A 72,089-nucleotide genomic window follows, 5' to 3' on the forward strand; every position below is an offset into this window, starting at 1 on the left:
GACCACAGAGTTCCACATGTACTTCCTTCCACCTCTCTTCTCTCAGATCTGGTTTCCTCAAGTTCTCAATGCCTTGGCAGCTGTAAAATTCCATTTAAAAAAATTTCCAGCCTCATGACAAAGTCAGTGCCTTTGCTGGTTTTCCGTCTTGCACCAGTGAGTCTTTGCCAAGCATCTCAGCTTCACCTCCTATGCCAAGGAGAGGCAAATCTCCAAGGGCAAACATGGCTTCCAGAAAACCCTGCTCATGTCAATATGCTTCCCTTTCTTTGGTCTAGTCATTCAAGTCCAAATTTCCTCATTATATAACCAAAGTCTTCAAACAAAGTTTGAAAAATTTCCTCTAACTTTTTCTAATTGTTCTTAGCCAGATCATTGGTGTCTACAAACTACGCTTTTATGGCTAAAGGACAAGTCCTCCTCACTGACAAGAAGGAAAGAAGTGGTAGAAGTTGGATTCAGAGGAGTAACTGTGAAGAAGTGTTTCATATTAGACTGGAGATAGGAGACAGGCTCAATGTCTCCTTCACAGCCAATAAAGGGAGGCTTAAAAAAATCTTTTGCAGAACATCTGCTAGATCCATGGCTTTGGAGGAAGCTGTGAGACTAAGGAGGAGGTAAGGAGAAAAAGGAAAAATCCTCATGACAAGAAAATGAGCAAGGTCTTCGGCTCCATCTATGATACTTTCAGAATCATGTTGAAGCAGGGCCTATCATGGCATTTCAAACTTCCTCAGGAGCCTGGCATGGAGAGATCTCCAATTTCCTATATAGGGAACACTTAGTGCAGTGGGAGAGTGTCCCTGTCTCACAATTGAGGCTGCAAATTCAATTCTAAACCCTGTGAAGAAATCAAAGGTTAAAGAAAACCACTATAACTAATAACCAAAATCAGTCCATTGTATTGAAAAACATTTCATATCGTTCTAAATCTTTGAAATAGATATGTTTAGGATGTCAAAATAATTGGATAGTATTCTTTCAATTAAATATGAAATTATGACAAACTGAAAAAATGTAGAAGGGTCAAATTAAAATCTTAATGCAATGCTTAATTTTATGTATCAACTTGGAGGGTATTTTTAGTTTGGATTAACATTTAACTTAGTGAACTCTAGGCAAAGTACATGACCCACCATAATATATGTGGGTCTTATCCAATCAGTTGAAGAGCTGAATGGAATGCAATCCTGATTTCTCCAAGCAAGAGAAAAATTCTTCAAGAGACTTCACTCAGACTTCATCTGTACCATTAGGATTCCTGGATATACAGCCTGCTGGCTCACCTCAGATTTTAGACTTTTCAGCCTTCATAATCAGGCAAGCCAATTTCTGATAATACATCTCTGTGTCCTATTGTTCTGTTTCTTTGGAGAAGCCTAATACACTTAGAATTTATGTAACTTGAAATTAAAGAAGATGATAGATTAGAGAAAATAAAATTCTTAAGTAAATGGAGTATAATTAACAAGCCCTACCATATATCTAGAAATTCTGTAAGAGGCACAATGCTGTAGAAGCAATATATGAAGACATAGTAGAGGAGTTTGCTCACAGTCCTTGGTCAAAAAACAAACCCCAGAGTCTGTGCATCATAAATAAGATCAAATCCACAACTTGACAGAGAGGAGTGAGGTTCTAAAGCATTACACAGAGAAAAATGTTAAAGCTGGCAGAGAGCAAAGGCAGAGTACCTTCTAATGAATTGTACTTTGGCTGAGCATAGACTTAGCTTCGAGAGGAATGTCCAGAAGATAGTGGAAGCATGCATTCAAGATCCTCCAGGGACCATGTGCCAGGACACACACCTGTAATCCCAGCTACTTTGGAGGCTAACGCAGGAGGATCACAAGTGGAGGGCAGCTTTGGCAGTTTTTGACACTATCTTGAAACAAAATAAGAAGTGCTAAGGTATAGCTCAATGGTAGAGCACTGGCCTGCCTTGCCTAAGGCCCTGGGTTCAGTCCCCAGTACTGATAGACAGATAAACAAATAAACAAAATCCTTCAAGAAACTCACTGTTAATCTTGACTTCCATGCTTAGCTAACTTTTTATTCATGTGGGTGGGTTTCAGACAAGTATTTTTTAGTCACACAAAGGTTGCTCACCACTTACAGAACAATACCAAAAGATTTATCAATGCATGCATTCAGTAGAGGAGAGGTAAACCAGAGCATGGAAAAGAGAAAAATTTTAAAGATTTTTTGTGTTGTAAAGATAAAACTAATAATATAGACAGCAATAACATAATGGAAGTCTAAAGCGTTTTTAAAGAATGCTAAGATTCTTGACACATTTTGGAAAGGAGAGATATTAAATAACTTTAGATGTTATAAAAATGTGTAGTTAAACTTTAGTAAAGTATTTGAAAGCTGGTAGCATATTTTATAATTTTAAATTTGTAGAAAAAGTGATTATGTAAGTCCTTATTTGTCCAATAGAAATCAGGAAAAAAGAAGAAAACAAAAGATAAACGAACACATTTTAAAAGTTCTTATGATATACAATTATTTTAGAAAAATAGAAAAAAAATCACTCAACCTATTTTCAACATATTAATTTTGCACCAAAAGAAGAAAAGTCTAGTTTTGATTGTAGACCCAAAGATCTTGAATAAATGCCAGACATAATATTCAGCAGTGTGTTAAACAGTTATGAACTATGGCAAAATAGATTTATCTGAATAACGTGAGGATATGTTAATATTAGGATCTATGTTAATAACAGAATATCAGAAACTTGATGATATCAAATGTTGACAAGCAAACCCAGAATTTCCCAGAACAAGAGAAATGTTCTCTGGCTACAAATGACTTTCTTAAGGACCATGCATAGAACACAGTCAAGAGTATCCGAACCAAGAGAGTGCCTTTGGGGTTCATCCTAAGCTTGTGATATTATTTTTATATCATGGAATCAGTGAATACAATTCATCACATCTAAAGATGACAATCATATTGAGAGAAAGCATCTTATAAACTTTAACATGCACTTATGATTTTTAAAAATCATACAGGAAATAAGATTAGAATTTAAGAATAAATTGTTAGCTTCTAAACAATCCACAGAAAACATGCTAAACGGTGAAGTGCTAGAAGTTTCCATCTGTGATTGGAAGTGAAACAATGATCAAGGCTTTTATTTACTGTGATACAGAAGGTTCTAGCCACCGTCGTCTCTCACCTGGATTACTACTACATGCTTGTACAATTCTCCCTGAGGAATATTAGAACATTTGTTGTTTTGTGATAGTTCTCTGCTCAAATCCCTGCAGTGACTCTTTATTTCAAGGAGGGGTAGAGGGTCCTACATGATGTGGCTCTGTTCCTTCAGTTTTTTTTTTTTTTTCCCTTCAGTTCTTATTATTCCTTGTCTGTTCCCATAAGTAGGACTCTGGCTGTTTGGGCCCTACTGGCCTCCCTGATATTTCTTAAACATACCGGGGACACTCCTGCCCCAGGGCCTTTGTTCTAGCTATTTCCTTTGCCTGAAAGGCTCTTATCCCTGCTATCTAACTGCCTATTTTTCTTACCATCTCTAAAGATTTCCTCAATTGTCATCTTCTTTAAAGAGTCACCCTAATACTCTTATTTAATACTTTAGCCCCCACCTCCAATTCTGCCTTATCTGATCATTGGAATTTAACCACTGTATCATGTTATGTGTATGATGTGGTTTTATCCTCCCCTGTTACAATGTAAGTTTCACCAGGGCTGGATCATATCTGATATCCCTAATGTCAATTGAATTTGTTATCCATATTCCACACTGAGCACTTTTTCTTATATGCATTTACTCACTTTAAGTATTTATTTTTTCAGTAAGACTGCCAGTACTTGGAAGGAATGGCATATCTGATACGACTTGTATATGTTCCAAAGTGACATGAAAGGCCGCTTTCCCAATACTGAAGGCCACATCTGATTCATTTTTAAATGTTAAGCCCATAGTATCAGGAAACAAAGCTCCAGCAAATTACTGATTCTGCTACAGGAATAGTTCTAACCTATATACATGCATGCATACACACATATAAATATATAAACAACTTTGCGTGCACGGATGATATCTATGTATATGCATTGACTAACATAGTGCATTCATGTTCTTGAAGATATTTGAATGCTAGCATCAGAACTGCCACTTAACAAGCTTCAGTTTGAAAGGAAAGTTACTTGGCCTTTTGGAGGTTTAATTTTCTCATTTGTGTTAAAGGGGATAACCCAGCTAAGGCTTAATGATTCAATCTACCCAATCAATTGCTGTTTCTATTTGCTTCCTTGCCTGTATGTTTGTTTGGGTCTATTAGTTTGGGTGGACTCTGGAAATGTACACCCAATATAAAGAAGAACTCACCCTCTGCTTGGGTTCAAATTGCAGATTTACCACTTATTAGTTGTGTGGCCTTGGAAAAATTACTCTCCCCATGTATGGTGGAGATCACAGTAGTGCTTGGCTTCTTGGGTAGGATTTGGTAAGTCCACATGTGCACAGCACTTGGACAATACCCACTGTGTAGTAAGCACCAGAGTTCGTTTTCTTCTTCTCCTGTTGGGAAGCAGGGATGGGTGTTGGGGAGAGAAACAAGACAGTTAATTCTATGCATACCTTTTTCTGAGACAGATTCAGTTTTATGTGCCTTCAACACGCTGTATCTCTCTAGATGTCTGTTTCACCACATAGTTTATCCTCCTGCCCAGAATCTTCACACATGGATCTTATTCCAGCATCCTTCCATGCTTACCTCAAGGTTAAATACCCCTGGGCAATCTGCATGACCCCGCCCTCCGAAATCCTTAACCTTCTTCCCTTCCTGTTCAATAAACAAGCAAACATAAACACAAACACAAACCATGTATCAAATTGTAACTAGTACTTTTTGGATTCAAACTCTGTATTCAGCATTAAGCCAATATCTTAATTTATATCACCTAGTTGATTCCCTTTCAATGATGCTATGGGATAAGGTGTTATTTCTAATATTTACGTGTGAGAACAGTGAGATTCAAGAAAAGAAATTGACCTCCCCAAATTCTCGGAAGCAGTTGGTAGTGGAATTGGAATTTTAAAGAACTGGAGAGAGCTTTTCATAATCTGCTGAGGAGTTCGGACTTTATCCTATAGATTTTTCGGCGTTATTGCTGCATTTGTCATTGAAGAATCGCATATCGAGATCACATTTTCAAAAGATACCTATGTTGGGAAAATTTGAAGGAGTAAAACTGGAGAGAGATCTTTGGAAGTTGTTGAAATAAATGTGAACCAGAGCACTGGCCAAAGACAACAGAAATGTCAAAAAATGAACTCAAGCTCAGCAGTCCAAACAATTCACATTTCTTAACTGTTTCTGTGAGTCAGGAGTCTGGCTGGGAGTCAGGCCAAGGCTGAACTGTGTTCTCTGCTCAGGACCCACCAAGTGCTGGCTGGGCCATGTTCTCACCCGGAGTCCTCTTCAAGCGCATGTGGCTGTTGGCAGACATCAGCTCCCCATGGTTATAGGACTGAGGTCCCATTTTCTCACTGACTTCACTCAGGCCTGGCTTACTGCCCTGACCACAACAGGCCACCTATCGTTCCTTCATGTCCACCTTCCCAGAGTTCCTCTCATATCATGGTTATTCACTTCTGTAAGTCCAGTATGAAGGATGACCTCTCTGTTCAGGCTGCAGAGACTGAATCTCACAAAATATAACATAATCATGGAAACTGCCCCACCACCTTTGCCAGATTTTACCATTCAGAAGCAAGTCTCAGTTCCACCTACGCCCAGGGAGGGAAATATACAAGCTGTTGTTTGTGGCTCACCTTGGCTATATCCACCAGAGGATCCATTTTTAAAGTTGTATTTTGAGAGATAAGAGTAAGCATCATGAAGCTGAGTAAAGTTAAGATCATAGGCTATAAAGCCAGATTGCTGGGTTCTATAGAACCATTGGCAGATGACCTAGTAACCGGAACCACAGGTAACCTCTATGCTCTTGTTACCTCATCTACAAATCAGGAAAATAAATCACTTATCTTACATAAGCAAATACATATGAAGCACCAAGAATTGAAGAAGTATTCTGTGTTCACAAACTTTACTATGCTATTGTCTGAATGTTTGTGTACTCCCTCAAAAATGCATATATTAAAACCTAAACAGCAATGTGGTGGTATTAGGAAGTGGGTCCATTGGAACTGATTAGTTCATCCCTTACAAATGGAACTAGTGCCTGTTATGGTTTGGGTATGTGGCATCCCCCAAAAGCGTGTGAGGTAATGCAAAAACATCCAGAGGTGAAATGATTAGATTATGAGAGTCGTAATCTGATTAGTGGGTTAATACACTCGTATGGATTAATGGCATGGTAACTGTGGGCAGATAGGCTATGGCTGGAGGAAGTAGGTCACTGGGGGTGTGTCTTTGGGGTTTATATCTTGTCCCTGGTGAGAAGAGCTCTCTCTGCTTCCTGGTTGCCATGTCCTGAGCTGCTTTCCTCCTCCATGCCCTTCCACCATGATGTTCTGCCTCATCTTGGGCCCAGAGTTATGGAGCTGGCTTTCTTTGAACTGAAACTTCTGAAACCATTAGCCAAATAAACTTTTTCTCCTCTACATTGTTCCTGTCAGATTTTTTTTTTGGTTACAATGACCAAAAAAAAAAAAAAAAAAAAAAAAAAGCTTACTGAAACAGTTCCCTTATGCAAGAGGACCCAGAAAACTGCCTTGCCTACTTCTACTATGTGAGGAAATAGATAGAGGACATCATCTATGAACCAGAAGGTGATCCTCACCTGCCCCTGAATACACTAGTGGTCTGACCAGAATTGAAAAATCAGAGTCCGTTGTTTATAAGCTACTGAGTCTAGCAGAGTGACATATATTGACCAAAATGGCCTCAACATTCCTTCAGCTTGACTGCACTTCAGATAGGCCCCAGACTTTCCTTTCCTCAGAGCATTTACTCTACAAAGCTTACAACTGTAAATTCTTTCGTAGCCCCTTTGAGATGTCAATCTTCTCCAGACCTCTTGCCAGCCTTACAACCCAGGACTATCTTTCTCAAGGACGGGGAGCCATCCCTTTGAAATGCAATCATAAGAAAGACAGGCTCATATCTCCCAGTATCTGACACTAGGGTAGGAGTATAGCTTTGATAAGGGAGAATTTGCAAACATAGGTAGCCTAATGGCTTTGATCAACTTCCTTGCTAAAGTCTTCTAGCACGTTTTTACTAGCTTGCCCTAGTGCTTATAAATTTTGCACCTTTCCTTTCAGTGGGGTTGAGTTCTATCTTTCTCCTCCATTGCAATAGTCTTAGTAAAGTCTTCCTTGTCTATTTTGCTGATAGAATTTTTCTTTGACAATATCTTAGCAATCAATATGGCAGCCATCCTTTTCTAAATTGCCACCTGGATGGCAGCTTTGGAACATGTCCAAAGGGCAAACAAGAAAATCAATGATTTTAGGTAACCTCCTGGTTCCCTTTTTCCTACCTATTTCCTCTGAGTGAGTACTACCTTTAAGACCTTTCACCTAATACCCACACTCCAGACCTATTTTCTCCTTCCTACTTGGTCTATATAATAATTCAAATAATTCATATTTGTACCACTTCTTGGAGGGATAAATGTCTGATAATGATTCATTTTATTATACCTTCCATGAAAACTTCCATTTAACAAGAGGAATTTCATTACCCCCCCCCACATTTTTTTTAAATCATGGAATTTAATTTCTAATTTCAACCTGAGAGGAATTAGAGTGCATTATTAGACAATGGCACTTCCAAGAAACTGGGCAATGAGTTCAACAAGTTGCAATGTAGTTAGCCTACAATGTTTCCAGACCCTGGTTGGTAGAAGTGAATAGAGTATCCATTTACTGTGAGAGATCAGAGATATTCCTCTGCTGGGAAACAGAAATCCAAATCTAAATTCCACAGGCAAAATGGAATAATGACTCATTGTTTCTTTGCTGTAGCTTAGAAACAAATAGAGAAAATGAGATGTATCTCCACTTGTAATTGTCAAAAGGTTTGAAAATAATGTAGCAAGCCTAATATCATGTAAATGTCACAGAAGCTTTCTCTCTAGGGTATAAGCTGAAGTCTTGTTAGTTTAATATTTGGTCTTCCAGAAGGCTGCTCATTCTTGATGGCTAATCATAACTTCAAAGGACATTGTTGTTCAAATAAATAAATCTCTTCAGTTGAGACAATATGGTACCAAACACAGCAGAAGCTCCGTCTGTGTGTGTGTGTGTGTGTGTGTGTGTGTGTGTGTTTGTGTGTGTGTGTGTTCACTGAGGCTACTGCTGGTGCTCAGGGTTTCCCATATGACAGAGTAGACCTCTATCAGATCCTTCAACTTGGGAAGGAGTTAGGCAGCTCTGATGGGAGAATATTCTTTTGACTAAAGAGGACATTAATATTTAGGATATTGTACCCAAATTTCTGGAGGATGTGTCCATTCTGTGTGAATTCTACTTTTGGAAAACTCAGTATATGACTCTTGAACTTGTTGAATCCTGAGTGTAGACGCCCTTACCAGAGGATCCTGCTTCCAGGGAATTGATTCTGTGGAAATAAAAATTCTATTTCTAGAACCAAGAGCCAAGTAAACAGTAGCTACAGAATCATCAAGAATTTTATCCTTGGTTTTAATTTTTTGAAATGAATTCAGAGAGTCAGAAAAATGGTGGGCTTGAAGAATGGAAAGAAACTAAAATCGAACACAAGGAATAGAACCAGGTCCTCTTCCAACTTCAAGTGGTAGCATTTTCTTGATTTGTCTTCTATGTGATGTTAGAGGATTTCTTGGTCATTCAGGTGACTCATGCTTACAACACCAGATACTTTCTAGCTGTTTTCGAGACATTGGATTTGAAGTGCAAAGACAGGCTGTGACCTAACCCCACATTTCAGCACAATAGGTCTAGAGTTCTGAGTAGAGCTCTCCACTTGCTGAGGGCTGTGCTGTTCTGTGGAAGAGATCGGTGGCGCAGGAGGAGAGCCATGCGTCAGAGGCAGCAGGAGTTAAGAAGCATGTTAGGCAGCGTTCCTCTAAAGGAGACCTCGAGAGCAAATGCCAGTTCCTTAAATCTCCTTGCACTTTCATGCATGAGACGATGTCAGTGATAAATGACGTGCAAACTAAAACACGGTGAACTATTTCAGACAGTCTCCCAAGAAGTAAGCTGGTCACGTATAGATCTAGGAGTCAACCTTTTCAATCTGCAGGGAGCAGCTGAGATCATGACCTACAACCAAGGCGGGAGGAAAGGCTTAACTTGAATAAAAGGCATAGTGCTGCAAGATAGGCAGCCTTTTACTTTATTAAACAAAGACTGAGGCAGGAAATTAGATCCCAGGTTAGCGGGGACAAAGATTTTTGATACATTTCAAAAGATCTGGATGTGACTTTTTGGAATTTGTGTGTGTGTGTGCGTGTGCCTGCACTTGTGATTTCTGAATGTGCCTTTCACTTGTGTCTTTTTTGAAGAGTCTTGTAAGTAATGGGGCAGTGTTTTCCCCCTAGAACTGTCTCCATAGAAGCATAAAGGATGCACTATTAACTCCATTGCATTGAGTATGGGGCTTTTCACTCTTGGTGAAATACGAAGCCTTCAAGCAAAGAACTCTCCCTGTCACAGGTCCCTGCCCTTGGGCTCTGCAGGGAGTACTTTGGTGCCACCCATGTGTTCTTGCTGGGGAGGAGCAGTGTGCCGATAGTCAAGGTGGGAACATTGATATATTGGCTGTTGAACAGAATTGTGTAATTTTATGATTTCCCAAATGCTTTTGCCAAATGCTGCTCTCTGAGACAGGAGTTAAGCCTTTAATTTTGTGGAGAGATCAGGGCTACAACTTGGAGTCAGCCCAAGAGAGAGCAGAGAGAGAAGCTCTTCTAACTCAGAGATGGGAGACTGGTGATGTGTGTGTGTGTGTGGGGGGGGGTGGGTTGGGCATTGTAGGTAGGGGAAATTGGCCAAAGGGAACTTGAAAGAAAATGGGGATTGTGGTTCACATGCATTCAGGAGTCAGCCTGGAAATTGCAAAACAGTGCGCCTGCACTGGGCACCAGCTCAGGAGGGGTTTCTGTAAAATGACCTAACTACAGAAGGAAGCAATTTTGGCTCCAAATGTCTCCCCTACCTCTAGCCCAAACTGACATTATAAAAAGTAAAGCATGCAGTACATTTCCTACAACCTTAAGAAGTTCAGTACACAAACCACTCTTTGCAATATTTGGAGTAGAAAGTGTCTAGTGCAGGGAAATGGACACTGCAGGTGTGAGAAGTCCTGATGCAAGTCAGGGATCTACCATTATTTCAGTCCCAAGTCTCAGTGAATGAGTTTACTGAATGTTGTGAATTTTACTTGAAAAATGGGGTCGGGGAAATACAGTCTATCCTGCATTGCTTAAGCATCAGTTAAAAGGCAGCATAGCGACACCTCTTCCGGGCTCTAGAACAACTTCTGAGCACCACCCTGAATTCTGGTCTCCCTGTTCCTGTGGGACAGGGAAAATGAAAGCCAGGAAAAATGACTGTGAATAGTCATTGCCTGTTTTTTTCCTGGTGTTCTTCTTGGGGCAGTATTTCCGGTGTGTTCTAAAATTAATTTCAATAATTTGCTGCCAAAATAATAGAATATTTCTTAAATCTGAAAAAAAATACCCAGAATTCTACCACCTTAATACAAACATTCAATTTCTCTTATATCAACTGTTGATTTAAATGCTCATTTTCACAAGTATTCTTATTTTAAATAGATATAATCACATTGCATTGTTGTTTTGGTTTTGGTTTTTTTAAGGGAACATCATAGAGTAAATATGGAAAGTGTCCTTCCCTGTTTCTCTCTGGTCTTCATAACGACCAGTTTCATGGGTGCACGAGGTTGCATCAAGCTGATAGGTCACACGTCCCTGGTCTCCTCCCGCGAGGTTTGCATTACTGTCTTGGTTTTGGTAGTGAAGCCTGCAAGAGCTGCCCTTTCTCCCATTTCCTAAATGTGGCTAGCTCAGGAGCCTAAGATGCTGTTGTGGCCCTTGCTTCCCTCCTTAAGGACATGATGAGCTGGCCTCATTTCGAGGGTGAGCAATGGATGCTAAGCACTGGGGATCCCCAATTCTTCTCAGTACTCTTTTTAGGCCACTCTCCATGAAGAAGTGAAAACCAAGTCATATCTACTGTGCATAGGAAGTGAAACTTATGCTTTCCATAAGGAATCTAATGCCTTCAAATGAAAAAACTCCCCATAGTGCCAATTTGATTTAATAAAACATATTAAGGGCTACTCTGTGGTGAAACTGCCATCTGTGGGGTATCAGTAATGGTTAAACTCAAAGTCCAGACTCAGAAATGTTGGCTATATAGCTCTGCTCTGTTCCATGAGGACAGAATAGCCCAGCAAGTTTCTGCATCTTACTAACACAAAGTTTCCTTACTTGGAAACATGGGGAGCAGGTGATATAAGACAGTTAGCATTGTTGTGGCATATATTCAGTGCACATTAAAGAATGGCTATTATTATTATTATTATTATTATTATTAGATTATCATGTATCTTCCAGGCCTTAAGCAGGTTATGTAACTTCTCTCAGTCCTAATTACCCTATCTATAAGATGGACCTCATACTAGGATCTACCTTATGGTCCATTAGAGAGATTCAGGGAGCTACTGCATGCAATTAGCTCAAGATAGTGAAGAACACAAAGCAGTCCTTCAACAAGTGCAAGTTATTTGTAGTCTTTTTTTTGTTTTGTTTTGTTTTTGTTTGTTTAATGATCAGAGCAATGTAGCTAGGCCAGCTTTATCATTCCTCCTTCTCCTAGTAAGAAAATGGAATCCTAGAGATGCCCAATAAACCTGGGGTCATTTACTGACTGCATTTAAGTAGTAGAGGTCACACTAGACCTGCCTGACTTCAAAACTATGCTTCTCCCATGCTTGCAAATTCCAAATGATTGGGAATTCCAAGCAAATGAAAAATCAAAAGTTCTTGATTAGAATTCCATACTCTGGCCAGTTAGAGACACTATCCAGACTGAGAAAGGAGTGAGAGTCAGTCTGGGAGGTAGTGGGAGGGACCAGAGCGAGAGGAATCCTGGGAGAGAAAGGGTCAGGAAGACCTTGCAGAAGAGAGGACATGTGCTGGGTTTGCCTCTGCTCCCTGAACTGATATCAACTCTGAATTCCAGGACAGCAGTGTCGAAATGAACTTAATATTTCTCCAGATGAGAAAACGTGCCCTGAGGGAAGAAAAACCTGGTCGGGCTTTGACATTCAATTTCCAAGCACTTTAGCTTCTAAGCAAACTCTTCAGATGTCTTCCTAACCTACTTTTCTGCTATATTCCCCAGCCCCTCTTCCTGCCCCCACCCTATCTTTGTGGGCTGCTGCTCATACCACAGACCAGGGATGTGGGGTAACAATTTCTGATCTGGGCTTTTCTAGAAAGGCCAAAATGGCAGGTTGAAAAGGGAGGAAGAGAATGAATGAGTGAATGAGGAGACTGCACAGATTTACTTTCCTCTTCTTGACTCCCTGTCAACCTATTTGATAGAAGTGTATTGCACTCAACAGAAAGAAAAAAAATTAAAAACAAATACCACGCAGTAAAATCCTTGTAGTTTGGAATATAAAATTGCATTTGATAGAGAGTTAAAAAAAAGCACCTTTTCATTTGATGCTGAATTAATATTTGCAATGACCCATCTTTCTGGGCATGCTGTCCTAGTATTTTTTGCCTGGGGAGCACAGTGCTTTCCTGTGCTATCTTTTGAGTAAGTCATGAAGAAGAGTTTGGTTGGGAGTGTGCCACAGAAGGCATGCTGTTTCATTTATTGCTCTTTATAGAAAACTCCAAGGATGACCTTGGAGTTCAGGGAAGAAATGGCTGCCACTTCCCCATTCCTAACCAGGAGAGCCTTCTCCTGCATCCTGCCTTACCTAAAGGCAGCAGGTACACAGGACAGCCCTGCTCTGCCTACAAGTAGGTGTGGGTGGCACTTGGATGACTCCAGAAGATTAAAGAGAGCTGAAAATTCAAGCCCACGTACATTTTTCTACTTTTCTAGTTTGGCCTGTACAGTGATAACAACAGCATCAGATTTGATCCCTTCTGGATTTGCCTCCCCAGGTCATCCGTGAGTTCCTTAAGGGAAAGTGCACCTGAATCAGCATAGTTTCTGGCACCTGGATGCTGCTCAGTGGCAGAAATGGCATAGTGAAAGTGAAAGGAAGGGTGCTGGGGAGCCTGCCTGGATTTCTTGCTGGTTCTGTTGCTCACTCTCTGACCTCATCCAAAGCACCAAACTCCTTGAAGTATTGATTTCTTCATCTATAACCTCAGATAGATGTTCAGAGCTTATCTTGAAGTGCAGGTATCTGGATTAACTGTGATATGGACTATACTGAACGCAAGACTGGGCACCTTGAACCGCTTCACAATGTGTCATTTCTGTAGATACTTTTATTGATGTTGTTTCATGTTAAAACAAACAAACAAACAAACAAAACCATAGAAATGAGAATGGGAAGCAGACAGGTATTGCTGTGAACATTCCATTTTTGCTTTGTTTCCTTTCAGAATGAGAATATTCTGAGTAAGGGCATCATGGGTAATGATCTCTTTGGACAGTGGGTTTCTGACTTATCCCATGTGACATCCTGTGTATCTTCTTCCCCTATTAATTTGTCATCCTCTGCTAGCAGATAGGGTCTTTTGTTGTGGTTCTTCAGTGCTTACTACCTAGCTCAAAGCAATGGATTAGTGACTCCATGATGAGAAAGGTCTTGGGGGCTTTTAATTTCCAAGTTTTGGACACTAGCAGAGAGAACCTTATGAGTTCCCAGTTCAAAAATCCTAAGGAAGTGTGTCTTGGCCTTGTTGGGGTCAAATGCCCACACAGTGGTGTGACAGGATCATGTGGCCTTGTGGCCCTTGAGAATGTGGCACAGAGGGAGATAGGAACCTAGAATGAAAAAGTAGTGCTGAGCAGATAAAAGAGGAGATGCTGAACAAAAATTATACAGTCTTTTTCCTCCAAAGAGTTTACCTATAGCAATTTCATCCTTTTCTCCCTAGTTTTGAATTTAGGAAGAGCAGGCCATCTTGACCCAGAAAAGCCCTTTATGCATTTAACTGAAAGAAGATCACTTCTATCTTATCCTACAATCAGGCAGCAAGTATTTACTGAGTAATGATTGCCTGCCAGCAGCATGCAGTAAGTACCCTGTGATATAGAGAGATAGACATGCAAAGTGGAGAAATAGATTTGGGAGTCATTTACATCCTGGTGAGAGAGGAAGTGCTGAAAGCAGATGAGCTCTCAGAGAAGACAGGTGGAGAAAGGAAGGAATAGAATCCATAGTCTCAGGAGACTCCTCCACAGGAGAGGGTGGAAATGACATGCCAGTTGGAACTGAGTAGTGACAAACTTCTGAGAGCCCTTGTTCTGCCCAGACTTGGGTCAGGGGAGAGAACCATACAAGAAGCACCCTCCCACAAAAGCTTCATGAAGAAGGAGACTAGCAAACCTAGACATAAGAGCTCCTTGAGGATACAAGGTCACAGATTGTTTTATCCAAACTTGTTTTCTCATTCCCTAGCATAGGCTGTAGATTGAACCCAGAGGTATTTTACCACTGTGTCACATCTGCAGCCCTTTTTTTATTCTTATTTTGAGACAGGGCCTTGCTAAGTTGCTGGCAAGCTCTCTTTCTTGAACCACCAATGGTACACACTTTCAATAAAAACCCCAGTTCTTAATGTACCCATTGCAGTCTTCAGTGATTGTGAGGAAAATACTGATTTCTCTGTTCTCCACAATGAAAGCCAAATGCTACAGTGTCATTACCCTTCCTGTGTGATGTTGGTTTCTGTGAGTTATCTTAACAAGCTTCTGTGAGGCATCTTGTGTGCTTTCAAGAGATCCATAAGCACAATAATTCCAGGAGAACACAGTGTCCTTGGGGATATTCAAACACACAGAATTCTTGTAGCTTCTGAGTTAAATTGATAGACTTTTAAAAATGATTGACAATTACCAATAGCTGGAGGTTTAAAAACTTATTTCATACTCTCTGTGAATACAGAACTTAAACTTCTATTTCTTTGAGGGCTCATGATTCATCCACTGCAGAAGGAAGGAAAATTTTTCAAAATCTTTCAAGGGAAATTTGGTGAACAAAATAAGCCAGATTAGGTTAGATGCAGGTTTGATGACTGAGTCACATGTTGTTTACTTGACTCACCACTGTGAGCCTTCTCCACCCTGCCAAGAAGAACCTGTTCATCTACATAGCATGTATGAAGCACCAGACGTGGGAAAGGGGAAAGGGCACCTTTGAACTCAAGGAAGTTAACTAATGAGGAAGGATAGACAGGTGCACAGATAACCATAATACAAGGTGACAGGTGGCAATGGCCAAATATCTTGCATATTTCTCAGCATGGCCAAAATAAATATTTTAATGAATAAATAAATGAATGCATTTATGGGAAAGTATAAGTGATTTCAGATGAGGAAGAAGAGATCTCATGAAATTATAGCTTCCTATTGGACATAGAATTAGAGAGGAGGTAGAGGCTTGGACACGTAGTGAAGAAGAGGGAAAAGAATTGCATCTATTTGGGAGGGAAGCATGGGCACAGGCATAGAGATAGAACCCACGAGACTACAGAGGCCATGTGGGCAGTCTACAGCAGAAGACAGACCAGCTTGATTAGTTAAAAGATCTTGAGGAGTCATGATGTTAATCAAGGACAAACACAATGTGTTGGGGAACTTGATTTTTATTGCAAAATAGATAATGAGCTCTCCATGGACTTCAAGTCTTACAGAAATCTGGCTTTCATACTGTACATAAGTCTCCCTATTATGTGAAATATTCAGCAAACTTTTGTGCCTTTACAACAATAACCATAGGTAAAGTAGAGATGATTTTTAAATAGCATTAAAAAGTAACTTCAATGAAGAAAATAATGATGCCTACCATTCTTATTGCAAATCCCTTAACAAATAGGAATTTTATACATTAAACAAAATGGTGCATGGTATCCTTTGCACAGTCTTACTGAAGCCTTTTGAATTTAAAAAAATAATTGTTATTCAAAAATCCAATACTTCAACAATAATAAAGGAAAACACTCTTCTTTTGTTCTCTTACCTTTTCTTTTGAACAAATTGAATAAAAGATGGGAGCCTCTTTCAAGAATGTGGTGTCTGAACCCTCTGGGGTAGAAGCTAATGTTGGAAGGCCCGACTTGGCCTACCATGTTTCATTCCTTCCTGTGTGATAATTTGCTCAAAGCTTAGATACCAGTAGTCATTGGAAGAGGGAAAGACAAAGAGGGAGATGTTTCATTTGAATAAACCAGCAAGTCTACCCAGTCAATCCTATTGGTTCCCTTCATTGTTAACCAACCAACTATGGATTGCAGCTTGGAGAATTGTTCAGTTTTTATAATTTTTAACTATCTTGTATTCTATTTTAAATAAATAAGGATATATAAATAAATTTTAAATTTGTACTAGTAAGGTGTCAGACTAGTTTAAACAAAAGAGCTGATCACTATCCATCTGAAACAAAGAAATTAGTTTATTAATTGTTAAACAAAGAGAGCTGTGCTCATGAGGCCATTGTGAACAAAGCAGTGAACTCATTTTGTATAAGGGTTCAGGAACTGTGGTGTTCAAGGATTGACAGGATCTCAAAAGTGAGAGTGTTCAGATATTGGTTGACCTTTAGCTGTGAAAGTATGGTTACTTAAAAATCATTGTAATTCATTGGCTGATTTTCAGAAATATTGGGCTGTCACTGATTGGTTGGCTTTCAGAAGCATGGTTAATGATGCAAAGTTGTCATTGATCAATTAGGATGGATTTAAAATAGGTTCTGGTCATTACTTGTTGTGATGGCTAAAGAGAAATCAGGCCTTTCTGATGAGGATGGGAAATTTCATTGTCACTAGAAACCATTGTTATTATCCTCTATGTCTAATATTTAAAACTCTGGTCCAAACTTTTTTTTTCCATGTTGAGGAATACAGTGAGAAAGGAATAAAATTCTTTTTATAAGATAAAGTATGGAAAAATACGAAATATTAAAGTAGGCTGTCAGAAGTGTTGACAGGTGAAGATAACAAGTGATATATGAATCGTTAACTTTTGAATTAAAAATTTCTATCCCTGGGTATAATATAGTCTTGGCATGGTCTAAGTTTGACTATGTATTTGCATTGCCTTTCAGATTGTATAGAGCACATTCATTTACTTCAGATCTGTTGGGAAAAAATGGACATGATAAAATGAATTAGTTTGACATATTAGTTTGGAGAAAAGCAAGGCAGAGTAAAGTGTCAGGTTGAAATAATCATTCTTTTTATTTTCGCTTGTAAAAGCTCTTTTTTTGTGAGAACCTAGTATTCAAGGGTTCTGTTATAATGAGGATGAAATGAGGGCCATTGGCTGATGGGTGGCATCAGGAAGAGTGTGGAGAAGAAGAATTTGAGAGTGGACAGAGATTCTTCAAAAAATTCTCACTTTTTTTCTTTAGGAGTCAGTCTGGAATTAAACATTCAGTTTTTGTATATTTGAAGATAAGTACATTATCTTGAGGACATGGGCTTTGTTTCATGGTGTCTTATTTTATACCATTAGGGTTGAGATATGAGTTGTTCCCCAAAACTCATGTATGAGAAAATTCAAGAGTTTTCAGAGGTGATAGAGTTAGATTATGAAAGGTATAACCTAATCGGTGGATCAATCCACTGATATGGATAAACCAGGTGGTAACTGTAGGCAGGTAGAGTCTGGTTGGAGGAATTAGGTTCCTTTGGGGCTTATGTTTTGTCCCTGGTGAATGGAGCTCTCCCTCTGCTTTCTGGTAGCCACGTCCTGAGTAGCTTTCCTCTGCCACCATCCTTCCTTCACAATATCCTGCCTCATCTTGGACCCAGAGTCATGGAGTTGGCTGACCATGACTGAACCTCTGAAACTGTCAACCCAAATAAATTTTCCTTTTGGTCACAACAATGAAAAAGCTGACTAAAGCACCTATCATTGGGCAAGGTTGTCATAGCATACCCTGAGACCATCCTGAGAACTACTAAACTTCCTTGCCTTTTTGAACATCTACAATTGCTAAAGGGCCATTGTAGCCCTTTAGGGACCCCACAGTCTTGTTAAGAAGAGAACAAATGCATGCATATTTGTCACATCCCACATTAAGTGAACTTTGGAAAGGAATCAGAAGGGTGCAGGAAGAGGTGGTGTGGGAATCTCCGGGGAAGGTCTTAACACACACATGGAGCAGCTTGCAATGGGGCAATGGAAGGGGAGTTCAACCTACACCAAAAACAGATGAGCTCAGCAGCTGTTCCTTTAGAATCATGTCTGAAGCACCTTCTTGTTTCTCTTAATTCTACACAATGTAGTGAGGAAGAGGTGGGGAGGTGATGAAGAACAAAAAGAACCTTTCCTTTAGGACTCTCTCCCCCTGCTGGAACTACACCTCTGAGCCCTTTAAACATTTACAATCATTCTACTTAACATTTTCTCCCTTAATTGCATCTTATCCTGTATTGTTCTCTAATTGTTTCAGGTGGGTCCAAGTCAGGCTTCCTAGAGGGCAAAACTGCACTCTACTCTCTTGGTTCTGCAAGGCAGAGCTAAGCACAGGGCTAAAAGCATAATTAAGCAAGCTCTCATTTTAGACTTGATTGGCTGACTGATTAAAATGGAAGTAAACAGCTCAGGTGATTATTTTGTCCATTGGTAAGCAGACTGGAAGACATTCATTTCATAACAGTTTCCCAGTGGGTCTGAGAAAAGTTATGACTGCCTCCCATCCCTAGGCCTCAATCTGTGAAATATGGGGAGTGAACTTTGGCAACACCAGCATTGCCCCAAAAGGCCCAGGAGTTACATGAACTGGGACTCCAGCCTGCTGTTTGCAAAGTGTCAGTAGCATACTGCAGAGAAGTAATGCACATAGTTTTGTGCATGGAATTTTAATGCCTGGGGAGAGTCAATATGAGGTATACATCTTTTTCTGCATTTAAATTCTTTTTTAAAAAATGGTGAAATGGTGAGATCATCTTGAGAAATGTTTTACTATTTTACTTTTGGTTCCCAAATTATGCACTGCCTGGATTTGTGTACCCCAGGATAATGAGGGAACATCACAGACTAGAAGATAACAATAACTCCCAAACAGGGTGAGAAAGTCGTTTATCTTTCTGTTTCCGCTCTGCCAGCAAGCATCTGAAAATCACAAACACTCCTATTTGAATAAATATTTTGGTAAGATATGTTCATTTGAATTTCTACCCTCAATAACTTAGATTGTGATGGGAAGAAAGGAAAAAAGATGAAATAGTTTTTATTAAGAATTTCAACTGCATTTCTGAAAGTGCTGTTAATATTAGAATATCTTTTTCCTATTCAATGTGTTCCCTTTTCCTGAACAGGTTTGACTTAAACTGTTGAGGGATGCTTCTCAATAGGATGGTGTGCACAGGGAATGACAACGGAAGAAGGTTGCAGATATCCTCATCCTCTCTGTACATTTAATCACCTGACCACTACAGGTGTTATCAATTAAGTTGTAGTTTTTGATATCCCAAAGCCTTTTTATTTCCCCTCTTGTATTTTGAATGTTAGACAACTGGAGTTATATAAACCCAATTGAATTATATGTACCCTTGATACAAAATGCCTAGCTTCTCCAATTAAGGCATTTAGGAGGGTGCTAATGATAATGCATCTTGATTGCCCATATGGAAGAGCAGGGGTAACAGCTAAGCTGGAGTAGAAAACCTTCTCCAGATTGTGAATAGTGTTTAACCTAATAGCAGAAGAGTGCCATGTTGGGGGGAAATCGGCAAATAGTTATCCAATGCCTCCTGTAGTTAGTCCTGTGTGCTATGGGGAATATAGAGTGGAATAAGTCAGGATCCTGGTTTTGGGAGACTCACAAGAGATCTGGGCAGACCAATTTTAAACAATGCAAGGTAAAAAAAATTCTAGCTCTAAGACAAACTTATCTGGATTGTACAGTTTGAGAGGAGGTTGATGTGTGATCTAGGGCATATTTCACTCTATTTGAGACTGTTATAAAACAGTACAAAGAGCCTAAAAATATAATTGCCATTATAGAACTGATATAGTTTCTTCTCCTCTGCTCTCAGGCACCTCTTGTCCTACTCACATTCCTCAAGTCCTCTCACTTTGCTCATTTCTTTCAGAGGTATGTACCCTCCCCTCCTTTGAGTATTTTCTATTGTTTTTGTATAAATTACCTGAACCCTAGATAATATTACTGCAGTATAGAATATATTTCAATTATCACCTCCTATGATCAGGAGACTCTATTTCTTTTAACACAATCCAAGACTGCATCAGATTTTATCATGCATTGACACACTATAGTCTAATATTTAGCTTTTGCTTCATTTTCCACGTGAGTTCCTGTTAAACCATATCTCCCAGGAGAATTTGAAAAATCTTGAAATCTGGAATCCCTGTACAAGATTAATTTTAATTTTTCTTAAAATCTAGTTATATTTATTGACCTAACATTCTAAACAATTACCTCTTCAAAAGACCCTGACAATATCAACACATGTATTAAGGACCCTTTTGATAGGTAGCCCCTATCAAAATTATTTAGAAATCCATGCTACTTTTATTTCTAATCTCATTCTATACTGGTTGAAAAATTTAAGAAATCATACTTGAATAGGAAAATGTTACATATTGAAAAAAGACCACTTATCCTTTTTCACCATAACAATTTGTTGTCCTCAACACAAATTTCTAAATACTCTCTTATCAGTGACTTTTATTTTTTCTTCAGTGCCTAAAATAAAGCTTCTTTGATTTGAACTTGGCTCTGAAAGAGTTTGCCTTTTCATAGGTCAGATGTTACTTGGTGCAGAAATAGTCAGTTTAAGGATCCAGAGTTGTAGTTTAACACATTTCTGAAAAGGAGCAATAAAAAAATACTGTCTCCCCCACTGTGCCTTCCAAAATGACTTATGTTGCTTTATGCTAATATTAACAGGCTGCTTCAGGCTGGAACAACATGCTGGAAAATTGTGGTCTGCCATGCATTTCTTTTGATGTTTTTCCATGCCAGATCGGCAGGGAACTTGCACACCCTTGGCCGGGTATAGCTCTTGAAGTTCAGAATGCTTACTTCAGCACCACGTCTGGGGACAGCTCCTGACATACAGTTATCCTCTTCCATTTCATTTTAGATTCATCCACAAAAGGCAGCTTATGGTTTCAAAGGAACTATATTGCCATGGCCCCTCTTTTATGTAACACTTGCTGGTTTGTCTGCATAGACCAGCTTATTGTTATTATTTTCAAACACAAAGAAATTTGAGGGGAGGAATGGCACATTGACCATAACAGATACATATTAGATGGCTCTAAAATGCTCCATAATATTAAAACATCAGATACAACCTCCACTCTAATAACAGCATAACCATCCACTCACTGCTAAATACTAAAATTGCTACCAAGCTGAAAAACATTACTTAATGAGCTTAAGCATTATCATAATATAATCACTGAAAATATATGTGCTAATTGCTTTACCTGCATTATCCCATAAACTACCCATAATAAACCCACAAGGTTGATGCTATGATTGAGGTTAGTTGCTCTGGCTTTCAGAATAGACTACCTGGTTCAAATCCTGGCTCTACCTATTCCCTCCTGTGTGCAATTGGTGAAATTTCTTAACCTCTTGAAGTCTCAGTTTTTCATCTGGGAAATGTAGCAAATGATAATATATATTTTATAGAGTTGTTGTTAAAAATCAGCATAAGATTACAGTTATAAAGTATTTATGAAAGTACCTGGAAAACAGTGACACAAGAGGCTACCATTTAGTGCCAACTCACCTTATGCTACCACTGTCTCAAGAGCTGTGCTCACAACATTAGTTTAATTCTCACAAGAACTATTATCATACCAAGTTACACATTAGGAAAAGAAGGGTTAACGTAATATAATAATTAAGGGTGTAGAACTCGCTGGGAAGTATGTAGCAAATGCAGAACTTGAATATAAATATGTCTACCTGACTCATATTACATAATTGATAAGCATGCATTTTGATTGTTGTTAGCCAAATGGTAGAGCCCCTTCTCTAGCATGGTAACAGAAAAGTTGCTTCAACAGTTGGATCTAAATTTATGGACACAATCTAGTGAGCAGGACTACTAATATAATTAAACCACTTACAGGGTACTTAGAAGTGAGTCAATATCTTAGGCTTGTCTCTTCTAAATATCTTCACAGCAGCCCTCTGCAGTAGCTGTCATCATGGTTTCTTTTACTAGGCAGGAAGTAAAGAACCAGAGGTCCTGAGGCTCTATAACAAATTAGGAGGGAAGTCAGACCTAGAGTTTGTATACTGGATCTCTCTGATCTGCATGATGTTTCCCTTGGAAAGCATACTTAAATAAAGGGAGTTGTTTAATAAATGAAAGAATCACACAGAGACGTTGACTGCACTGTATTAATGTTGCCATTAACATATTTGATGATGATGGAAATATTCTATATCTGCTAGTCAGTACAGAAGCCAGTAGACGTGTGGCTACTGAGCACTTGAAAGTACAGAAGCCAGTAGACATGTGGCTACTGAGCACTTGAAAGGTGGATACTGCAAATGAGGAACTCAATGTTTCTTTATTTATTTATTTTATTTTAGTTTTAATTATTTGTAGCCACTATATCCTCAATTCCTCATCCTTTTCATAAAAGGGCAGGCATAAATAATACAATCTGGATTCTTCCTAGCTCTCCTCACTTACATCTTTTTCCCATAAAGTTTTTCCTCTAGGTCTGGAATTCATGCTTAAAATTATGCAACACAGGTTGCAGTGATTAGTGACTAGTTTTAAATTAATAATAACAATACATATATATCCTTTCCTTGTTACCCATCATGTACAACATATAAGACTACACTGCATTCATTCAGTTTTCTGTTGGGTAGGTTATCTTACATATGATTGGTGCAAAACACCAGCCATAGCATTAACAGGGAACCATCAGGGCTGGGGTTGTAGCTCAGCGGTGGAATGCTCGCCTAGTATGTACAAGGAACTGGGTTCTAGTCTCAGCACCACATACAAATAAATACATAAAATAAAGGTATTGTGTCCAACTACATCTAAAAAATTTTTTTAAAAAAAGAGTGAACCAGCAGAACACACCACCAAATGATGCAATCGATTTACTACCTTTTTTTTTAATCTTTGCTTTGGGTGCTTGCCCCACATTATGCCATCTTTGGCTTGCTCTTCTTGATGCCACACAACCATCAGCATCACTATTGAGAAGCTATCAATAACATTGTGAAATCATCTGCCAATTGTATGTAATTTATTGAGGACAGTGCTTCCAGCAACAAGGAACAAATCATATGACTTGGAATGTTGCAGATATGAAATATTTTCCAGCTTCTTAATTTGCAAAATCCTCTCCCCAAATATAAATTGAAGGAATATTAAAGACCAAAACTTGCAGAGTTGAATAAAAAAGAAAGTAATATATGCACCTTGAGATTACTTATATTTTTCAATAAGCTTTCTTTAGGAGTAATAGAAGCAGATTCAATCAGATGAAGCTATGAAGACTCTTTCAAATGAAAGAGACTTGATGTTATATTGCAGAGAAGAGTAAGGTGTTGACAGACAGCTTGGGGAGAGACGGGGATGAACCTTTCTGACTGCTGATTCACATGGGAAACAGATTTTGTGTTCTCCTCATTTACCCAACATCAGTTAAATTTTCTTTGTCATATGTTTCAATAAAACATAAAATTATTGCTTGTTTCAGGATGACATTATATTAACAAACCAAAATTAAAACTTGCTTATTAACCTGAACACTTTTTCTGACTCTGAGTTCTACAAAATTCAACAAATGGGAACAGGTAAGTCTGGCCTGGAAATCTTAAAAAAAAAAAATGCCTTTGAAACATGGTACCATCTTTATAGATGTGTGCGCTTCTTTTGCTCTGTGATAACTGACTTTTAGAAACCATTTACTTTCTTCTTGTATTTTAGTATCTCTGCCTGATATGGAGGGAAAAGGTTGTACATAATCAATATCAAGAACAAACTAGCAATATAGTCAGAGAATATCACTGAAGAAGTGATGGAGTTGAACAATAGTGGCAAAGATTTTCTTATTGCTTTCTGGCTCAGCTAATAGAGTGTTAAAAAAAAAAAGTCCTCACTTAGGAATCAGAAGTCCTGGATCCATCTTGGCACAAAGATCTAGGGTAGTTATTTCAACCCCTCTATCCATTTCTCTGTTTGCAAGGAAGAGATGATAACTTTTCCTAACTACATCTCAGTGCTATTTGAACATCAAATAAAACAATGTTTGTAAAAATTCTTTGGGAATTATGCTGATTTGAAAACTGTGATTTGTGTACAGACAGTACTATAGACAAATCTTCAACAGTCTGATTTCTAACAGGATTACGTGTATTGGTAAGAAAGATCTCCTTTTCAGGGGAAGGAAGGGGAACAACCAGAGAAGAGTTGGAGGATGTAGAAAGACATGGACAGCCTTTGTATTTACTTGTGGAAGATGATCAAATTTTTCCTGGGCTCGAGAGAGGGTAAATCATCAAATACATTCTGGAATGAATTCCAGTAACAACTTTATTCCATAATTAATAAAGACATCCCAATTCAATTTGCAAATTGTTAAACTTTCCATAAACTGGGATGGTTTATGGGCATGATGGCTATAAGCATGAAATCTAACTCTAAGTGAAATTCGTATGTTCGGTTGAAAGCATAGGTTTGCCCAAGGAAAAAAGTTTTATAATGAAGTGCTCTGATTTTCCATGGTGTGTGTTGTGCTTGGACTCAGCTTCACAATCAAGAAAACACAATGCTGAGTTCCGTGCACCAACAAGATACAAGCCATCATGAGTTTTCCTGGAAGAAAAAGTCTATGTGTGTGGCAATAATAATAATATAAGGGGAAAAAAGATTGTAAAATGAAAGGACAGAGTTTCCTGTTTGTTATTTTTCAAAATAATGACTGTGGGTTCTCTCCCCACAGAAAAGATGCTATTTATTTTTTAATGATGAGCTGTTTCCCAGAGAAACAAAGTGGCATTCTGTCGACACCATATGGCGGCGGAAAAACAGATTCCACCGTGTTCCATTTGTTAGACTGTCTTCTGCATTTCTGTATCCATAATTTATGTGGGGGCCTCTGTGATTGCCAAAATATTCAAATGGATTTCTCTTAGCAGGGCAGCCTGCATGGGGGGAGAAAGGTTTTCAAAACAGCAGGACCTGAACAGTCTCCTGCTGCTCAGAGAAGAGAACACTTCCAAGCTTCTGTCCTTCTGGCGGCTTTCATTGTAATACTAATTTACATCCTCGGTTTAGGGACCATGTTTGCATTCAGAAAAAGCAGCTTATGTTCTTTTATGCTAATACAATCATACTTGAATTATAACCCACACCCTTAAAGTCATATTACTCCTTCTGCCTTGGTGTAAGCTGAGAACCTGGCCTTTGAGAAATTGACGGGAGTTGATACACAGCAATGACTGAATGACACCATTTTGAACACATTGATTCTGCAGCTGGTTTCCAAAAAGACATCTGAAGTGGTTATAGATACATTAAAAATAGTCATGAAAGGCTTCCTTTGCTGTCTAAGCATATGATTACCATATACGTATTCAGAGGCTGTTTTCAGTGGAAGTTCGCGTGGCTGTTCTCTGGTGCATAAATAGAAACATGTCAAATACATGATACAGAATATAAAGAGGGGATTTGATGAGTCAGACTAATTGATGTTTTGGCAAAATGGAATGTCTGAAAAAAGTTAACATGTTCACACGCAAACACAGATAACAAGACTGTAATAGAAGCATTCTATCACAATTACATTTTATTCCTGAGAGTCTCAGATGCTCTTTCAGTAAGCTTGGCTATTGCCTGTTCTATCACATCACATCAGGGAAACATCAAATGAGTTCATATGGAAAAATTAAACAAAGGTGAACAATACAGTTCAATTACAGATGGAAGGTGGAGAAATGATGCAATGATACTACTGGAAGGTTCTTTTCCTCAACCTGTACTAGAATGACTGAAAGTTTGTGCTACCAAAATGGATAGGTCGCTGTCTGCTAAGTATAAATAGAAGGTTAAGGCTTTGGATTATGAAGGGCAAAAGATTCTCATTTCTTCTAAGCCAACTTGGACAGACGTCTAGGCATCTCTGCCCCTCTGCAGGATAAGGGGGTCGGGGCACAGCTGAGCTGTTTTTTATGATTTGTGTTTTTGTGAAGGAGTAGGATTCCAATTGGTCCAAGGTACAGGTTCTGCTGGCTTACATGTCCCAAAGCCCTGTTTTTCCATAAGAGAAGCTTCTAATGGAATCCTGGAAGATTTTGAACTTGGGAGAACTCTCTCCCTGGATTTCATGAAGACAGAATGATTATTAGACAATCTGAGTGAAGCAGATGAGGATCCCCCATTTGCTAAACTATATTTAAAATGTTAACTCTTTTTTCAAGGAGATGGATCAAAGTGTCAAAGTCAGAGTTAACAGTAGTCTCAGCTGGTTTGCCACATTATGCAATATCTAGTCATTTTGCCCTGGTTCTACACCTGTTTGTATTAGAGGATGTAACACTAATTTCAACAAATTCCAAAATACTCTATTGGTGTACTGTTGATATCTGACAATTAGGACATTTCTAAGAGCCTCATTCTCCCAGGAAAGTGTGTTGGAAGGAAAGGATCTAAGTCGAGTCCTAACATATTGTTAGAACTCAAACCTCATACTTTTCCTCTTTTCAATTAAAAAGTTATACATTCAATTATACTACATCTGTGAACCTGCTTTAGCAGTAATTAAGATGAACATTATGATATGGGTAATAAAAAGTAATAGTTTTCTTCAGTCTCTTGGGTTTTTTGAAATACATTTTCTCGATGGAAATCAAATTATTTTATTGCATAGAAGTGATTCCTTTCTATTCAATAGGTGAGACGACCCATGAGCTGTTGCTTATACAACTACTGTGGCAGAATCATTAAGAATAAAGTTTACTAAATAAAGTTACTGGGTGGCTGCTTTTTCACAAAAGGTTTGGATCTGTATTAAATTAACAGGAAATAGGTCTTGAGTTTTCTCTAACTAACCTATTCTCAGTGGAGAAAAGAAATGAAATGGCCTTATTCAAGGACATCCATTTGAAATCCATAAATATTTTATAAGGATGGAATAAATTGCTTATTTTCAAACAGGTGCTATTGTAAAAATTATTTTGATTTTTCTTTTGCCTCGGGGCCCTTGCACAAAATAACAATATATCATGTACATAGTACTTAGACATTAGGTTATGTCTGTGTTTTTCATAATTGGCTCAGGCAGAGGGAGGCTCACATTTAGGGTTCCTCTGCTGTCTTCCCAGTGCCTTCCCATAAGGAAAATCATGCCTTAAATAGGACCTGCATCTCATTGCTCATTCTGCAAATTGTCAACTGAAATGGTACCATTTCCTTCAAGATAATGACAATAGATTGAAATGTATTCTGCCAACTTATTTGATAGATAATTTCCACTCTCCATCAACACATTCAAATGTTCCCTGTATTTTGTGGGTAGTTTTGCATTTGAACAACTGTGGAAACACTGCATTAGGATTTTTTTTTTTTCATATTTATTTGTGATTTTGACCTCATTTTTCTTTTGGATGGTAGGCTTTCTATAAGTAATGTGTATATTATGCAAGTTTAAGATGGGAAAAATTGCTACTTCAAAGAAAGGGTGTAAGAAAATGTGGTACCACTACCCTACCACCAATTTACTTCTAGTTATATCTATAGGAGATGAGAGAAGCTGAGTAGAGGTTCCATATCCTGCTTTTCTGTCCTCTTTAAAATCAGTGGTACCCGTCAATGCAATAAACTGAAAGCAGGACTTGATCTGTGATCAAGTCAGGGACCACTGAGTAGTCAAAAACTTCATATATTCCAGGAAGAATATTGTGATGTTGATGAAGAACAGGCTAAATCATTTTTTTTTTCACTGTGTTCAGGTGTTAAGTAATTGGGAAACACTGCAAAGTGAACCAATTTCTATGAATAGAGAAATCTTGGAAAAGAAGATATGTACATTTCAAGAAGTTTCCACCTGGAGAAACCACTTCACTGGAAACCAAGAGAATTATCTTCTGAAAATGGTGACCACCACATAGGAAAACTGTCCTGGGTGTTTGTGTATTACTGCCTCTCTGCTCAGGGTCTCTTTTACCCACTGCCCACCCTGGGGGAACCAAGGAAATCCACTGACCCCAGAAAAGTGAATGAACAAACCAGGATGATTCAGTTCCTTGTGAAAATTCAATGGTATGAATCTACATGGTGTATGACCATAGAAATGAAATGATGTACCTCATTTGTGTACAATAAATCAAAATGCAATCTGTAAAAAGTAAAAATATAAATAAATAATTATAAAAAAGAAAGAAAATTCCAAGAGACAGAAAATATACATGTTGGTAGCTGAGTACATACATGATACCAGAATGAAGAACCACAGCTTCTGGTCCTCAAGTCACTCGGCTTCTGGACCTACACAGAACACATTTGTGGTAGATTGTGTTATTGGCTCTCTCTATGCAAGTCTGGTGCCAAGTAACTCATAAGCAACTTAATATCTGTTGTTTTAAGCCACTGAGTTTTGTAATTGTTTGATAAACTGCAATGGTTAATCAATAGATGATAAGTTCTGAGGTCTGAGCACCATTTTCTTGGATGCTGTGAGATCTGAATTCTTTTTATGAAATCTTCTTTTAATAAAGATGTCAAGTACCATTCACCATCTCACTACCTACTATGGTGCCTGGTGTTTCACATCTCAGGAGAAGGCCCTGTGTGGTAGGTGGCATGGCCAATACCTGCATCTTCATAACTTAACCCTCCATCTTAATGTTCTTCAGCCATGGAAATACGTTGCATTTACCATTCCGCCCTGAATCCATCTTTCTTTGTAGTGTGAACTTTATCTCTCTCTTCTGATTAGAGAGAACATTTTAATTTCTCTTTTTAAAACATCGCTGGAGAGGATAGTTTCTAGGACACACATGGACTGAACCTATGATCAATTTATGTATAAATGACATTTGTTGTTTAACTCTTTTAAGGATGTCAATTTTACCTAATATTTTCAGCAAAATTTAGGAACAGTATTTTGTCTCATAAACAACCTAATCTCTTGCTCATAATATCTCTTTTCCCTTCATGATGCTCTTAGTGTTATAATAGAGTTGAAAGTGTTATTATGTAGAGGAATTCTGACCTTCTCCTTCAGGGCCGAGAGATCACACAGACAGCAGGATGCACAGGGCCTTGATCAGTTCCCAGTGGAGCTAATTGATAAGGAACATATTTTATGAATGAAGTTACAAGATAAAAACTGAGACTAATGAAATACCCCAATGACTCCAAAGTAATTAAGGAAGGCATTCCATACACTACCTCTAATTAGACACTGAGGCTGAGAATTTGCAATTGACTCTCTATTCTCTAGTGGCACTGACCCCTTGTTTAATACCACAGCAACTGCGAATATTCACAACAAAGGAAAAGAAATACTACCTTCCAAGGTGACAGTGAACCATTTAAGAGAGGCTGGGGTGGATACTAGATAATTACAACCATAGTGAATTGAACACAGTCTGTTTTTCAGTGATTCCTTTAGCCAAATATGTTCAAGTGATATTTAAAAAAAATCATTTTTGCAATACAAATCATTTAAGCTTTTTGAAAATGAGAAAAACTCCAGATATTTAAAAAACATGTTTATTTACTTTTGTTAGTATTGTAAACTTTTAAATCTCAACTTATAGCTTTCCCTTCATCATTATATCTATGAAACATAATACTCCAAACTTGCATGTTGGTTTTACACATTGTGTTACAGGAGTCCTGTACCATAGCACCAACTCCGGGATCCCAACAGACTGGATTCAGCCACCTGCCACTTTGAGAGTGCAGTAAATGGACAGGGTTGTGGTGAGGCTGGAGGGAAAGGAGTTTATTTTGGTGTGGCCATACTGGGAAGATAGTGGGACACTGTCTTCCCCACACTGACAACAGGATTACACGGGGGGCAGTACAGAGGTGGAAAGTGAGAGGTATGCACATGCAGAACAATCTCAATCCTGCTGCTGTTTGTTTGCAGGTCTGGTTCTGTGGGGTAAGGGTGGTTCTCCTAGAGCCCTGCTGGCACCAGGGTACCCTGGGAAATTATTATCGTTTTGGGGTAGTTTCCATTCCCAGATGAGATGATTGTCGGCTGGAACCTGGGGAGGACAAATAACTTAAAGAGTGAGTTGGATTAGAGCGAAAAATGGAGTCAATTAAGACAAAGACTGGGTCCTCCTTCAGGGAAAGCATAGGACAATTTCAAAGGAGACCCTGTTACAACCCAGTAATTTTGGACAACGCCAGCTCCTCACTTCTCAAGTCTCCTAACACTCGTTCTCCTCCGTGTTACCTCACTGAGATCTTGTTTTATTTCTCAGACCGTGATGAAACCATCAATGGCAGAAACCAAAGAGTGGGTTTAAGTCAACAGATATTAGTATCTAGTGTGTATACATGTCTAGTTCTGGACATAAAGAGAAGGGAGAAGATTTGACCCGTTAACTCTGATCTAGAATTTTACAGTCTATTCTAAGAAATGAAACATACACACAAAAACAGTGAAACTAACAGCATGTGACAGAATATAATATGTGTGGAACGGTGCACCAGACTTTGTCTTGTAGGCGTTTGGATGAGGGGAGATGAGCAAGCCCTGAAATACCAGGGAAGTCTCCAGAGTGGGAGGATAAAGGCAGAGTGTATGTAAAAAACACTGAATTTGGATAAGTGGAATGGGAAGTGGTAGGCAGCAAGATGAGCGAATGTGCTCAGAAGGGAATTGTAGCGGGTGGGTGTTTATGCCAAGGGGAGAAAGTGTGTAATTATTTTTGTGGGTTTGTCTCCATCACTGGCATTCATAAAAACCAAGCCAGAATCCTATGTAATTAATTCACTTCCAATAAATCAGAGCAATTTTGCCAGGTTATGAATAATTAGAGATGGCAAGATGGAATAATCTAAAATAACTTTTAATTCTTCTTTATTTAAAAAAATCTTCCCCAAAATGGAATCTTAGAGCAGACAGGGACTCTGGGTGGTATCTTTGTAAAGATTCCTCTACATGCAGAAACTTATTCTGAATCATTAATGGGATGTGTGGGGCCAGTGAGACCATAATATGGTAGTAAAGTTTTGCTTAATGTATGCATTTTTATATACAGAAGTTTCATACCTCTAATGCATTTCTAAAAGCATTAAAGTTCCTTGGAAGGTTTGAAAACTAGTGGCCGAAAGCATCATTGACAGGAAGTTAATCGCCTATTGGTTTAGCTAGTTCTAATTTCAACAGCTCTTACTGCCCCTAAGTTACATTGAGCTGAGGTCTCCTGATCAGTGGCCCTGGTTTGGTCCTTCTTTATGGGTAGGGATCTGTATCCTAGAGGGTTGATATCATTAGGAGCCAGTCAAAATGAGCCCCCAGTGCCAAATGCCCAGATAATTCTATCTTCAGCATTAATTACTATGGCATATTCCTCTCTCAGAAGGATGTTGAGATTAAGTTTTTTCATTTGCTTTTACTCCCTTTATAGAATGAAATTAAAATACAGAATAAAACCTAGGAGACCACTTAGCTTAGTTCACGGAGCTCAGGATACATGCAAAGCCACCTTTCAATGGTGATCCACACACATGACCGTTTCCATTGCTCTTCTTGGCTTCACTGAATAGATTTGCAAGGCAGTTTTACTCTGGGTTCATAAGTTTTCTCCCTAATGAGTAGAAGCTGTTTAAAATAACACACTGATTTAGAGTTTTCTCTGACTTATTTTTTAATGTGATATATTAGTATCCCTTTTCCACTCACATCTTTCAGAAGTGATGCCAATAATGTGGGGGACAATAAATTATTCAAAGTGGGGGAAGCCATATAACAAACAGGAAAGCTTGCAGTTTATTAAAGATAGCTGTGCACAAATGCACATTTGCCAGCAACGTCGACAACAAATCAGAAATGATATATGACCTTTCTCACAGGCCTGCAACATTTAATATCTTTGAAAGACATTAAAGATGCCAAATATTTAGACCGCAATCTGAGAGGCACTGAAAATACAGTATCACTGTTTACAAACAGGCTTAGAGCTTGGTTGCAATTACCTATGCCTGTCTTTTCCTAAAGGGTAAACATCTTTCACATATTTGTTTGCTAGTGAATTTTGCTTTGCAAAATAGTTCTGATCCTGAGGTGGTGTTTGTTAATCCAATCCCACTTTAGCATAAACTGGAATTATCATTTCAGAGGCAGTTATATTTCATTTATGTTCAATTTCTAGTTCACGTAGACTCTCACCATTTACATTTGTCTCCTTCCCCACTTCCCTGTGTTTAATATTGAATGATGTATAAGCAGCTATTTTAAAACACTGAAGAAACTGTTTCTTTTTAAGAAGGTAATGGGGAACATTTTTTGAAAGTAAAATATAGTTTTCCTAATTCTTTGGCTTATAAATTATATTTTGGCTTAGTGTAATCTTTTGTGAATTTCATTTAAAAATTAAACACATAAAATAATAGGCAAAACAGTAAAATGAAACCTATGTGCCTATCATCCAAACCTTAATAATTATTCATCATAACTAATTGTCTTTTAATTACACCCCTTATCACTTTATTTTAATTGGAAGAAATATTGGATACCCTGTCATGTCATTTAGTCCATAAAAATTTTAGAACATCAAAAAGATAATGACATTTGAAGACTATAACTGTATTATCCTAACTATATGTAAGAACATTTAAGACTTGAATATTATCACATATCAGTATTACTCACATTTTCCCAATTGTCTTATATTTTTTTTAATAATAGTGAATTGAATCAGGGTTGATATTACATCATTTTGTTGTAATTGTTCAATATTTCCCTTGAAAATATTTTATTGGTTTCTCTTCTCTCTCTCTCTCTTGCTTTTATCTTATTTTATCTTCTTTTTAAAATCTCTCTCTTATTCTTATTTTGTGGGGGAATAACTGGATTTTTTTCCTTGTATAATTTCCTTAAGTCTGGATTTTGCTGCTGGATTTTGAATCCACGTGGTGTTGTTTAGCATTCATTTCTGTCCTTCCTATTTCTTATAAATGGGTATTTGGTGTGGAGGTTTGATTGGGTCCAGGTACTTCCATCAGAAACATCCGAATCTGGTTATCTCTCCGATGGTGGCAGCCACTGGTGGTCTTTGAGTAGGTTCATTATGTTCTTAAGGCGTGAAAAAATTATGTTAAGGTTTACTTTCTATGGGAAGAGCAGGATAAATGTTTCAATTCCCTTTATTTACTTGTTTCCAATAGACAAATCATTTCTTAGCAACTGCCAAATTGACAACAGAAGGATTTCCTTAGTATCCTTTTGAACTCATAGATTTAAATGTATATTATGTGTTTCAATGCATTGCAGTTACTATTCTCATTGATGATCCAATCGTACCCTCATTGCCAGTAGGAACTTCTTTAAGTTGGTCTCTCAACAGTTTTGACATGACTCCAGCCATTTTTGATGACTTTTTTGCTTTCTGGTTTGATAAAGTACTCCAGGTTCATCTTGTACCTGGAAACAGTGATTATTCAAGCATCTCTGGAGACCACAATACAGAAATAACAGGTGTTCCCTGGTGGCGAATCTGTTATTGTTTCTAGGCATCTTTTAGTGAACAGAATTAGGAAATACTTTTTAAAAAGATAAAATATAAAGTATATTCGTTCTAATACTTGTAATTCAGAGATACAGGATTTTTTCTTAAATTTATCACTGTTACCACATCCTCTTAATCCTGGGACCCCAAATCTTAGATTTCAAAGATGGAAGCATCAGCACTCCTTGCTCTGTCTCATAAAACTCATGAACCATTCACAGAACAGTACAAGCAACCAGTGCTTAAAGGGGTACACAGGTAAATAACAGATAACCCCTCTCCTTGAAAATATTGAAGAAATTGTAATATGTTGATTCAATAATACATAATGACCTTCACCTTAGGTCTAACCTTGTTTCAGATGCTTGTATTTAGCAGAAATAGGACAGAGAAATTCCCTTCTTTCATGGAACAATTATTAGGATGGAGCAAACTAGAAGGTGAAGGGTATGTGTGGTGATAAAAAATGGACTGATTCAGGTGCCATCATTCATACAAGTAAGCTAAATTAAACCCTGTCCTAAGGCTGAGGGACAGAGAAAAACACTAGTTATATTTAACGTCCCTGAATTTCATCCTATCATGGCAATGATAGGGGTAACTGTCCCTCATCTCAAAAGTAGAAAAGAAATAGGAAGAATTCAATATTATGTCTTGACTCTGATATGAGGAGTACAGTAGCTGAAATTTTTTTTCTTTTTTATGTATCAATTAAGATTTTTAACATATAGGAATATATTATAATAAAAAATCTAGTGGTTCTCATCTTTGTATTTTATTTTTTAATTTTTCATATTTTATTATCTATAGTGTGTAGAAATTACACATAATAAACTTCACATATTTATATCATAAGATTTGATAAGTTTTGACATATTTAATCCCTCCTTCCTGCCCCCTGCCTGCTATATTCATTCCCAAGCCACCACTGATCTGTTTTCTGTCACTATAGATTAGTTTCTGTATTTTAGAACTTTATGTAAGTTCAATCTCTCTCTCTCTCCTGGCTTGTTTCACTCAAGTAAAGTTATATTTTCCATGTCAAAGATATAGCAGTGGTTCATTCCTTGTTATTGCTGAGCTGAGTCATACGTATTCCATGATATGGACGTAACATAGTTTGGTTACCCATTCACACATTTATGGCCATTGATAATTGTTTCCACTTTGAGATTTGTGAAGTTGAGGTGAATAGTTAATAGATAAGTTTTTGTATGGATATGTTTTTTCTCTTATGGAAATATCTAAGAGAAGATTGGCTGGGTCACATGACAGGTATATATTTAAAAAAAATACTACCAAACTCTTTCCAAAGGGGTTATGCAATTTTATATTCCCACCAGCAGTATATGAATGGTGACTGATCCAACCCTACCAACTGTTGGTATGGTCATCCTTTATATTTCTTTCTTTCAACCATTCCTCCATGTATATAATGGTATTATATTTCATACTTTTAATTTGCATTATACTAATGCCTGATGATGTTGGGCATCTATTTATGTGCTTATCCACCATCTGCATATCATCTTGGGTGAAGTGTCTGTTTATAACTTTTGTGTTTATGTTTTATTGGGTTGGTGGTTGTTTTGAGAATTCTTTATGTATTTGGAATACAAGTCCCTGTCACACATGACTTCAAATATGTTCTCTCATTCTGTGGCTTGTCATTTAAATCTCTTGAGAAGAGTGTGTTATAAAGGGGAAATTTTTAGCTTCAATGAAGTCCAATTTATTGCTATTTTCATTTTTTGTTTGTGCTTTTTGTATTCAATTTAAGAAATCTTTACCAAACTCAAGATGATAAACAACTTCTAAGATTTCTTTTTATAGATATTTTTAGATTTAGATTTTATACTTACATTTATAGATTCCAAATGTAATACATTTAGTTTTAAAGATAAAGATTTTATATTTTGGTTTATCATCCATTTTGAGTTACATTTTACATGTGGCACAAGGTTTCATTTCAAGTTTGTTTTTCTTTCTTTTTTTTGGCATATCAATCAATACTCAGATATCCAGTTGTTCTAGCACCATTGTTGGAAATATTATCATTTATCCACTGAATTACCTTAGAAAAACTTTTCCAAAAACCAATTTTCCATATATGTGTATCTTTTATTGAATTTTCTATTCTGTTCTATTGAACAATTTAGTGGCATAGAGTAATGATTGCTATAGATTTATAATAATCTTTGAAGTCAGACATTGTTAGTTCTCCAACTAAGTCCTTCTTCAAGATTAATTTGTCCATTCTAGGATTTTTGCATTTTTATATGATTTTAGAATCAATTTTATAATTTCTATAAAGAAAGGAGAACCTACTATAATTTTGACAGGGATCGCCTTGTTTCATATAGATAATTGGCTGAGAATTGAGATTTTAACAATAGAGAGTCTTCAAAATCTTGAGCAAAGTCTATTGCTCTCTTTATTTACATCTTTCTAAATATCTCCCAGTAAGGCATTGTATTTTCATTACACAGGTTTTGCATATATTTTGTCAGAGATTTCCTCAAGTATTTCATAATTTTTGTTGCCATTCTGAATGGATATTTTAAGAAAGTGAGTTGCAATTCTTAGTTTCTTATATACAGAATAAAATTGATTTTGTATGTTTATCTTTCATACTGTAACTTATCTAAACACAATAGTTTTAGTAAATTTTTAAGATTCTATGTGGATGATCATGTTATCTCCAAAGAAAAACACTTTTTCTGCTTACTTTTAATTCAGAATGCATTTTTCTTTTTCTTGTCTTATTGCAGTTGAAGAGCCTCCAGTACAAACTTGTATAGAACTGGTAAGAATTGGAATCTTTGTCTTCTACTTGATCTCTGTAGGAAAGAATGCTATAATTGTTAAGTATGATTTTAGCTGTAGGCTTTCACACATGACCATTATCAGGTTGAGGCAGTTTCTTTTTGTTCCTATTTGACTGGAAGTTCTTTATTAGGAACAGATATTGGATTTTGTCAAGTGCTTTATCTGTATAGAGATAACAATATGAATTTTCCTTTTAGCTTAATATGGTGAATTACATTAACAAAATTTAAGATGTTAAAGTAACTTACCCTTCTTGGAGCAAACCATGCATGGTCAGAAAGTCCTTTATTTACATATCGTTTGATATATTTTGCTTTTAAAAAATGTTTGCATCAGTGTTCATGAGGAATATTCACATACTCTTACCTTAGACTGGATAATTCAGAAATAAATAGAAATTTGTTTCTCACAATTCTGGAAACTGGGGGAGTTCAAGATCTTGGGCTTAGCAGATGTGATATCCAGTAAGAGCTCGTTCTTAGCTTCCAATATTGTCTCTTCTCTCTGCATCCTCACATGGTAGAAGTGCAAAATGGAAATACTGGTCCTCACATGGTAGAAGAGATGGAAGGGTCAGATAAGATCCCTCAAATCCATTTATAAAGGTACTAATGTCATTCCTGAGGGAGAATCTCATGACCTAGACAATAAAGTGCCCACCTATTAGTACCATTGTATTGAGAATTAAGGTTCACAGGGTCTCAAACATTCAAACCATAGTATATTTTTCTCAGTTGCATCATTCTGAAAAATATCAGATCTTATATTTTTCTTTGTAATGAATTTGAAATCTGGCTGTTTTAAAGATGTTTTTCTTGTGTTAATTGTTATAAGCAATTTCACTGCCATAGTCTTGGCAGTTATGTTACTTGTGCTTGGGGTTCATTGAGCTTAGATTCTTGGGCTTATAATATTCATTGAATTTAGAAAATATTTGCCAGTATTTCTTCAAATATTTTTTTTGTCCTTCTTCCTCTTTTTTGGACTCTTAAATTACTTTTGTTTATGGCTAGTTGATGTTGTTTGACAGTTCACTGATACTGTGTTAATTTATTTTCAAATTTTTTCTGTTTTTCACTTTAAATAATTTTTAGTGGCATGTCTTCAGTTTCACTAATTTATTATTTACAATTGCAAATATTTTGATAGTTTTAGTGTGCTTTTCAATTAGCACATTGTTTTCATTTCTTTCCCCAAATTTCCATCTTTACTTCAATCTGAAGAACTTTCTTGATTATTTTGTGTTGTATAAGTCTGCTGGTGAAGAATTCTTCTTTTGTTTGAAGAAGTCTATTCAATTATTTTAAAAAATTATTTATAAATAATTCATACTTTCAGAAAAGTTATATGATATCAGAAAGAACAATCATAATATATGATTTATCAAAAGTCAGTCTTTTGTTACATTTTGCCAAATTAATTTCTGTCCTTTTTTCCCCTCTTTGCTCCTTAAACTTTGAGTCTACATTTCCTTAGGTTAAGAATATTCTCTTATGTAAATATAGTATGGTTATCAATTTCAGCAAGTTGAACCTTGATATGACACTTTTAAAAAGTGTGTCATCTGAGTTCTAATGACAAAAATGGCTTTTTAAATCTTTTTCTCAAGTAAAAGATCTAGTCTTGGAGGAAGTATTGCTTTTTTCTCACATCCTTTATTTGTGCCTACAATTATACTTACTAGTGGGATTTATTGCTACCTATTTGGATGTACACACAATATAATTTGGTCAATATCCTTCCCTCATATCTCCTCTTTTCCTCTGCTTCTCCTTCCTCCATCTCTTTTCTCTAGTGTACTCATCTCTCATTCATTGATGAACACATAGGATGGTTCCATAATTTGGCTATTGTGAATTGTGCTGCTATAAACATAGGCATGCAGTTATCCCTATAGTAATCTGACTTAATTCTTTAGGATAAATACTGAGGACTGGGATAACTGGGTCCCATGGAGGTTCCCTTCCTACTCTTTTGAGGATAGTAGGATTCCATACTGATTTCCATAGTAGCTGCACTAATTTACAATCCCACCAACAGTGTAAGAGTTTTCCTTTCTCCCCATATTATCTCCAGTTTTATTGTTATTATTTTATTATACACTTTTTTTTTTTTTTTTTGAGCGGGGAGATACCTGGGATTGAATTCAGGGGTACTCAACCACTGAGCCACATTCCCAACCCTCTTTTGTATTTTATTTAGAGACAGAGTCTCACTGAGTTGCTTAGAGCCTCACTCTTGCTGAGGCTGGCTTTGAACTCTCGATCCTCCTGTCTCAGCCTCCTGAGTCACTGGGACTAGTTGTGAGCTACCATACCCAGCTTATTATTTGTATTTTGATGGTTGCTATCTGATAAAATGTCAGTATTGTCTTGACTTGCATTTCTTTAATTGCTAAAGATGGTGAATAGTTTTTCATGTATTTGTTGACCATTTATATTTATTCTTTTTTTTTTTTTTTTTTTTTGCGGTGCTGGGGATTGAACCCAGGGCCTTGTGCTTGCGAGGCAGGCACTCTACCAACTGAGCTATATCCCCAGCCCTATATTTATTCTTTTGAGAACTGTCTGTTTAGTTAATTTGTCCAATTAATTATGGTCCTTCTTTTGAAAACATTTTTGGTTTTTTTGGCATTAATGTTTGAGTTCTTTATAATATTCCGGATATGAATCCTCTGTTAGAAGGAAAAGGTTTTCTCTCATTCTCTAGATTCTCTCTTCATACCCTTAATTGTTTCCTTGGCAGTACAGCAGTTTTTTAACCCAATGTTGTACCACTTATTCTCAGTGTTAGAAATACTATTGAAGTTGTTCCTTACACCAATATGTGGGAGTGTTGATCCTTTGTTTCTTCTAACAGTTACAAAGTTTCTAGTCTAATTCCTAGGTCTTTGATCCATTTTGAGTCAACTTTTGTACAGGGTGAGAGAGAGGGAACTAGTCTTGTGCTCCTACATGCAGAAAACCAGTTTTCCAGTACCATTTATTAAAAAGGTTGACTCTATTTCAAGGTATGTTTCAAATCCATCAGTGTGGATTTGTCTCTGGGTTCTATTTAGTTCTGTTGGTCTATGTATCTGTTTTTATGTGGCTACCATACAGTTTTTTGTTGCTATGCTGGGTATGGTGGTACACACCCGTAATCCCAACAACTCAGAAGGATGAGGCAGGAGGATTGCAAGTTTTTTTTTTTTTTTTTTTTTTTAGGGTTTTATTTTTTTTATTATTATTTTTTATTGTAAACAAATGGGATACATGTTGTTTCTCTGTTTGTACATAGAGTAAAGGCATACCATTTGTGTAATCATAAATTTACATAGGGTGATGTTGGTTGATTCATTCTGTTATTTTTCCCCTTCCCCCCACCCCTCCCATCCCTCTTTTCCTTCTATACAGTCCTTCCTTCCCCCATTCTTGCCCCCCTCCCTAACCCAAACTCTAACCCTAAAACTAACCCCTCCCACGCCCCATTATGTATCATCATCCACTTATCAGCGAGATCATTCTTCCTTGGGTTTTTTGAGATTGGTTTATCTCACTTAGCATGATATTCTCCAATTTAGTCCATTTGCCTGCAAATGCTATAATTTTATCATTCTTTATGGCTGAGTAATATTCCATTGTATATATATGCCACAGTTTCTTTATCCATTCATCAACTGAAGGGCATCTAGGTTCGTTCCACAATCTGGCTATGGTGAATTGAGCAGCAATGAACATTGATGTGGCTGTATCTCTGTAGTATGCTGATTTTAAGTCCTTTGGGTATAGGCCAAGGAGTGGGATAGCTGGGTCAAATGGTAGTTCCATTCCAAGTTTTCTAAGGAATCTCCATACTGCCTTCCAGAGTGGCTGCACTAATTTGCAACCCCACCAGCAATGTATGAGTGTACCTTTTTCCCCACATCCTCGCCAATACCTGTTGTTGCTTGTATTCTTGATAATCGCCATTCTGATTGGGGTGAGATGGAATCTTAAGGTGGTTTTGATTTGCATTTCTCTTATTACTAGAGATGTTGAACATTTTTCCATATGTTTGTTGATTGTTTGTAGGTCTTCTGTGAAGTGTCTGTTCATTTCCTTAGACCATTTGTCGATTGGGTTATTTGTAGTCTTGGTGTTGAGTTTTTTGAGTTCTTTATAGATTCTGGAGATTAGTGCTCTATCTGAAGTATGATTGGCAAAGATTTTCTCCCACTCTGTAGGCTCTTTCTTCGCATTGCTGATAGTTTCCTTTGCTGAGAGAAAGCTTTTTAGTTTGAATCTATCCCAGTTGTTGATTCTTGCTTTTGTTTCTTGTGCTATGGGAGTCCTGTTGAGAAAGTCTGGTCCTAAGCCGACATGTTGAAGATCTGGACCTACTTTTTCTTCTATAAGATGCAGGGTCTCTGGTCTGATTCCGAGGTTTTTAATCCATTTTGAGTTTAGTTTTGTGCACGGTGAGAGATATGGGTTTAGTTTCATTTTGTTGCATATGGATTTCCAATTTTCCCAGCACCATTTGTTGAAGAGGCTATCTTTTCTCCATTGCATATTTTTGGCCCCTTTGTCTAGTATGAGGAAATTGTATTTATTTGGGTTTGTGTCCATGTCCTCTATTCTGTACCATTGATCTACCTGTCTATTTTGGTACCAATACCATGTCGTTTTTGTTACTATTGCTTTGTAGTACAGTTGAAGTTCAGGTATTGCAATACCCCCTGCTTCATTTTTCCTGCGAAGGATTGCTTTAGCAATTCTGGGTTTCTTATTCTTCCAGATGAATTTCATGATTGCTTGTTCTACTTCTGTAAGGTACATTGTTGGGATTTTAATTGGAATTGCATTGAATCTGTATAGCACTTTTGGTAGTATGGCCATTTTGAAAATATTAATTCTGCCTATCCAGGAACATGGGAGATCTTTCCATCTTCTAAGGTGTGCTTTAATTTCTTTCTTTAGTGTTCTGTAGTTCTCATTGTAGAGGTCTTTCACCTCTTTTGTGAGATTGATTCCCAAGTATTTTATTTTTTTCGAGGCTATTGTGAATGGGGTAGTTTTCCTAACTTCTCTTTCTGAAGATTCATCACTTATGTATAAAAATGCATTGGATTTATGACCATTGATCTTGTATCCTGCTACTTTACTGAATTCACTTATGAGTTCTAAGAGTTTTCTGGTGGAATTTCCTGGTTCCTCTAAGTATATAATCATATCATCAGCAAATAGGGATAGTTTGAGTTCTTCTTTTCCAATTCGTATCCCTTTAATTTCTTTGGTCTGTCTAATTGCTCTGGCTAGAGTTTCAAGGATGATATTGAATAGGAGTGGTGAGAGAGGGCATCCCTGCCTTGTTCCAGATTTTAGGGGGAATGCTTTCAGTTTTTCACCATTGAGAATGATATTAGCCATGGGCTTAGCATAGATGGCCTTTACAATGTTAAGGAACGTTCCCACTATTCCTATTTTTTCTAGTGTTTTGAGCAGGAAGGGGTGCTGTATTTTATCAAATGCTTTTTCTGCATCTATTGAAATAATCATGATTCTTGACTTTAAGTCTGTTGATATGGTGAATGACATTTATTGATTTCCTGATGTTGAACCAACCTTGCATTCCTGGGATGAAACCCACTTGATCATGGTGCACTATCTTTTAAATATGTTTTTGTATGCAATTTGCTAAAATTTTGTTGAGAATTTTTGCGTCGATGTTCATTAAGGATATTGGTCTGAAATTTTCTTTCCTCGATGTGTCTCTGTCTGGTTTAGGTATCAGGGTGATATTGGCTTCGTAGAATGAGTTTGGGAGGGTTCCCTCCTCTTCTATTTCATGGAATACTTTGAAGAGTATTGGAATGAGCTCTTCTTTAAAGGTTTTGTAGAACTCGGCTGAGAAACCATCAGGTCCTGGACTTTTCTTTGTTGGTAGGCTTTTGATGACTTCTTCTATTTCATTACTTGAAATTGGTCTATTTAAATTGTGTATGTCCTCCTCGTTTAGTTTAGGCAATTCATACGTCTCTAGAAACTTGTTGATATCTTCGAAATTTTCTATTTTGTTGGAGTGTAGATTTTCAAAATAGCTTCTAATTATGTTTTGTATTTCAATCGTGTCTGTTGTGATATTTCCTTGTTTATTCCGAATTTTGGTGATTTGGGTTTTCTCTCGTCTTCTCTTTGTTAGTGTGGCTAAAGGTTTATCAATTTTGTTTATTTTTTCGAAGAACCAACTATTTTTTTGTCAATTTTTTGTATTGTTTCTTTTGTTTCAATTTCGTTGATTTCAGCTCTCAGTTTAACTATTTCCTGTCTTCTACTACTTTTGGTGTTGGTCTGTTCTTCTTTTTCTAGGGCTTTGAGCTGTAGTGTTAGGTTGTTTATTTGTTGAGTTTTGCTTCTTTTATTGAATGCGCTCCATGAAATAAATTTTCCTCTAAGTACTGCTTTCATAGTGTTCCAGAGATTTTGATATGATGTTCCTTTGTTCTCATTTACCTCTAAGAATTTTTTAATTTCCTTCCTAATATCTTCTGTTATCCATTCATCATATAATAGCATATTGTTTAATCTCCAGGTTTTAGAGTAATTTCTGTTTTTTACTCTTTCATTTATTTCTAGTTTCAATCCATTATGATCTGATAAAATACAAGGAAGTGTCTCTATCTTCTTGTATTTGCTAACATTAGCTTTGTGGCATAATATATGGTCTATTTTAGAGAAGGATCCATGTGCTGCTGAGAAGAAAGTGTATTCACTCTTCGTTGGATGGTATATTCTATAAATGTCTGTTAAGTCTAAATTATTGATTGTGTTATTGAGATCTATGGTTTCTGTGTTCAATTTTTGTTTGGAAGATCTGTCCAGTGGTGAGAGAGGCATGTTAAAATCACCTAGTATTATTGTATTGTGGTCTATTTGGTTTCTGAGATTGAGAAGGATTTGTTTGACATACATGGGTGAGCCACTGTTTGGGGCATAGATATTTATGATTGTTATGTCTTGCTGATTTATGGTTCCCTTAAGCAGTATGAAATGTCCTTCTTTATCCCTTCTGATTAACTTTGGCTTGAAGTCCACTTTATCTGAAATGAGGATGGATACCCCAGCTTTTTTGCTGGGTCCATGTGCATGGTAAGTTTTTTCCCATCCTTTCACCTTTAGTCTTTGGGTATCTCTTTCTAAGAGATGAGTCTCTTGCAGGCAACATATTGTTGGATCTTTCTTTTTTATCCAATCTGCCAGTCTATGTCTTTTGATTGGTGAATTCAGGCCGTTAATATTCAGGGTTATTATTGAGATATGATTTGTATTCCTGGTCATTTGACTCATTTTATTCATTTATTTGCTTATTTTTGACACGACTTGGTTTCTCTTTATTTGAGAGTTCCTTTAGGATATCTCCTCCCTTTGCTGATTTGCTTCTTTGTTTTTCGTATCTTCTTCATGGAATATTTTGCTGAGAATGTTCTGTAATGCTGGCTTTCTTTTTGTATATTCTTTTAGCTTTTGTTTATCATGGAAGGATTTTATTTCGTCGTTAAATCTGAAGGTAAGTTTTGCTGGGTATAAGATTCTTGGTTGGCATCCATTTTCTTTCAGGGCTTGAAAAATGTTATTCCAGGCCCTTCTAGCTTTTAAGGTCTGGATTGAAAAATCTGCTGATATCCGTATTGGTTTCCCCCTGAATGTAATTTGGTTCTTTTCTCTCACAGCCTTTAAGATTCTCTCTTTGTTTTTATGTTAGATATTTTCATTATAATGTGCCTTGGTGTGGGTCTGTTGTAATTTTGTGTATTTGGAGTCCTATAAGCCTCTTGAACTTGATTTTCCATTTCATTCTTCAGATTTGGGAAATTTTCTGAAATTATCTCATTGAATAGGTTGTTCATTCCTTTGGTTTGTTTCTCTGAGCCTTCCTCAATCCCAATAATTCTCAAATTCAGCCTTTTCATGATATCCCATAGTTCTTGGAGATTCTGTTCATGATTTCTTACCATCTTCTCTGTTTGTTCGACTTTGTTTTCGAGGTTAAATATTTTGTCTTCAATATCTGAGGTTCTGTCTTCCAGGTGTTCTATCCTATTGGTTGTGCTTTCTATGGAGTTCTTAATTTGGTTTATTGTTTCCTTAATTTCAAGGATTTCTGTTTGTTTTTTTTTTTCAATATCTCTAACTCTTTATTGAAATGGTCTTTTGCTTCCTGTATTTGCTCTTTTAACTGTCGATTGGTGCGTTCATTCAATGCCTGCATTTGCTCTTTCATTTCAGTGTTTGCTTCCCTTATCATGTTAATTATGTACATTCTGAACTCCCTTTGTGACATTTCTTCTGCCATGCTATCATTGGATTTTATTGATGTAACATCCAGATTTGTTTGAGGCATTTTCTTCCCTTGTTTTCTCATGTCGTTCAGGTGTCAGTGGACTGCAGAGATGTTGCAGATTTCCTCTATTGACTTATAATGTCCCTGAAGATTGCTAGTGTATCCCCTCTTATCCTTCAGTAGCCTGAAGTCTTAGAGGAAGTTGATACTGCGGTGTTCCCCTAGGTAGCTGCCTCTCTAGGGGTGGTGATCTTCAGGTGGGGTATATTCCCTGCTAGTGGGCAGAGGTGCCTCTACTTGTTGACCAATGGTCATCCAAAGGGGAACTAGACTGCGGGCTGAGGCAAGGCCTGTTTGGGCCTATGTCTCTGGTTTTACCGTCCTTGTGGGAAAACCTCACCCGGCGGGGAAGACTCACCCGGTGGGGAGGTCTTGCTGGTCAGTTCCCCTCCTAGAGGTTCCCCTCAGTTCACAACTACCGCCTGGGCAGGGTAGCCTTCCGAGGCGACGTTCCCAGGGGCCTGGACCTACCTCCTGGGCCTGGGAGCCCTGCCCTTTGCAGATGAGTCTCCTTAGGTAGCCCCTCCTCAGGGAAGCTGCCCGCAGTCCTGGAACTTTCACTCCGCCCCTCAGCTTGTCTCTGTGTAGCTCTTTCAAGAAAAGGTGCCTAGGTCCCCAGACTGGACCGTGCTTTGCACCTAATCGCCTGGCTATGGGACCCCTCCTCTGAGCAGTCACTTGGAGCCTCGTACATATGCTCCAAGCCCCAGTGACCCGTCGCTCGTCTCTTCCTCCAGGCAGCCACCTGGTGTTCTGTGTGGGCGCTTGGAGACCAAGCAACTCACTGTGCACCTCCACCTCCTCAGGACAGCCCCCTCCCCATTGTTCAGGCGGTTGCTGAGTCCAAATAGCTCGCCGCCCAACTCTTTCTCTGGCAGCCCCTGGAGCCCCGGCAGATTGCTCCAAAAAACCAAGTGGTGTGCTGCTCGGCCTCCTCTGCAAAGTTCCCCGCTTTCCGAGTTCACTGCTCCAGTGGGGGGAGGGGTGTCTTGCCGCCTGGGCTGGGCAACCTTCCCAGGAAAGTTCCCAGGGGCCCGGACCTACCTCCTGGGCCTGGGAGCCTCACCCTTCCCAGACGAGTCTCCTTAGGTTGTCCCTTCTTAGAGAAGCTGCCCGCAGTCCTGGAATCTTCGCTGCACCACTCAGCTCGTCTCTGTGTAGTTCTTTCAAGAAAAGGTGCCTATGTCCCCGGACCAGACCGCGCTATGCACCTAATCGCCTGGCTATGCGACCCGTCCTCTGAGCAGTCACTTGGAGCCTCGTGCATATGCTCCAAGCCCCAGTGACCCGCCGCTCGTCTCTTCCTCCAGGCAGCCACCCGGTGTTCTGTGTGGGCGCTTGGAGACCAAGCCACTCACTGTGCACCTCCACCTCCTCAGGACAGCCCCCTCCCCGTTGTTCAGGCGGTTGCTGAGTCCAAACAGCTCGCCGCCCCATTCTTTCTCTGGCAGCCGCAGGAGCCCCGGCAGATTGCTCCACAACCAAGCGGTGTGTTGCGCAGCCTCCTCTGGAAAGTTCCCTGCTTTCCGAGTTCACTGCTCCAGCCGGGGGAGGGTTCCCAGGCAACGTTCCCAGGGGCCCGGACCTACCTCCTGGGCCTGGGAGCCTCACCCTTCGCAGACGAGTCTCCTTAGGTTGCCCCTCCTTAGAGAAGCTGCGCGCAGTCCTGGAACCTTCGCTCCGCCGTTTTTTCGCTCAGCTTCGCTGTCTGTGTTTACCGCTCCAGCGGGGGGAGGGGCGTCTCGCCGAGCAACTCTACTTCACAAAGTTCCCTGCGTTCCAGGGCTACCGCCCCATCCGGGATGCCTCCCCTATGGGAGAGACTCACCCGGCGGCTTTGAGTTGGTCCCAAGTCACTCACTATCTCCTCTTTTGAATCTTGAGCCCTGGAGCAACATGAAATGCAGCTGCCCTCTAGTCTGCCATCTTGAAAACCCCAGGATTGCAAGTTTGAGGCTAGCCTCCACAACTTAGTGAAACCAGTTCTCAAAAAAGAAAAAAGTGTTGCATTTTGTATATCTTTAATTTTTTAAAATGTTCTTTAGACTTTTTCCTTTTAAGACATTAACAATATTGTAAAGGAGAATACCCCACACTTTTAGGCGACCTGATGTTTTCTCATGATTATATTTGGTTTATGCATTCCAGGCCGCGAGAGTACATTAGAGCTACTGTGTCATCTTTAGGGTGTCATGTCTGAGGCATCTGGTGCCCATTTGCCTACTCTGTAAGTTCAACTCAATCATCTAACCCAAGTGACACCTGACTTATCTAGTGCATAAATTCTATTTTTCCTTTATAAATATTAAGAAAGCCCTAGTGATGCAAATATCCTGATCATCCTTGCCATCAATTTCTATGCCTTGATGTTTCTTGCCTAAACAGATCTTTATTTTGGCTACTGAAAAATAAATGTTTTCCAGCTCCAGCAATTTTCACATATTTACCTATCAGCCCTCTAAATTCTGTAGTAAATAATTCCTCCAGTGCTTATTAATGCTTTCACTCTTTCTCTTCCTTGTATCTTAATCCATCAATTATTTAGTTAATTAATTGATCACCATGAGGAATTCATGGATTCTTACTTTTTTTCTATATTTTATAATTCAATATTGAATTATTTGGTACCCATAATATTTCATGTTTTGTTAATGGAAACTTTTTCAATGTCTTCTTTTTCAACATTAATTTGCCTTTATTTTTCACAAAATTTTCACTAAATATAGAATTCCAAGTTAAAACTTTTATTGTTTCAGAACCTAATAGATGGTGTTCTATTGCTTTTTGGCCCCCATTATTTTTGCTGAGCTGTCATTCATTATTCATATTGTTGTTATCCTATAAATAAAGTGCTGTGTTACTTGGTACAAAATTTTTCTTTTTGGTTTTCAACTATCTGACAATACTATTCTTAGTTACAATTATTCTTGGAGTTTCCTAAACTTATTAGACCCTGAAATTGATATTTTCCACATCATTTGGGGAATTTTCAGGTTTTATTTTTCTAATTCATTTTTTAAAATCTCAGATTCCAGTTACAGGTAGCTTGATATTGTCCTATAGGTGACTGTAGCTCTGTTTATGTGTTCTTTCTTGGGTATTCAAATTGGAAAATTCTATTGATCTCTTTCCAAGTTCTCTGACTCTTTGTCTTCAATCGCAAATCACTTTTAATCTTATCTAGAGAAATTTTTATTCAAACTACTCTTCTTTTCCTTCTAAAAATTTGAAGTGATTCTTCTTTTATAGTTCTTACATATCTGTTTGTTTATCGTGGACTTATTTTCCATTAAGACTTTGAAAATATCTATAATAGTGGCATTAATATCTTTTTTCAACTAATTCTAACATCAGGATTATTTCAGGATTGAGTTGACATTTATTATTTTCTGTTGACTATGGGTCATATTTTCCCATTTCCTCAGATGTCCAGTAAATTTTAGTGGTATGGTGGACATATGGAGGACATATTCTACAGACTCCAGATTCTCTCCTCAACATCTGAAGAGTGTTTATTTTTGTTCTAGCTGGTATTTCTTAGTGCTTTAGTTGAATTATTGTGTCTCCCCTACCCTGTAGTTTATATGTTAAAATCTAATTTCCACTGTGATAGTATTTGGAGAGGAGGGCTTTTTGAGATAATTGTCATGAGAATGAGATCCTCATGAATAAGGTTATTGTCCTTATAAGAAGAATCCAGAGAACTAGATGGTTCTCATACTCTGATATCTGACCTTCAGAACTGTGAGGAAAAAAATATGTATCTGTAGTTAAGTAATCCAATCTGTGGCATTTTTTTCCTAAAATGCCCAAGTGACTAAAAACCTCAGTTAGATCCAAACTCTAAGCTCCTGTCTCCCACGTGATGAAAAGCAGCTGGAATCTCTGCTTGGTTCTTTCAGTCTCCCACTTTTTGCTTCCTTTGTGTCTAGGAATTTCCCCAGATAATTACTCATAAGACTCAGGATCTGGGCAAGAGTTTACACACAGATATTGTGGCTCCCTCCCTGCGGATCCTTTCTTAGGAAATCCTCACTTTCAGAGTAGTGGGAAATCCCTAGCCCCGTTCTCAGACTTCTCAGGCAGTAAAGCTGACTTTCTGCTTGAGTTCCTGCAGACCTATGCTGCACTCACGGAGACCTCTCAGGAGAAGAACCGTTAAATGCAAATCTTGCCCAGAGTAGTTCTCCTCTTACAAGTGACAGATTCTTTTCTAGTCACTGCCTGATTTTTGGCTGCTCTCCCATTCTTTCATATACTTTGTATTTTGTATAAAGTTTGTAATTATTACCAGCACTGGGTTAGTCCAGCCCAAGCTACTTCACCATTAGAGGAAGTAGAACCTCTCCCTTTCTTTTTTTAAAAACCATTTCTGATCAATCTGTTGTCGCCTCCACTATCCATATTGCCCTCTTCAAGGTCATCCGTATCTCCACAATGAAAAATTCAATGACCATTTCTCAGTCTTTTTATTACTTTATCTATGCACAGAACTTGACCTTGGTATTTCTTTTTCTCTGTCTTGACTCTCTTCCTTTGGCTTCAGAACACATCACTTTTTAATTGACTTCTATTACATGGATGGTCCCTCTTGGTGTCTTTTTCTTCACCCAACTCACATTCTAACCATGACAATTTGGAGGGCAGTAGAGTCCATACATGGTAATTTTTTTGTTGTCTACCTTATGGTTCCTTATAAGTTGACTTTTCCTGGTACCATGATCTTAAATACTATGCAAAGTTTATATTGCTATTATTATTATTATTACCTCTGATGAGATCTCTCCCTTAAATTTTATATTTGCTAGTCTCACTGACTTCTAGAAATCTCTCGAAAGTAATCTGTCCAAATCTTAACTCTTGGTCTCTGCCCCAAAAGTCTTTTCTTGTGTCCACTCTCAGTAAGATTTCACTTCATTTATGTTATTGCTTAGTCCCCAAACCATAGAACAAAATTTAATCTGTTTTTGCTTTTACCTTTCCACATTCCACATCAAGTACTCCTGAGGATTATCTCTGTTACTCCTTTCACGTATATGTAGAATCTGACCACTTTGAACCATCTTCTTGGCTACCAACCTAATTCAACACAGTATCATCCATTACCTGGATTACTGTGAGTTCTGAACTTTCCTTTTGTTCCCTTGTCCTGTTTAAATCTGCAGTTTGTTATTCACACAGAGTGATATATTAAAAACCTGCATTAATTTATGTAATTGTTTAGCTGAAAATCATTCAATGGTGGCATTTCCATATCATTTGGAATGAAATCTAACCTCCTTCCCAGCACCTACAAGCTTCCTTGTGATTTTTTTTTTTTTTAATTCCTAAAAGTCTCATCATCTCATATCTGACTTTACCACATCCCTGTCGTGACTCTTCTCTCCTTGCTGGGCCTTTACACTTGCTGGCCCTGGAGCTTGCTGGTCCCTCTATTTGAACACTCATGTCCTTAAGACCTTAGGAGTTTGCTCCCCCTTGGCTTAGAATTCTGCTTGAATGTCACTCGGTTGCAGCAGCCTTCCCTATGTAACTGAAACAGTAACACCACCTTCACCAAACTCTATTCCTTTACTCTGTTTTATAAAGTTTCATGACATTGATCTTGGCAATGATTCCCTGGATGTGACACCAAAAATGCAAACAACAAAAGCAAAAACAATGTGAGCATACAAACTAAAAAAAAAAAAAAAAATACTACAATGATACATAACGTCCTCCAGGTTAATCTATGTGTTGCATGTGGCAAGATTTCCTTTTTTTAAAGGCTGAATAATATGTCATTGTAAATATATAGCACATTTTCTTTATCAGTACATCCACTGATAGATATTGACGTTGTTTCCAAATCTGGTCTTCCGTGGATGATGAGACAATGAACGTGGATGTGCAGGTGTTACTTCAACACCCTGATTTTAATTTTTTTTGTATAAATACCAGAAAAATGCAATCGCTGGAACTTACTTTATTTTTATTTATTTATTTATTTTTAAGAACAATGTGTAGCCACTGCTTAGGGGATGGATGTGATCAAAGTTAGGTTAAAAAGAATCCTGATCTGGAAAATGTCTGATCATGAGGGTTATGGTTCTCAGTCTTAGACTAACAACTATAGACCCTCTGGGGATGGAGACCAAGGTATTGGTGGTAGTTACAGCTTTTCAGGTGATTCCATTGCACAGGTAAGGTTGGACAGTAGTGGTCTCAGGTTAACTCCAGAGAAATCAGGATGGAAAGTGAATTGATTTCTTCATTCAGTTTTGATATGTTCAAAAGTTGGAAGTTACCACCTCCGACCTCACAATAAGTAAAAGCAGTGTGACCTGAGTATCAATGACTCTCTCCCTCCCATCAGAGAACTGAGGTAGCCAATCACATCACCACCCTGAAACCTGTAGAGTAGGGTCCATCTGAGAAATAATCAAGTGGGCTCTGCTTAACTGGAGCTGAAGCTGCTGGCCAGTCAGGCAGGAATGCTGAACTGGTAATTTTGACAAATCGCTGAAATCTAAGTCTGGACTAGCAGGAGAATGGGAAGCTTCTGAGGACATGGTCATAAGGACCCCCCTTTCCTAGGGGTTCCTACAGCAGACACACCATTTTCTCCTGGGGAGGAAGAGAGTGCTTCTACCTGGCCTTGGCAGGGGAAAGACTGAGGAGGAAGAGTAGCTTTATTGGACTTTCCTCCAAATAAAGGCCTGAGCTCCACACTTGCAGGCTTTTCCAGAGAGCCATCCTGACACCATGTCCGAGTTGGGGGAAGGCAAGACTTATTGCTGCTGCCTGCCAGGCTTCCTGTCTCACCTAAGGCACAATGAGTACAAAGCCTAGTGTTAAAGGCAAACTGAGGCACAGGGTTTTAAAGAATTTATGTGAACAAAGAATAATTCATTTTATACATGAGGAAGCATGAAACCCAGAGAAGTAAATAAGTGTTCAAAATTTAGGAGGTCCAGACCCTTATAAATACATGCTTTGTTTTGTTTTAGTTTTAACTCCACTCTCCAAAGTCACTGCTGTTTCTATCATGCTGTTTGTTTGTTTTTTGTGTGTTTGTTTTTTTCCCAATGTCTCTCAAAACAGAAAAATTTAGAAGTAGCAGAAAAAATAGAAGTGGACCTCAGACTCGAGAAAAAGGGCTTATGGTACCATTACTGCAGGCGTTTTGCTGGGGTGTTTTTAATAACCATGTAAATAAAAGTGAGATAATTTTGCAAGAGCAACTATCTGTGAGTTTCTGTGCTTTATTTTTTAGCAGAACTCATGTGTTTTTCACATTCATGTCTGGAGCATCATTGAGGAGTCGGGATGTTGTGAAAAATGGTTTCTTGGTTCTATGGCTCATGCTCTATTTTAAAATTTTAGGAATTAGATTCTGGAGTGTATCTTTTCATTGTATCAAGAGAAATTTGCCAATGACCAAGCAAAGGAGTAAGTTGTGATGATTTTTGCCTAAAGAAGTAGACATTTTGCACTCTATGGGGGTGACTTTATCTGATTTAAATAGTTTGCATTGGTAGCATCATAGACATTGTTTTAAAGGTAAACATAGATCCTTAATGATGACTTCTAATGCCTTCACAAGATTTCATTAGGAGTCAACATTGATAATAGAGTTATTGCAAATATGGAAGATTGCTTGCCAAATGCCAGAACATGCAATTACGATCATAGAAATTGCTGAACCTCTTAAAAATAGATCATATCATTTTGAAAGAATGATCATGTGATGCCTCAGATGTCACATCCTGAAGGCGCTCACGCAGGCCCTTAACTACTACTTTAAGGAAAACTTCCAATTTGTAAACAAAGTTCTTTACATCCAGAAATGCATAATAAATCAAGAAAACTAAATAAACAAATCAACCAAAAGTTTGACCAGATAGTTACTGTAGGTAAAACTTTATGCCTTATGTTTATACTTCTGATTATGGAGAAGCTAAGACGACCCTTCCTGGGTGTGATGAGGGGAGGTGGAGAGAGGGGGAACCCTACCCTGGGGTGCTAAGTAACAATAAGGTTTCACTAGTGCTGCAGAAACACTGTACAGTTGGGTTCCAGAGAAGCTCTTCACATGCCAGACCCTTGTTATGGAAACAAGTTTATGAACGTCACAAAGAGCAAAGAAATACCCTATGAAAGTGACCCAGGAAACATCCTAGGAAAGTGAACTGAACCAAGTTGGGGATGGGAGCAACCTCGGACACGCAGCTCTCTGCTCTGATGCCCATGGCCATCTTCCAAATAGCTGCATTAAAGTAACGTCTGAATAATTTGAAGAAATGAAGAACAACGCCTCTTAATGAATCTAGAATATTTAAGGTCATGAAAAAGCACTAAAAAAAAAAAAAAAAGGAGCCGACCGACACCATCCACTCTTGACATGTCCCTTCCAGAGACATTCTCAGAGTCAGCATCAGCCTATTTTTAAACATTTCATTTGTCAGCTTTTTATTATTAAAAAAATGTCCAATTTGCCTAAAATGCCTTGGGCAGAGTATGATCAAATTCATTGATGACAGCAACATTGAATAAAAATGGACAGGGACAGAAATACCAGAGCCTATTAAAATGGACCCATGGATAAAGAGCACTCCGGGCTCCGCACTGTACCACATCCAGGATTTAGTGAAATAAAACTAGGAACGATCTTAGACTGAACTGGAGGAGACCCTAGAGGCCATGTTTTTGCAGCCAAAAGAACTGAAGTGCACTGAAACCTGACCAAGACTTGGGAGGATTTTCCATATAACCCCATTGTCTCCACTCTCCACCTTACTTTGCAGTGTCCCCTCAAGGATCTGTTGGGGAAGGACTGGGCCTTGACATTCCTATATGGAGGTGTTGCCTCCAGCACATATGGGTCTGAGTGGTTTTAAATTAGGATTGTTCGTCTTGAGGGGGAGTACAATGTGACTTTTAGACAATGCATTAGGAAATGAAGACAGCAAAGGAGAGGGTACGGGTTTCCTGACATCTCTTCCATTGCTACATAAATAGCTATTTATCATGCATGCTACCCAGATATCTGAGCAAGTCACTTTTGCAGCCATGATATTGGTAGTAAACAAGGAAACTGGACAGAGTCTGGTGTGATGTGAAATTGGGGAACCAGCACCAAAGAAATCCAGAGATTTTAGATTAGTAATCCTGTTTCCACAAATGAGCTGTCACATAAAAGCAAGGGTAGTATTGTTTTAGTACTTTGGGATCAAGGTCATTGAAGGGGTCCAGGACTGACAAGGGAAGGCCCGAACAGGGAAGACAGGGAATCAACCCAGCACCACAAAGGGTAGTTCTAGTTGACATTCTATAGGACTTTTCTTGAAGAGTTTCAGGCTATTCTTATAGATGTACTGACCACCTTGAAGTGGAGCGGTAGGAGACTCCCAGGGACATTAGCCTTGATAGGAGATGAAGATTAAGCCTTCTGGAGGTCTGGGTAAAAGAAAAGAAGATACAGGAGTGGACCCTGAAAACCAGAGAGTGGAAATCTCAACTGAGAAGGGACAAGGGGAGAAGACCAAATGGAGAGATGCCAATTAACAAGACCCCTAAAGTGCAAGAAGTTAGGGCTGGGGATATGGCTCAGCTGGTAGAGTGTTTGCCTTGCATGCAGAAGGCCCTGGGTTCAATCCTCAGCACCACAAAAAAAAAAAAAAAAAAAATGCAAGAAGTTAAATCAAGAATCAATGAATGAGGGCTGGGGAGATAGCTCAGTTGGTAAAGTGCTTGTCTTATAAGCACAGGTTCTGGGTTCCATCCCTAGAACCATGCAAAAAAAAAAAAAAAAAAGATCAATGAATGAGATGGACTCACCCAAAGAACTTCTCAGCAAACGAAACAAACAATAATGTGAAGAGAGAGTCTACAGATTGGGAGAAAATTTTTACCACATGAACCTCAGATGGAGCATTAATCTCTAGGGCATATAAAGAACTCAAAAAACTGAATGCCAAAAAAAAAAAAAAAAACAAATAACCAATCAATAAATGGGCTAAGGAACTGAACAGACACTTCACAGAAGAAGATATACAATCAATCAACAAGTATATGAAAAAATGATCAACTACTCTAGCAATTGGAGAAATGCAAATTACAACTACACTGAAATTTCATCTCACTCCAATTAGAATGGCAATTATCAAGAATACAAGGAACAATAAATGTTGGCGAGGATGTGGGGAAAAAGATACATTCGTACATTGCTGGTAGGAATGCAAATTGGTGCAACCACTCTGGAAAGCAGTATGGAGATTCCTGAGAAAACTTGGAATGGAACCACCGTTTGACTCAGTAATCTCACTGCTTGGTTTATACCCAAAGGACTTAAAATCAAAATACTACAGTGATACAGCCACATCAATGATTATAGCAGCTCAATTCACAATAGCTAAACTATGGAACCAACCTAGATGCCCTTCAACAGTTGAATGGGATAAAGAAAATGTGATACACACACACACACACACACACACACACACACACACAATGGAATATTACTCAGCTTTAAAGAAGAATAAAATTCTGGCATTGCTGGCAAATGGATGGAGTTAGAAAATATCATGCTAATTGAAATAAGCCAAACCCCAAAAACAAAAGGTCAAATGTTTTCTCTGATATGCAGAAGCTAATTCACAATAAGGGGGGTGGATAGAGAAGAATAGAGTTATTTTATATTAGGTAGAGGGGAATGAAGGGAGGGGAAGGGGTTTGGGGGGAGGAATGATAGTAGAGTGAAACAGACATTATTACCCCATATACATGTATGAATGCATGACTGATATGATCCTGTAATATATATAATCAGAAAAATGAGGAATTATACTCTATTTATGTATGAGTTATCAAAATGTTTAAATGCATTCTACTGTCATATACAACTAATTAGAACAAATAAAATAAAAATTAAAAAAATAAATAAAACACCATTTAACCTTTTCAAAAAAATAGTGCCAAAGTGACAGACATCTATAGGCAGGGAAAAAAGAAACAAAGGAAAGAATAAAGGAGGGAAAGAGAGAAGAAGGGAGAGCAGAAGGAAGGAAGGAAAGAGGGAAAGAAAAGGACCCTTGACTTAAATTTTATACCTTATAAAAAATTAATGCAAAATGAATCATGGACTTAAAATATGAAAGTTTAAAACATTCAGAAAAGCAAAAATCCAAGAGAAAGTCTCTGGGAGCTAGAGCTAGGCAAAGAGCTCCTAGACTTGACACCAAAATCACAATCTGTAAGAGGGAAAATTGGTAAATTTTCAAAATTTTTAAATAATGCTGTGCAAAACACTCTGTTCACAGGATGAAAAGACAAGCAACAGAAAAGAAGACAATATTTGCAAACCAAATATCCAGCAAAAAATACTATTTAGACAATTTAGTCTCAATCTTGACCATAATAAACCAACCAACCAACCCAGACAATCCAATTACCATATGGGCAAATGACACGAGCAGATATTTTATTGAAGAAGATCTACAGGCTACAAATGGGCATTTAAGCAGACAACAGTTTTCGTCATTTGGGAAGTACAATTGTAGACCACACTGAGACATCCCTACATACCTGTTAGAACAGCTAAAATAAAATAAAAATAGAGGCAACACCAAATGCTGGCAATGATCTGGAGAAACTGGATGACTTACATATTGTTGGGGCAATAAAAAGGGGGACAGCCACTCAGGAAAACCTGAGTTTCTGGCTGTGTCTTGTAAGGCTAAGCATGCAACTACCATATGTCCCAGAAATTGCTCTTTTAGGCAAATATTCCAGAGAAATTAAAACTTGTGTTTATACCTTTGGGTGAGTAACAGCCCAGATAGCCTTCACCAGATGAATGATTAAACAAATTGTGATACATTCATACCATAGACTATATCTCAGCAAAAAAAAAAAAAAAAAAACTATTAAGATATGCAACAACCGGGATGACTCTTCAGGGAGTTATGCTTAATGGTAATAAAATCTTAAAGGTTGCATATTGCTATCATTTCATTTATAGAACATTCTTAAAATGATAAAATTATAAAAATAGAAAACATAATAGTGGTTTCCAGAAGCAAGAGGCCTGGGCTTGCGGGGAGAGAGAAGAAAAGGGTAGGTTGGCTATAAATGATCAATTAAAGGAATCTTTACAGTAATAAACATGTTCTATATCTTATTCTGTGTCAATACTATGGTTGTGATGTTGTATTATGTTTGGCAAGATGCTATCAAGAGGAGACCCTGAATAAAGGCTACAGGGACCTCCTTATAGTATTTCTTAAACCTGAATTTGAATCTATAATTATCTCAAAATTAAAAGTTCAATCTAAACAATGTCCTGAGAGTTCATAAAAATTTAGTCAATTCATGCTTGATCTCTCTTCAAAAAAGTTCAAACCATATGTATGTTGTCTGGATTCTGCATAGCCAAAGAAGAAGGGGGCTGGGGAAGTGCTCAAACTTTCTTTTCTTCTTTGTAGTTTGATTTCTTTTATTGGATCCAACCACATAATCTCTGCCGGGGAATTGGAGAATTAGTTCATTGACAGTCTTTGTGATCAGCAAATACAGATCTCTGTCATCTTGCTTTATGTTTTTTTCTTTACCATGCATTCTCTATGGGACTTTATTTTCTAGCTATGGAATGACTGTGAATTATTTTAAGAAGAGAAATACTATAGTCACATTTGTATTTCAGAAAAGCTGTGATTTTTCTGTATGGCAAGGTTTTGAAGTGTTGAGATGTTCAGAGCTTGAGCAGAGATAAGAGAGAACAAGAAGGTAATGGACACCAAAGCAGAGAAAGATCGTAGGGGGCTGGTCTCACAAGGCTGAGCACTGGAGAGGTGAGGAGGAAAAACACATAAGAAACAGGTGGTGAGTAGATCAACAGATGTGTAGTCGGTTTGATTTGAGCTGAGATTTGGGTGAGGAAGAATGAGAGTCAAGAACCATTTCCACAGTCTTCAGTCACTGGAAGCCATGGTCAGCAATCTTGAGGTTTGAGGGACTGTAGGGGGAAGAGACCAGCTGGGGTTATCTAGTGCTCCACCATCTCAGCACCCCACCATCTTTCTGTGGAGGAAACTGGTCCAGAATAGTGTAACCTCTGGTCTAACATAACAATCTTAGCTTCCTAACTCCATAAACATGTGCTCTTAAAGAATTATCATATTAATTGTCCATAAATTATATAATTCCTAGCAAATATATATTTCTTGACCTATTTGTAGCATGAAACATAATACATTCTCTTTGGTTGTGGATCCAACCTAGATGTCCTTCAACTGATGAATGGATAAAGAAACTATGGTATATATACACAATGGAATATTATTTAGCTATAAAGAAGAATAATATTATGACATTTGCAGAAAAATAGATGGAATTGGGGAATATCAAGCTAAGTGAAATAAGCCAATCCCCAAAAACTAAAGGCTGAATGCTTTCCCTGACAAGTGGATGATGATATATAATGGGGGTGGGGGGAGGGGGGTGAGAGAAGAATAGAAGAACTTTGGATTACGTAGAGGGAAATGGGGGGGATGAAAACTGGTGGAATGAGACAGACATCATTACCCTAATACATGTATGATTACACAAATGGTATGAATCTACAGCGTGCACCATAGAAACAAAAGGATGCACCCCATTTGTGTACAATGAATAAAAGTGCAGTCTGTGAAAATAAAAAAAAATTTAAAAAAAGGAAAGTGTGAAAGAGTATACCTCGCAACAGTCCATCTTCCTGCATCGACTGCATCATATTTACTGGAAAAGAGGGAACATCATATTCATTGCAAATCCACTCAAATAACACAGGGCTCCGTCCTGAGGCAGCGGTTTAGAGTGAGCGCATTCTGGAATGGCACACCTCTGTTTCTTGAAGCTCTGCTTCAAGCGGGCTCTGACCAGGCTGTAGGAGCAGACTCACAGACTCTCAGTGGGAAACAGGCTCTAGAGACCACCAACAGAAAAGCGTGTGCATGCAAAAGCCTCGGCCCTTCACAGTCCTCCCACTGAAGGGTCGTGAGAATTTGCAGATGCTCTTCTGGGGCTTTCCTGTTGGAGAAGGAATGAACTCTGGCCACCTTAATCATTTTTATTGTCCCTGTCAAACAACATCGCTGTCTCAGACGAGAGAAGGTTCACATTGTGGATTCCTGCTTTCCAGAAGGCCTGAGTCTTATTTCCTGAGAAGTGCTGGAACCCTGGAGCTTGCAAGGTTTGTCCTGGCATCAGTGCCCCATAGGCGTTGGCCTCCGGGGCAGTTCTCAATGCCTGCTGGCTAAGCGCCTGAGTTCAAGGCGGTTTACTTCTTACCAGGTGAGAGCGGATACCGGTTCTCTTTGTGAAATGCAATATCCTCCGTCACAATCCGTTTCTGTTAGCACCTTTGCAGGAGGAGAGAAGCAGCACCATAAAACCACGCCACCCAAGTTGTCATGTGAACGCCTCCTTGTGCCTAAGAGACCCAAGAGAGTAATTAAATTTCTCAGATGCCCTATCTTCTTTAAAGGTTGGATTTTTTTCCTTCCATAAATACTGAATTACCCTGTAGTATTTATTTAGCCTAATACCCAGAAGATCCTGAATGTGCTTTCACATGTGACACTTTTCCCCTTTCCCTACATCTGTCTTACTGTTTCTTTAGGTCCACTCGAGGGACTTAGCTGAGCCCTGGAAGATGCTTCCTGATGGGGAGAGCTATGTTAAGTTTGGCCAGGAGAAATGAAGTTCTTTCCAGGGAAATGTTATTTTGGTGTGCGTGTCTGCTTGAAGAGACATAGATAAGAAATTAAATCTGGCCAGGGGGTAGATGCTGGAATTTATGGGGGAAGGGGCATACGGCAGAGACAGAGGAAGAGAGTGAAGCCTGGCCAGGATGTAGCCCCAAATGTGATAAAAGGAGATCTGGACACTTGCCAGTGCAGATCACTGTGGCATTAGCAATACAAGAGATGTGCCAGCAGCTGATGAAACAGATCTTAAGGGAAAGCTGGGATCCAGTTATTTGCAGAAGGCAAAAACCAAGCCCGGTCTAGAGAGTGACTTGAAGTGGGAAGACATGAGCAACTATGATAGATAATGCTAGCCATTTACTTGCTGCCCAAAGATGGTGTGAGGAGAATGGAGCACATTCTAGGCTCCTCACAGAGGAGTTCATGGTTGTTACTATCCCAGTCGGTACCTAAAGAAAAGCCCACGTGTGCAGACCAGCCCATCTGTGCTTTGGCATATGGGATGGGAGCTGCCCCAACATGGTATGATTTCAGACTGGGTCTGAATGGAATTATACTTAGGATACTTCAAATACAATTGCATTAATATGGTCATCCCAGATTTTTAACTGAATGAACAGTTTCCAAATTGATTCTATTGTTTAAAGTCATGCTAGTTAATGTCTTTTCAAAATAAAATTGCCTTTGGCTGACTTAAACATCAATAGAAGATTAAAAAATTAATTTGATTGTATTTTAAGCCCCAAATCAAGATTTCTATAAAATTGAACATGTTCCATTTCCTCCTTTGTAAACTGCCTTATTTCTGAACAGGAAATGAGCAAAAACAAACCAAATTGCAAGTAGGTTCTCTCAAACTTTCGGGCCTTGGTAAAAACCTTTATTCTTTATGAACTACTGGTAAGTTGCTCAGTCCCTCAGTTTCCTCAGTAGACAAAAGGAGATAATGGCATCTACCTTGCAAACCCATTGTGAAGACCCTCAAATGGTGCCTAATGGAGTGCTCAGCCTGCAGCACACATTCAACCAAGGTTTGCAGCATGATTTATTTCCATGTAGTTTGTAGGGTGTTTATTTACAGTGTTGGAAATATCTGGGTTGGGGGACTTGATGTTCTGGGTAAATCCAACAGAGGGAAAATGACAGAGAAATAGTAGATGTGGTACATTTGGGGACATTTTTTCAGAGCATTGATCTAGATCAAAAGGAAAGGAAAACATTGGATCATGGAAATTTCCAGATATTAAGAGTTTGGACTTAATTTCTTAGGTTTGAGGTTGGCAAATGTTTCCTGTAAGGAAGCCAGATAGCAAATAGTTTTGGCTTTGTGGATCTTCCAGTGTCTGTCATAAATACTGACATGATGGCATAAGAGCAGTCATAGAAAATATTAAACAAATGAACATGGTTGTGTTACAATAAAACTTTACTCACAAAACCAGGCAATAGTCCTGATTTGGCCATGGGTGACATTTGCCGATATCTCATCTAGTGACAAGGCCTAAACCCAGCATCCTATCTCATCATTCCTTCATTTAGAAATTCAGAAGGGGTTTGCTTTATGAACTGGTTCGCTTATACCTAACCATTCATTAGTTTAGTCCTTTACTGTCATTTAAGTCTGTACTACCATTAAGCACTGTGTTCTAGTTGCCAGTGAAATACTGTGAGCAAAACAAACAAAAATTCCTAGCTTTAAGGAATTCATGTTTCAGGGGAATGGGAAAGCTGTTACCTGTCACTGTCCTCTTGTATGAACTCTGCTCTGCATAAGCCATATCTAGCAATGTTTGCAGAGGTGCTCTTAGATTTTCTGCACTGAGACTCCCTATAGCATTAAATGAAGAAATTCTCTAACATGGTGTATCTAGATATCAGCAAAACATTTGACCGAGTACCCCTGACGTTGCCATGGACTTGACAGAGAAATGTGGCCGGATGATAATGTGGCCCAGTGTACTGGAACCTGGATCAAAAAGACAGTACTCAATGAACACTGATTGATTGATCACTGGCAACCTGGAGAGCAATCTCCAGTGACCTCGAGGGCCATGTTCTTGCCTCGGTGCTACCACCCTATCCATTGATGACTTAGATGAAAACATGGAAAGCCTGCTGATCAAATTTGCAGATGACATAAAGCAAAGAGGGAGACAGCTGACAGGCCTGAGATCCAAAATGATTTCGACAGCCTGGAACAATAGCCTGAATCTAACAAGATGAAACTTAATAGGGATAAATGGAGGGTCCTGCCCTTGGGTTAAAAGTCAAATCGTACGAGATGGGGAGAAGCCGCCAGACTGCGACACATGGGAGAAAGCCTTAGAGATTTTGTTGACAGCGGGCACTGTGGGAGTCCAAGTGTGATATGAATGTCAAAAATGCCAGTGCCAACCAGCGATGTTGCTAGAAGGGCAGTCCAGGGCAGGGAAGGAGGCGGTGCTGGGCATCAGGCGGAGATCGGATCACACGTGTGGTTCCGAGCGGCAGAAGTTCCGAGGGACATGGACTTGCTCTGTCTTGGTCAAAGGAAAGGACACAGCAAGTGATGAGGTAACCCAACCACATGGGAATTGATGAGCCGAACAGGTAATTAGCTCATCAGGCTGATTTCAGGGTTCCACGCAGCACTTCATGGGAGAAACACAAAAGCGACTCATTAAAACGGCCTCTACTTCTCTATTAGCAAAACTCTCATCTCTGAGCGTCAAAGGGTGAGTGGTTGCTTGTTAAAATGCACACCCTTTGGGAAAACATGGCGTTTGAGGGAACGGGGGAGAGTGTGCTAAAGCGGCTTTGTTCTGGTGGCCTTCCACGCCACTCCCTCTGCAACCCATGAGGTGTGTGCAAAAGTCTGTGTAAGTCGTCAAAGCCTAGCAGAGGTGAGCAGACACCTGCCCCTTCTGACCCACTGGAAGCTTAATGCCAAGGGCTGAGTATGCTCCCCCAGGGACAGATTCAACCTAAACCCTTGGGGAGAGGGAGTCAGGCTCAAGAGATGGGAACTTAAATTAGAATTTTCTGGTTAAGCCTGAAAATTTGATTTCATTCAATCTTTGTTGCTACAGATCTTTCTAAAACATACCTGTGCATTTTCCTGCCCCAGTAATGTAAATGAATAAGTAAATGGTGGGATATTGAATCTCTAACATGTTTCCTATTTGTAGGATAAAATCTGAACATGACCTGCCTGGTGCCATCTGACATGTCCCTGCTCAACTCTTTAGCATGATCAGCACCATCTCATCAGCCCACCTTTTCAGTTCCTTGCAGTCTGTGGTTTCCACCTGCCCCTTGGGTTTGGAACAGTTGGTCTCCTCACCCTACACCCTACCCGACTCGTCCTTTGATATACCAAACTCGTTCTTTTCTTCTTGCCAGAAAAGTTTAGAAGTCACAACTTCTGGGGAAGCTTCCCTAAGTCCCCAAGTCTGCATGAGGCCCCCCTGGATGCTGTCTGAGGACATCCTGTCCTTGTTACAGAGGGATGCTTTCTCTTCACCATGGTGAGCAACTGGCAATTGCTGTCTTCCTTCTAAGCCCCAAGAGGGCAGAAACCGTGACTGATTTATTCATTGTTATATCTCCAGCATTTAGCTTGGTGCCTGGCACAAAATGTGTGTTCAATAAATCTGTTAAATTGAACTAATTCATTGGAGATAGTAAGAACTTTAAGGACATCATTTTAGCCATCAATAACAATGTGCTAAACAAAAGATGGCAATAATACTGTAGTACTGACAGCAGCCATCTATTCCCCTGTGCACTTATGATAGAATAAGGAAGTTGAGTTCCAATGGAGGCAACTGACTTGCCCAAGGCCACGTAGCCATCGGGCAGTAAGGCCAATACCAAACTCTATTCATCTTGCCTAGAACTGTTTTCCCCACCCCTAGGCCTCGCCATAACATCTACTGCCAGATGGTGCAGTCACAAATCTACTCTAGCAAAATCAAATAGAGAGGAATTTATTTTCTCCGAATTCCAAGAGGGCTGGAGAACAGGGTTTGGAAGAAGAGGAGCACGGACTAGATGGTAAGATATTTGGAGGCAGATGGAAGTTGGTCCCAGTTTGAAATATCTTATGCTTTGGAAGGTCAGGGACCCTGTTCGGTGATTTTTTTTTTTTTTTCTTTCTTAAGACCCAAATTCTGAGCAGGTGCATCTGATGGGCTGAGCTGTGGCCGTGGACCTGAAACCTAGAAACTGGGAGCAGGGAGAAGAGTGTACCTGGCCTCCTCGTTTCTGCTATGTGAAGAGGTTGAGATCAGCACCCACACAGTCTAAAAGGGTGTCCAACTGCTGGGTGTCCCCCAAACAGACAACCCAGGCCAAGTTGCTACTCACCACATCATCTCGTCTTTAGTACCTTGGTTTCCCCATTGACAGGGCCGATGCGAAGGGTCTGTCCATCTGCCATGAGAATAATGACCTAAAAAGAGCCAGTACCTTTATTTTTTGTTTTTGTAATTTATTGTTTTTTCCCTCTAGTTGTTGGTGCCTTCATTTCTCACTTATGACAGGTGGATGGTGCTGGGATGGCCTCAGAAAGCCATCCTTTCTCTAATACTGCGTGCTTCCTTCAGAGGCCCACTTACCATGAGATGCACCATGGAAGGCAATGGTGGTGAACGTCTCTGCTTCAGTAGAGCAAGTTTGGTGGCTGCTGAATTTGATTTGTTGATCATCATCCTGGCCATTATTCTGCCAGCCTTTCTGGGGCCTTCAGATGAAAGAGATGTGTTGGAGCCTGAGCTGATACACAGGTCCCAGGACCTAGTGAGGAAACTGGTTTTTGAGCTAAGGTTTTGAGAGTAATTACCAACTTTGTTCCAAAAATATATGAATGATTTCTGAAATGGACTGTTTCTTAAAGTAATACAGAGACTCACCTTGGAAAATGTTTGGCCTTAAGAACTGCATTCCCCATGTCAGAGACATCTACGCCTGCATGTTTCTTGCAGCATTATTCACAATATCCAAGATATGGAATCAACATAGATGTTCATATATGGATAAGTAAAGAAAATGTATACACAATAGATACACAGTGGAGAGTTATTCAGTCGTGAAAAGGATGATATTCTCTAATTTGCAATCACATGGACAGAACTAAAGAAATGTCAGGCACAGAAACACACTTATTGCATGTAATCACTTATATGTGTATGCTAAAAAGTAGATCTCAAGGAAGTAGGGAATAGAATATTAGTTACCAGAGTCTGGGGAACCTGGGAGAGGGAAGGATGAAAAGAGTAAGTTTAATGGATACAGGGATTCTGCTGGATAGGAAGATAAACTTCTAACATTCTACATTATGGTGGAAAGCAAGTAATCGAATATTTCAAAATAACTAGTAGAGAGTATTTTGAATGTTTCAAACCCAAAGAAATGATAAATGAGATGATATACATGTCAATCATCTGGATCTGATCTTTACAAATTCTATACACATATTGAAATGTTACACTCTACCCAATAAAATATATGTAATTACTGAGTCAATTGAAGATAAAAATATATTTTAACAAAAGAATTGGACTCCTTACTTTAAGCTCAAGGCAATCTTTGTCTGGGCTGGCACCTTTATAAAGGGTCCTATTGGTTGGACAGCCCTTTAAATCCAGTTGGCACACATTAATGTCGTAGTTTCACAATGACTTCCAAAACTTTGTAGAAGGTAAACTCCCAAAGTGACAGCCAGAAATAGTCACTAACTTTTGCTGAAGCCTGTTGCTCCTCGTAGCCTTGTTGGGACATTAGTATTCATGCCAAGCATAGCATCTTCCTGATCCGTTAAATGATTTAAAACCAACTAACAAACAAACCAAATGGCAACCCAGGAAGATTCCTCTTTTCGAGACAATGTGGAGCCATTATTCATTTAATAGTGTAAGCATTACTCTCCATCCCAGGGTTACTAACTTCGGGGTCTTTAATGGACTTCACATTGTACTTCAGGGATTAACAGTGAAGTTTGTAATTGATTCTCTTTGTTGGGGGAAATAGAGAAGACAAGTATTTACCTGGTCATGGGTTATGTTACTGATAGAATATAAAAAGGCTCTCGATGTTTAGAGTTGAAGAATTATTTCCTTCTAAGAGGCATATTGTGGCTAATACTTAAATAACAAATTTACAAGTGTGTGTTCTTTTAAAACAGTCCTCGGTTCAAATTGCCTTTTCCTAATTTATTAACTTGATAAAAAAAAATCATTGCACTTTATCGTGCACCTATTGTGTGTCAGGCATTTTGCATTCACTAGGGAGACAATGTATATATGATGTCAAATTTCATAAAAGTAATTCAGTGGGGCAGCAAGGAAAAGCAGTCATTAAACCAAAATCATACAAACAAATACAAAATTAAAAAATTGCAACAAATGCTAAAATGAAAAGAAATCATTGTTTATGGAAAAGAAAAACAGGGAAGTAAGGGAAGAGGTGGGAAAAGAAGATGGTAGAAATGATTCTTCAAGACAAAAAGCATTCTGGTTTTGCTCCTGTTCTGTTTTTGAATGTGTAAATTATATACTCCTGATACATGCTTCTTGTTTCTTTGTCATGGTTCTTAGGTACCACATCACAACTACTCAGTATTTAGGTGTGTCAATAAAATTCAGCAGGGAAACTGAGCCACCATGAACATAATGGGGATAGGGACTTCGTTCATAGGTTAGGGCTTATACAAAAGTGGCGAGGTGGTGCTAGGGAGTGAGCCTCAGAGAGTCAGACAGGAGCAGACACCATCAAGAGCCCCGGTGCAGTTGGGCAAGATGGGGATTGCAGGAATATATTCAGTGTCATGCACATTTGCTAGTTCATGTAGCACCCCAAAAGGGAAGCTTGCAGAGAAGTCTGTGGTCACAGTTAGATCTGGAAACAGCTGACTCTGTGACAATCCCTGGCCTCTGTGGCTTGCTGCAACTGTGAGTTTGCAGCCCAGTAATGGTGTTGGGTTGTGGTTCCTTTGGTCAGTGGGGCCAGAGGTTGGTTCAATGAGCCAGGGTCAGTGCAGCCGGGCATAAGGATGAGCTGGGACCGACTGGAGATCCCTGTACACTTTCCTCACTGTGTCTGACCCCCACTGTCTTCTAAGATGAACCGTCTGGGCACCACTTCTGTTTTGCAAATCTAGTGTGATGGCTCATCTTGGTTTTGGAATACTTTTAGTTTGAGCACTGAAATTTCTATATCCTGGATGATCCTGCCATGCTAGGCAAACCAAGGCAAGTTGCTCACCCTTAAATCTCCTGTGGATTTATCTCATTGGACAGCTTTCCCCCAAAACCACATAGAAGAGGATTCAGGGAAACATAATTCCCAGGCATATGCAAGAACAACGGTCCCAGGTTTACACAGGTAATCTAGCACACTGATCACACCTCATTTTAAAGATTTGTGCTAGCTGATATCCCAATGTGACTATCTTAACCGCCGGGGTGCTTTCCATGTGTTACCCCTTACAAAGTATGACACAGGTTTAATTCAAACAAACAGATTGATGATAAAAGCAATTTTATAACAATTCCCCAAATTAAGTTTAAGTGTGTCGTGGGTTATCTTCTGTTTGGATTGATTGATTTTTGTATCATCCAGTTGGTTGACTTGGGTAACTAGAAATGGACGTGCTTCAGGTCTGCCCAGCATCCTGGCACCAGAACAGAGAACCAGTCTGAGAGTTATGGGTGCTCAGGATGGAGTGGAATCTTAAATCATTATGCTGGAGAGTTTGCCAGGTATGAAATGAAAAAGTTAGTTGGTCCTGGGGGAGGCATCCATTATGATTTATCATTGGTCTTCCTCTGAAGATCATTGTCATTGCAAGCAACCTGTGTCAATCTGGGCGTTGCACCACAGAATTGCGAACATTGGTGGCCGGAATGATGAGTATTAATAGCAAAAGAAAAAAAGTAAGATTTGAAAAGAGAGTGGAAAGGGGACGTGTGCTCTGTCTGACTGCCAGAACAATTCAATAATGTCTGAGAAGCGCTTGGATTTATTGGGAACGAAGCAGGCAAGCTTGGGGCCATTCACTCGGGCTCAGCCCTTATAAATGATTCGGAGGACTTTGTAGCATGGTAAGTAAGCATAATGGTTTTTGTATTGAACTGTGGTACCCTCAGCCAACTTGAAAGAATCAAGATTCTCTAGAATTCAATTTACTTTGCATTAACGGGAGATCTGATGCTCATCTGCTCTAACTGCTTCTTTTATCTGAGCTGCTAAAGAGTCACATGGTTTAGGAAGAAAATTAAGAGATTTCACATTTGTTGCTCTAAGCAAAATCATTTTGTTATCTACTTTAATGAGAGCGTGGATGAGTTTTCCTGTTTTAATAATCACTGTGTCTTAAACTTCTCTTCCATGAAGGCAATATCAACAAAAACTCTCTAGAGTCTTTATCTTAGTACAATTAGTTTTTCTCTTTCTACCATCTGAAATCCTTGAAATTATTTTTAAAAGAGGAGGCGACAGGTCCTTTCTCTGAGCTCCCGGGGCATCTAGGAAAGTAGACATTATACTATTGCTTTGAAGAGGTGACCAGCGTGATCTTAAGTCTCTGTCTTCACCTGAATTCACATTTGAGTGGAGCAGTTCTCTGTTTCACTATTTTAGTTTTCTATCTGTACATAATGATCTCTGTGAGTTCCTGTTGGTCCTACAGTCACTGAAGTGTGGATGTCTGTTTCGAAGTCCTAAGACCCAGAAAAATGCATTCCAAAATATTACAAATTTCGTTCTTTTGGTGAGTCTGTTTTACATAGTTGAAAATAGGTAATGATTTCTCTAGTTGCATATTCTGAATCTGAAAAACCTAACAACCCCCCCGCAAGTGAAGCTTTAACAAACTCTTCTGAACTGCAGATAGGCAACCCTACTTCAGAGTCAAGTTTAATACTGTATCTTACAAGTGCATATAAGTTCTTTCCATTCTCTCTATTCTAGAGCATTTGAAAGAAAACACAATGAAAAAGTTTTAAAATGAGATTGTTGAAATAGGCAAAAACATAAGAAGTAGTGATATGTCAAACACAAATTTAACAGTGAACTATTCAGAATTGTAACAAAAAAGGCAGAGTTCCTCTATTTTAATTGTCTGATAAAAAGAGATACAACGTCTTTAGGGCAGAGAAACATTTTTCTTAGAAATAAATATTAGAATATAATGTTTGTGTCAGGATATAATGTACACTGTCTTCAAGGATGATTTTGCAGATTATGCCGACATATATTTATATGGATTTTTTTATTGACTCAATGAAAAGACAAGGGTATAACAAACAACGTTCGGCAAAGAGATTTCTGTGCAAGACTAGTCTAATAGGATCTAGGTAAGTTGTTTTCAGGTCATATATTGATAAAAGGATCAAATCAAGAATGCTAAGAAGAAAGATAGATCTCACAGGGCAAGGATATGCCAGCAATGAAATTTAGACCACTCAATTCCTTAAGCCCCCCATTTCAAACAGAAAGTTATCACTGGTGTTTTCTAATAAGTTGAAATTTTCTGTGTAATATTACCCATGAAGATAAGAGTAATAGGGGGTTGGGTATAGCTAAGCATGAGAGCACTTACTTAACATATGCCACTCCCAAAATAAAAGATTTATAGATTAGATATTTCTTTGCAATCTTTGAATTTTTTTTATCCATTTTTATGTTGAAGAATTATTCAACTTTAAGACTTTGAATTGCTCATTCCCTGTGTGTGAGTCATTTTTGCATTGCTGGGATCAATATACCTGACAAAAACAACTTAGAAGATAAAAAGGATTTCTTGGCTCAGTTTCAGATGTTCAGTCCCTGGTCAGCTGACTTCATTGCTCTAGGCCCAAGTTGAGGCAGAACATCATGGAAGAGGGTGTGGCAGAGGAAGACAGTTCAGAAGGTGCCAGCCAGGAAGCAGAGAGAGCTTGAAAGCAAGGAGCCAAGGCTGTATTGAGCCCAAGGGCACACCCCTACTTCCTCCAGGCACACCCGACCTGTCTAGGTTAACACCAATTCATCCAAACTATTAACGCATGAAATGGATTAGTCAGTTGAATAGGTTATAGCTCTCACAGTCTAATCCTTTCACCTCTTCACCTTCCTGCATTGTCTCACACAGGAGATTGGGGGATACCTTCTATCCAAACTGCAGTGCCCTGGAACCACTTGTAATGCTCCAGTTCGGTGGGTACCCAGTTTCTTCTTTTCTTTTCCCCCTCAAGACTCTCAGGAGTAGTCTGTTTCTTCATCTCTTGCCACCCACTCCATTCATTGGAATTCTTTCCCTCTCAAGACTCATTTCAGAACAAAAGCTACTTTCCAGCTATTCTCAGTTCCCATTGCTTCCTCAGCAGCTGCACATCTCAGAAACAACAAAACACAAGTCTACGACATCTTACGTTGTGCCACTTGCTCCTTGAGGGCAAGCTCCCAAGACCCTTCTTTCCAAATACTCAGACTTTAGGAGACTGGGTAAGTTAATTTAACCAAAATGGCGTAATTTCTTCTGTAGCCAGTGACTTCACAGGCTTCTTCACCCTTCTTCAATTTTCAGCTTTAATAACTAGGAACTTTACCATAAACTCTTCCCTAGTTACTCAGGGCTTTTGCTCTGATTAGTCCACAAGACTCTCCTTTGTGAACTTATCATCCATTTTAATTTGGGATATTTTCTCCCAAATTCTTTCCCTAGTCTTTATGCTTCTCCTTTCAGTCTATCTATCTATCTATCTATCTATCTATCTATCTATCTATCTATCTATCTATCTATTCATCCATCCATCCATCCATCCACCCATCCATCCATCCATCCATCCTTTGAGTACTGTCATTCACTCCTATTGGACACAATTTCTATCTCCTTACTCTGTCTCATGCAACTATTCCCTGCACTGCTAAAGCCTCATGTATCTTCATGTATCTTACTGTTCATTGCACATCATTAAGTTGATACTCCTTAGGGGCAAAACTGAACTTGTCACATTTGCTACCAATCCCACTTTTGTCCCTGTTTTCAGTCTCTGTTCACTGACCCAAACCAGAAAATTTGGAACCATGCTGTAATTACATCTCCCCTTGATTCTGTATCTAGTTGCTTAAGAATGATGAAACCCATGATTTTCCTGAACCCCATGACCCTCCTTAACCTTTGCCAAAACACAGTAATCCGCATGTCTACATGAAGACGAGCCTCCAGCCTGCCTGCTCTTCTCCCAATGAAACCAAGTTCTTCTCCTCCAGTTTAATTGTTCTGGCAGTCATATGTAACACACATCTCTTTCCTCCTCTCTTTTCAAAGCTCATAGTTTCTTTTTCTCACTAATCCTTTCCCCTTTTCCATTTCTGGCAATATTCTTGCTTTGGCAGAGTGTTTTAGTGAGTTTTTTTCACTGCTATGACCAAAAGACCTAACAAGAACAATTAAAAGAGAAAAAGTTTATTTGGGGACTCACTGTTCCAGAGGTCTCAGTCCATAGATGACTGGTTCCAATCCTCTGAGATGAGGCAGACCATCATGGTGGAAGTGTGTGGTGGAAGAGAGCAGCTCAGGACATGATGATCAGGAAGCAGATGGAATACTCTCCTCACCATGACAAAGTACAAACCCCAAAGGCACCTCCCCAACACCCATCTCCTCCAGCCACACCCTACCTGCTTTCAGTTGCCACTCAGTTAATTCCTATCAAGGGATTAATTTACTGATTGGGTTAAGGCTCTCATAACTCAGTTATTTCACCTCTAAACCTTGCCTTGTTTCACTTATCAGTTTGTGGGGGACACCTCACATCTAAAACATAATGCAGAGGTAAGTGGCAACTTAGAAGACAATACCTTTCCTCTTCCAGATCAGTCAGCCTCCCATTATCCTTCTGACCACTGGACTCACCCCTAGGGTCATGTCTAAAGAGGGTTTGATGAGGGAAGTGCAGATTCTGCTGGGGAGGGGGGAGCGGATCATGCGTGGAAGGAATTGTAGCACCTGCTACTCTATTTTGGTGGAAATTGGGAAAGTAGTCATGGGAGTGGACCTTGTGGTCCATTTCTTGTGGTACTAATAGACAACATAAGGTTAGAAAAGGAGGACTCTCTTGATAGGGTGTCACTCCACTCAGTGTTTTCCAAAGTTTATCCCTATATAAGAAGGATCAACATCACCTGAGAAACTGATACAAATGCAATTGATGAGATGTCTCCCAAACCTAGTGAATCACAAAATCTGGGAACAAGTTCCAGCAACTTTTACTTTAACAAACTCTCCAGATAACTATAATGCTCACTAAAATTTGAGAACTACTATTTGAATGTGATTCAGAATTTGGTGCTC

Source organism: Sciurus carolinensis, chromosome 13 (assembly GCF_902686445.1).
Source record: "Sciurus carolinensis chromosome 13, mSciCar1.2, whole genome shotgun sequence".
Lineage (NCBI taxonomy): Eukaryota > Metazoa > Chordata > Mammalia > Rodentia > Sciuridae > Sciurus > Sciurus carolinensis.